General features: G+C 33.8%; 1 non-coding gene across 1 annotated transcript; it reads left to right on the forward strand.

The window, feature by feature from the left end:
* Positions 1-31,240: 31,240 nt before the first annotated feature.
* Positions 31,241-31,347, forward strand: LOC129067969 (U6 spliceosomal RNA). The gene has a single exon (XR_008528797.1). It is a non-coding gene; the product is annotated as a U6 spliceosomal RNA (small nuclear RNA).
* The last annotated feature ends 40,742 nt before the right edge of the window (positions 31,348-72,089 follow it).

The following is a 72,089-nucleotide window of genomic DNA, read 5'->3' on the forward strand; positions in this document are numbered from 1 at the left end:
GATTAACATTATCTTCCTGGAATCAGCATCTTCTCTGCTCATTTAGTCAGCATGTTTTTTAAAAAGTAACCAGGAGACTTTTTTGGATGGTTTTATTTTAGAATATCTCTAGAAAAAGTGTCTCCTGCAATACTATGGTCAGAAAAGAATTATTTTGAGACCTCTATTTTGTGGTGCTAACGAGTTCTAAAAGGGTATAATTGGAAAAACAACCATCACTCTCTCATTGTTCAAGTTACCCTGGGGTAGTTGATCTGCATGACTTTACCAGAAATAGAATGTATATGCACTTGGGTCCTTATAAGAAAGGCCTTGTCAAGTCTTTGAGGTCATAGTAGAATGAGTGTAAATACAATGACTGTGCATCTGGGAAGAAATAGCAGGTTAAGGACAGGAGTCTTGGTGTTAGAAATAGCTGGAGTCAATGGAATCCATTCTATTTGTCTGAATCAAATAAACATATGATCTTTTTCAGCTGAGGAGAGGTTTAAATATAAATGACATATCTTTTGCAATAAAATAGCCATCATTTGTTTCTACAGACAAAAGGAAAAAATATATAGTATGATTATTTGAGTCTAGTCAGTCAAAAATCCTTACCTGGATTCATTCTAGCATGTAGAAAATCATGTATTTAAACTAAAATACCACCTGTTGTAGTTGTTAGACATCTTATTAAATTTTCTTCAAAATAAATGAAAAGACTGGAGGAAATAAAATGTCTCCCTCACTAGAGGACAATAGTAGTGAAAGGCTACCATTTTCCCATTCCAGATAAATCTATATCACTTAATCATATTAAGTCAGAATCTCAATTATTTTAAAAATTTATGATTTTGTGCATTAAATAATATAACCTTACCATGCAGAAAATGAAAATTTAGCAGAAATGTTAAGAAAATGGCATTTTTAATCATTCAACAAACACCTTCAAATGTTTTTAATCATTCTACCAACAAATAGTATAAGAGGCTCTCTCCTAGGTTAATAAAATAAACACAGTTCCTATTTTCATTAGATCTTATTTTATAATAGTCATATATTAATAAAACAATCACAGAAAGCAAAACAATCACAAAAAAGCAAAATTATAAGTATAATAACAGCTTGGGGAAAAATGCACAGTAGCTCTCAGGAGTCAATGTGACCAAATTAAGGGGTCCATTTGCCTGTGCATATCAAAGTCCAATAATGAAATGAACAGGAGTTTGCAGGAAAGAAAGTAAGGCTTTATTAGTTGAGGAAGTGTTCCACACCTGGAGACAGGGGAGCTAATGCCCAAAGACCTGATTCCCTGTTGGTTTCCAGGGAATGGATTCTGTAGTGGAAAAGTATTAATCATGGTGACTAAGGGAGTTAGGGTCATGGTCCAGGTCATGGTCTCTACTGATTGGTCAGCAGTAGGGTAGGGAGTAGCCGATCAGTGCATCTGGTCCTGATGTCAGGCATGGCGTTGCTTCATCTGGTTCTACTGCTTTTCTGGACCTGAAGATGAAACAACTGAAGCCCAGATGTTATCTGCAGTTTGACCAAAACTCTGTCTCTGGGGTTAACAGAGACTTTGACATCTTTGACATCTCAGAGACCTGAGACTTTGTTCCTAAGATTATTTGATGCTGGCTAGAACCTCACTGTCCTGAGCACTTAATGATTAAGGGAGCAGTCCTACGAGGAAGAAGGAGGCAGGTGAGTCAAGGTGCTGGGTTATAGCCACCATGACTGAGAAGGAAAGAAAGGAGAAAAGGTCATATTAAAGAAATGAAGTCTATACAGGGTTACATCAAGGAAACCTTATCAGAGGAAAAGAAACAACCTGAAATCTGAAAGATGTTCAGGCATTTGAAGAATGCAAGGTGTAGCAGATAGGATCAGCAGAGACAGGTAAAAACATCTCGAGAACACTGCCTGACCAAGTCATGCGGCAAAAAGGTAGTTATCACATATTCTAGGATCTGCAAGGTACCCATTGTGGCTGGAGTGCGAAGAGCAGACAGAGTGTGGTATGGGCAGTCCAAAGGGCTTATGGTGATGAAAGTTATCATTTTCCAAATCCAAATGGCAAAGGAAAGTGATGGAAAGGTGTAGGTATAATCGAGTGAAAGCTCCTTCTCCTTGTCTCAGGATAGCCAACAAGTTGAGTAATGAGTTAGAGCAAGGAAAGCTACTTTATCTGGAAAGACAGCAAGCCAAGAAGATGGAGGACTGGTGTCCTATAGAATCTTCTTGAGAAAGTACAGAATTCAACCTTCTTTTACTTCAGGGGAAAGGTAGAATGGGAATGGTTTGAGGTCAGGAGGTGATTGATGACCACGGACATCTGGATGTGAGCAAAGATCCAAGGGAGATAGTGAAACTTCAAAAATTCTAGTTGCTGTGATCTCAGTCACGAGGTTCCTATAAATCTCTTGATAAACAATCATTATTTTTGTACATACTTTCCTTATCTCCTTTGGGATCCTTGGGGAGGTACTATCAAGCAGGGAGGTTATTTCAGGAATTTCTAAGTTACAGGTTAGATTTATTCAATGATTAGAATACTTATGTGCAGGACTAAGCAGAAGTTGCTAACTGACATAACAGGCTCAAGCAAGATAGAGTAAGAAAAACTGATTATTTTATTCTATTACAGGATGATTAGAGTTCAACTTTGTAAAACTAATATTGGCTACCTTGAAAAAGAAATGATGGAAGAAGGCAAGAATGGATGCAAGAGAACAATAAGGATATTGCATTAGTTTTCATAAGTAATAATTTCATGAAAGAAGTTGTTTGGGAAAGTTGTGAATATGGAAATAAAAATATTTGGGGGAAATTTAGCAAGTATTAGGCCTTAGTGATGGACTGCATATGAGGGGTAAGTGCAGGAGAGGTGCCAAGTGAACTCTGGTTTTCTGCCTGGGACCTTTGGGTGATTTCAGAGATAGGAAACTATGGAAGAAGAACTAAGTTGGCATCAGCATAGCTTCAGCAACATGCAAGAGAACAACTGGCAAAGACATGAATTTTGGATTTAACTGGAGAGAATATTTTCTTAGGTACCAGTTTAATAGTTTGTTCACTGATAGTCAAATAGTTATATGTTCATGAAATAATGAATTATGTTTCACATCTTTATAACTGCCTGGTTTCATGCACTCTGATAACATACCCAGATAAAGAGTACTCACTGCACTATTCTACACATTTAGTTACTGTGCATATGCCTCTTTCTCCAATTAAATTGAAAATATCTGTTTTGGTTACGTAAGTAAAGGCCACACCAGTGTAGTATCTTATGATAGTATATGGCACATCCACAGAATTCCCCTTTTTCTCTGTTTCATCTTTAAGGCCTCTCTGTTTATTTGATCCAGCCTAGAACTTTTATCTGTTATTTCTCAACCCTTTGCTGCATTTTATTTTCTTCAAAGGATCTTTAAATACCTCAATTTTTATTTGTTTATTATACTGCATTTACTTATTGCTATCCCTACAGGATTATTAATTTGTTTCCCTTACAGACTGTAATCTCCATGAGAGCAGGAGATTTTTCTTTTTAACAAGCATATCCTCAATATTTATTAAATATTTGTTGAATGAACAAATGAAGCAGTACTTTCTCAATAGTTTCTTCATGAATAAATAATAATGCATATTTACATTGATGTGTGCTTATGTGTATTAAACCTAAAAAAACAAATCCACCAAGTGAAAATATTTCAAGTATATCTAGGAAAATATTCCTACTTTTACTATTTACCACCTAATGACAGTTCTTCAAGAATGGAATTTGAAGAAGGAGAAAGTTGAGTAACTGAACTGTCAAAGATGTCTTGGGTAACAAAATTATGCTCATAATTATGACTTCTAATTTGGTTGAAAATTCATTCAAGATTAAATATAAAAAGAAGATTTATAACAGTAAACATTACCATGGAAAACAAATTGGGATATTCTTCATCTATAAAAATGTTTGTCAATCCTTCCAGCTGGAAGTATGTTTCATTTTCTTCTATATTGCAATTACCCATATCTATGTGCCCTTTTTGGCAAAAATTTCTATTGTACTTTTTAAAATTATATCTATTGGTGATTAGGTTTTAGAGTCCCTAATTACTATGTGCTCTTTAAGTACAGGAATTTGAGGTATTTGAGTATACCTGTTGTCCTCCAATGCAGTAATTTACTATTAATGAGGCACTGAACAAATACTTGCTCAATTATAAATGAGTGGATGTTGAATTGATTTTCCCAGAAGATAAAGCATTGGCTTATTTGTTCATCACCAATACTTTTTTTTTTTTTGTAGAAATGAACTTTGCAAAGCATGACTCATCATGCTAAGTATTGTTTTAAAATTTGTCCTTTCTCCAATGATTTTATTTTTGTATACTTATTTTCAAGCTTGTTTGTTTTCATAGATAATAACTACCAAACGACTAAAAATGTGAAAACCATTTATGGTTTTCAAAAATGTTTTGGTGTTCATGCTAATATTGACTGTTATACTTTTCAAAGGAGTTAATATCACTCAGCAAATCAACAAATTTTGCCCTTAAGGATACATCTGTCCTCAGGCAACTCTGCTACTTTAGCTAATCTTTTTGCATGTAAAAATGAAAAAAATCACTGAGAATTATTTTTACAGTTTGAACATAAGCAATTTTGATGTGTTAACATTCATACAGACTGTTGACAGTTTTGTCTACCCAGTTTCTAGCTTCTCATAGCAACAGCATCTCCTTCTGTTTGGAAGTTATTTTTCTCTTCCTATTCCAGCCCTAGTTTTCTGATCTAATGTTTGGATAGTTATGAGCCAATTTAAGCTTATCAATCCTTTTTCTTGGAATATTTCTAAATGAAGTGAAGAATAGGCCTTTTTCTACCCACGGACCAAATCTCAGCCAGGCTAGAGATGCCAGGCTGAGTGACGAAGCTGAAACATAAAGGAAAATAGAAATGAGAGACCAAGTAAGAATCCAGATGGCCCCTAAATTCCTGGTTTTTACTACTCCAAGACCAGCTACTCTGTTCTCATAATGGTTTGGTAAAGTGAATCCTAAATTACTTTATTAATTACTTAAATTATTTTGGATTGTATTTCTATTGTAGTGTTAAATCAAGTCTTAGAGGATGTTTTCCTGGGACATTTTGGCTTTCGCATTTGCAAATATAATAAAAGCTACTAATAGACCATTTGATTAATTAGCCCATTGAGAATGCATTTCTCAAACAAAGCATCTATAGCCACTATACATGACTGCAAAGTGAACATTTGGGTATTTTCCTTTTTATGTCTACCTAGCATAAAAAGTCACAAAATCCAAAAGAAGGTAAATTTTCATGTGGGACATTAAAGGCAGTAGCAATATAGCAACAACAAAAAAATGTAGTATTTTTCTCAAAATATTAAAAGACAAATTTTAATCATAGTACCTAAAAAATAGTGGTGTAAATTCAGATAAGTGTTGGTTTGTACACATGAATTGTATATATGCATTTCTTACTTGTTTTAAATGCCATGTCGTTTAGCTGACTTCCTCCTGTGGTATTTTGAGTGAAAAAGATAGCAAGGGTCATGACCATTTGTGGTCAATAAAGAGCTCTGTTCAACCTTCCCTTAGAGCAAGAAGATTCAGACTGGTTATTAATTCAGGTGGCCTGGCTAAAGTCCATCTTCAGTGATTACATTTTTGTCTACAAAAAAATGGTAACATAGTTTCAGCAAGAGAACTTACTCATTGTTGGCATCAATTTAAAAAAAGAACAGAAATGCAGAGTCAACATTCTATTATTTTCTTAGACGAACAAAGATTTAATTTTGATCTAATTAAGCAGATAATATTTGCTATATGACATCAGCTAGTGAACTTTAAGCAACAAGAAATCTCTCAGACTTTTAAACTTCCTGTTCAGCAATTTATGTCTAAGTATCTTAGAATGTCCAACCACATCTGTCTCTTTTATCCACTTATCTTTCTGTTCCTAAACTGTGCTCAGTTTTAACTTTTTCTCTGAAGCTTTTAATGCCGCACCTCCCACCTACTGAGCTAAATTAGACACCCATTCCCACTGCCTCGGATCACCCCCTTAATAACATTATCATGTCCTCCCTTCTCTTTGTTGGACTGTGAAGTTCATTGAGATAGGAGCCTCTATATTATTATTCTTTGTATTCCCCAACTTAACACTATGCCCTATATATGGTATATATAAGTATGCAATAAATGTTTATTGAACCAATGAATATAAAACCAACATCTTCCACACATTTAAATGGGAGCTAAAATAACCTCAAAAAAAAAATCTAGCATCATATGATATATGTAAAGGGACTAGGACTTTCATGCAGAGAAAAAAATTAAAATGGACTATTTGGAGATTTATGATGCTTTGTGTCCTAAAAAGACACTATAGTCTTCTCTGTCAAGTGGTGAGCGGGGATATAGGTTGCAGCTGGATCACCATTTCAAGCTGGTGTACATACTTTCTCCACATCCATGGACATGGCCTTAACTAAAGTGAAGATCATCTTCTGTGGGGAAAAAAAATGGACAGGATATCAAGGTCTGTTCAAATGGATTGGGCTTATGGTAGCAGGAAATCAGGTGGCTAATGAGGAGAAAACAGAATGTGGTAAAGTGAGTACACAACCTTAGTGTCTCAGCCATCTCCATGAAGGAGGCTTCTTTAGGGGGTACAAAGTTTTAGCTATTCCTCACATGGTATGCTTACAAAGTAATTCACCTACAAGAATCCTATTGATAGATACCAAACTTTTCCACTATTTTCCCATTTTTGCAATGAGAAATTTATGTATACTTCATTTCAAATGTGTATGTGGGCATGTTTGCTATGAACTGCTAGAGGAGAATTGCTGGGTCAAAGTGTCAGTGAATTTGTAATTCTCATAGTTACTCCCATATTATCTTCCATATTATTTGTCCTTATTTATATGCTCACCAGCTATATACAAATGTCTTTTTCACATACCTTTTTCAATCCATGTTATTATCTCTTTTTGATATTTGCCAATATGATAGGTGGAAAAGAATTTATTATAGTTTTACTTTGAATTTCTTTTATTAAGAGTGTTGTATTCACATTTCATATAGTGAAGAGCTAATTGCATTTTATTTTTTATATAATTATTTATTTATATCCATTGCCTATTTTTCCCATTGTATATTTGCTCTTTCCCTTATTGACTTGTAAGTACTCTCTGTGGAGAAATAAACTCTTCACTATGAACTTTAAATATTTGTTCACAATTTATTCTCTTCTTTAAATTCTACAAACTTTTATCTTCTAGTTTTATATAAACAAATATACAATCTTCTCTTTTCTAACATTAAGTTTCTGGGTACCACTTGGAAAAGCCTTACCAATCCTAAAATAATAAAAATTTGCTTGGGTTCAAAGCCTAACTCCTCCTCTCATGAGCTGTGTGACCTGGAAAAATTATTTAATTGCTCTAGTCCTATTCCCTTCTCTATATAATAAAGTAGCAATACTACTTAATTCATTGTGTTGTTCTGAGAACTAAATAAGATAATGGATATAATGTATTTAGCATAATGTTCATCTTATATTAAAAAGAAAATAAAAAATAGTTTTGTTTTTGTTGAATAAAATGAGTTCTCAACCAATTGCCTTTTTTTGTATGCAACCTAATTTTTTTCCTATTTCTTACATTGGTAAATGAAAACATTATTGAGACAGTCTTTCCGCTTGGAAAATTAACCTCATTACTACTCTCTTTAAAATCCTTACTGAACATGAACAAAATCAAATCTAAAATGAGGCTTTAGGAGTTGACATAAGAAGTAAATATTACTCAACAATTTACTATGTTATTGTAAACAAGCATGCCTAGAACCAAACTACTGATGTATGCTAAAACTGTCCAAATTTTGCTGAACATTATCTGTTTATACATGCAGCTACTATGTTGATTTCAGAGCAGTTAGATTTATTTATGATTGCCATAGAAATGACATGAAGATGCATTTTCCATCAAACACACATAGCAACGCTGTGTATGTCTGAATGTTCAATTTATCCATGGTTACCTTGGGGATTACTCACAATATGAATGTCTCTACTATTTCTTCAAGATCACAATTGTAAACTAGCATCTTGGTGATTTTGTTTCCTTGCCAATGAGAGAAGGTGCCTCCCATGGTTACATCTTTCTATTCCTGGAATAGACTACGAATAAAATGTCTACCTAAAATAAATGCAATAATTTGGAACTCCTGTATTTTTGTTTGTGAGAAAAGAGTTTGTTCTAAATTGTTATGCTATTTATTGAAGATTTCAACATTTTTACATTTGTTGTATTTAAAAACTTCACTGTTCATTTTTGTGTGCTTTTAAATGTGTTAAATTATTCACCAATGTCACAAACTCACACAAGGTTATCACAGTTAGTACGTCCGTGTAAATCACCATCACCATGATCATCTTCTAACACATTCCATCTCACAAAAATGCAATTTCAGTAAAGACAGTAGATTAAATTAATCATTGGTTAAATTATAATAGATGCTCACTGCAACACATGTTTGGTGAACAATTTCTCCATTGATGCTCTAAAAAGAGAACAAATCTTAAATTGTAATGTAGGAAATGCTTAATTGTAGAAAATTAAAATATTGTAATTCTAAACTTTGGAACTTTAAAGGACTTTAAAATGAATTTTTCTTTCTCTCATTTGAAAGATGATTTGACTTGGATCACACAACTACATGAAAACAAAAGTTGGTTTAAATTCAAAGACACTAAGCTGATACTCACTCAACAAACATTTACTTAACACATTATAGGCCTGACAAACCAAGGGTCCCCATATGCTGAAATACACAGACATAGCATTTGTCCTCAAGAAATTCACAACATTGTAGAGAAAAGCTCAGAGTCTGTAGAGTCTCTGGTTTCTTTCCCCTTCTTCATGTTGATCCAGTTATTTTATTTTCTAATTATCTAAATCAAGTTTTGAACTTGGTATAGGTAAATTAGCTAAAGCATTAAAAAACTCATTGGAAGGAAGAGTCTGAATTAACTGATGGATATAGTTGAGAAAGAAAGAGCCCATAAAAGAGGATAGTAGGTACATTTGCTTACACAAAATTTAACATAAGAAAGTATATATATTTTTTCTTTGTGGTCACAGGGAAGAAAAGGAGACAAGGCATCTGGCAGAGTTTAAGGTGGGGAAGAAGAAACTTGTGGGCCTAATCTGAAATGAGGCTAATATTCCTAGCAAATAAAAAAAAGGGAGGGGGGATGTACATTATTTCTGTCAGAGTTGGATTAGAAAAAGAAGCTTTAATAAGCATGCATTCAATAATTATTTACTGAATACCTAATATATGCATTTATTTATTTATTTATTTTTAATTAATTAATTTACTTTTTAAATACATTTGTCTCTGCCTTCCCCCCACCTCTTTCCCTTGCCCCCTCCCACCTTTCCTCCCTCAGCTCTTCCCCTTTGGTTTTGTCCATGAGTCCTTGCTATATGTTCCTTGACTTTCCCCTTCCCTTCCCTTTCCCTGCCCCCGCCTTCCTTCTTGTCTCTGTTGATTTCTTAATATATGCATTTAAACTCAAGAATATGGTGTTAAAGAAAGAATCAGACAGGTTAGATTCTATTTTACAAGTGTATATTGAGTGACCTTCTCTGTGTCAAGCACTTTATTACATGCTAGAAATATGAAGTTAAACAGGCTTTGGCCAGCTGCTGTTCCTGGAATGTTATACAGGCAAGGAAATAGGCAGCAGGTTACTTTTAATGCAACCAAGATTGTGAGCATTAATTCAAAGTCTGTGGCCACTTTATACTGTTTTATTGTTCTCCAAAGCATCTGCACTATGTTTACATTCTCTTTATCTAAAATATTATATATTTAATTATTTGCATATTTATTTTATATTCCTGACCCAAGGAATATATAATCTATGAGCATAAGCCCCTATCTCTTTGTTCACTTCTATATCTCCATTGCCTAGGACAGTAAATGACACACAGTAGATACTAAATAAATATTTGATGAATGAATGAGAAAATAAACATAGTAGATGTTAATCAATCTATGATAATTATATAAGTAAATAAATATCTCTCTTCTTACTCAGTTAACTCATACTGTTTCCTCTGTAAGCTTCCTCAAATCCTGCTATTTAAAGTTAACCTCTTTACTACTGTTCTTTGTCACTATATTTTTCTTCAAAATGATTTTTATTAATATTATTTCTTTAAAATATATATTATTATTTGTTTCATCATATAGGTATAATATAGGTAGTCAACCTAGAGTTTTGAATTTAATCCCACATTTAACTTGCTGGTATTGCCCCAAATGAGTTTAGAAGTTAAAGTTAAATGTTAATGTAGTTCTAACACTTACAGATAAGTGGTAAAGATAACAGGATAAAAATATTCTCATGTTATATCTGACTATTTATTAAAATAATATTAAAATAAGTGTACTGAGGAAGTCTAAGATTCTAAGTAACATATTATAAGAAAAAAAAGTAAAAAAGAGAGGCTTTGTGTTATTGTATAATGCAATATTATTGGATTCAGGAACAGAATTGATGAGTCTTCTTTAAAAGCTCTGTTGATTCATTTCAGAGAAAGTGCAAAACTCTCAAAAACCTTAGGTGACAGAGCCCTTCCATGATAGGAGCATGGGACTTGTAAAAACATAATGACCATGTGAATGTCAATCCATCTTAAAATATCTTATTCTCCTGACTGTTCTGTCTCATGGAATTTTGGGGAGAATAGCATGAACTAATGCATGCATGTGAAAATACTTGTAACTGCTAAGATGCTTGTTTTGAAAAAAAAGCCCATGAAACTATGAGATGAATAGTAAAGATGTATTTTATATCTTCAAAAATATGTTCACGATTTTTTTCAGATGAAGCTTTACTTCAAGAATATTTATAATCTGATAAAAAAGTAATGTGTGTTATGCATGGTGCTAACACAAATAATATATATTATTTCATTTCATCTCTCAACATCTGTGATGTAAGTAACATTATAGTTATTATAATCATGGATCACATTTTGTAGAAAATGAAACTGAAGTTTAGAAAACTTCAGTGACTTAGCCAAAGACAATCAGCTGAAATTTGATTCTGGATCTGCCTCACAAGCCCATAGTGCCCCGGGCAAAACCCAAAAGAGAGTTTAGAAGTCAAATTTTAAAACAGATTTCACTGGTATTTGATGGCTCCAATAAACACTTCAATTGCTACATGCTTTACAAAGATACTAAAGTATCTTTAAGTATCTAAAGAAACAACGAAAAACTAGAAGTCATCACAAATATCAACATTAAAAATCTCTCTAAAAATACAAATTAAACTCAGTAACCAAGAATAATTTGTTTATTCATTGTGAGTCATCTTAGGTATTCTATTTTATTAAATAAATTTATACAAATTATGTCCTGTACTGTCCTGTACTCAGATAATTATGGCAAAACCCAACAATGACAGTTCTGAGTCATCGACAGTCCCCTGGTTTGCTCCCACTCCTTTGTACAGGCTGTGCCATCTCTGAGGATTTGGAGAGGTTAGGAGTTGTCCTGTCGGGGGGTGGGAGTGGGGGAGTGGGGAGGGGTTCCTCCAGTCACAGTCGCCTGTGATGATGATTTCATTAAAAGTAGCTCAGTTATTTATCAACTGAAGACTCTGTCAGGTCAAGTAATATTAATGCTACTTTACACTTATGTATACAAAGGTAGTTCTCATAAAGCTTAGTATTCCCTTTCTTTGTAAATTACCTTTAATTGAGGGGGATAACTACATGGTTATTATTGATGCCTAATTACAGCCCTGTGATCCATAAAATCAGATTTTCCAGAGAGCACACAGCATGTTTATTTTATTATATATTTTCTGCAATAAATTTTTTTCTCATTTAAAGAACCGGTGATAACTATTATATGAAATAAGTGAAATTTTAAAGAGCAGATTTATTTATGGTAGTATTATAGTAGGTTTATCCTAATCTTGCAAATATCCTGAAGTTTGTGCTGAGTTAACAGAGTGTAAATCTTATGAGAGAGAAACTTTCCCTAGACAACCACGGCTGTAGGATCCCAGACCACTTTGTGAACTAGAACCTGAAGGACAGCTCTGCTCTTCTTTATCTACCACATGACTCTGCTTAAGCTGGTATCATATGATAAGAAATAACATACTCTCTACTTGGTGTAAACATACAGTGGTGTATCTAACATCTCTTTAATACACACATCAGCTTTTCCCACTCCCCACTCTAGTGCCCACCGTGAGGTTACGGAGGGAGCCTGTTTTAAAATGAAGCCCTTCAGTGGACAGTGGGATCCAGATACAGAGAAGGAGATTGATAAACTCCTTTTATTTTTGCATTTTATTTTTCAAATGTGAGCTGTATTTCTATCATTGTTGAAGGGAAGAAGTCTATTGAGCAAACGCTCCTAACATTTTTCACCAGTTCCAAACCTAGCCCTTTATCCTAGTATGCCATATTAATATGCTAACTTTCTATGTGAAGTATGATATTAAAGAAAAAGTTCACATTGAGCTAGGCCTTAGGTCATTCCTAACTTACTTAGAGGGCTGAACACATTTTACAAATTAAACACAGGCTCTTGGAGATTTTGGTTCAGCAGGTCTAAGGTTGGAAACTCTATTTTAAAAGAGCTCCCCAGATGAGTCCTATTATTTTTCAGGTTTAAGAAACATTAAATTAAGTAATGCTTCCAAATTAGAAAATTAAATTATCCTAAGCCTGTTCAATTATGTTACGGGGTTATACCACACAGGAACATCATGTTTTAGAGACAGTTCATTAGCACCTGACAGATTATTAAATGTTTGCAGTAACTGCTCCTTAGTCAACACCTACAACAGAGCATCCCTGGTCGTCATGCTGAAATGTGACTATTGGAGAAAGTGTTGCACCCAGTGATGAGACTCGCAGGCATTACAAGGAGCATGCAGCAGTAAATATTTTTCCCATTTGGCCTCACTTAATACCCTTCCTTCAACGAGGCATATCAGCAAGTGAGAGAATGAAAGTAAGAAAAAAAGAAGGAAGCGAAGGAGGGAGGAAGGAAGGAAAGAAGAAAGCACTGGCAATTATTTTTTACTTAGAAACCTTAAGAAAAAAACATTCCAAGTGTGGTAGTTTTTGGTCAAAGCATAAAGTCAGAGTTTATCATATTTTACTGACAAATGAGTCCTTTTTAAAGTTCTAGGCTTTACTAAAAGAGAAAAATAAATCTGAAAAATATTAATTTCTTCTCATTTGTGAAAACCTTGTTCAATTTCTGAGATCAAGAAAAATGTGTCAGCATCGAAAAGGTGAATGCAGGCTGACACTTGGAATGTATAATGGCGAGCAGCTTGAAGGAATGATGGCCGTCCTGGCAAGAGAGTCAGCGTGATGCAAGAGAAGTACCAAAGCTCTTAAGGATGTCTTCTTTTTTTGGAATAACTTCCTTTTGGCAAAATGGTGCTGGGTACCCCTAATTAAACCTTGGCAGACAAAGTTATCCAAGGCAACAAACATGGTATTGGAATGAGGTTTCAAGTCCTATTAGGTGCTGTCTTTTATGAAAAATTCAAGTTATCAGATTTAAGTGATTATAATTCAGTTAGACTAAGTACAGGTCAAAATGTAACACTGATGAGAGATAATTCATTCCCCATGGCAAATACTTCAGAAGAGGTCAAAGTGTTTGGTCAAAGCACTCCATAAAAAGAAGTCAGTAATTCTTGGTGTTTTCAGTGTCTATGCTAATTGTTAATTGGAATCACACAATTTAGCAAAATGTCATTAATTAATCACTTGATGTTTAATGCAACAGTAACAGAACACAACTTACTTTACTGTGCACATTCTACGTATTAACTTTTTAAAAACATATTGTTAGTGGGCTGAATACTCTAACATGTCATGACTGCCATGGTCAAGATATTCTCCATTCAATGATGTTTAATTTTATTGGGTTAGTAGAAATAACAATGATACTCAATTAAATAACCTCGAAGGAGATGTTTTCCACTATAACAACAAGTACAACCATATAAATATACTTTAAAAAAATCTGTTGTCAGAAATTGGAAGCATACAAATAATGAATTCCAAACTTCAGCATATATTAAACCTTGGTATGGAGAAAGGAGGGGAGGAGTCAAAACATTAGCCTTAAGGTACAATGTATAATGCTAAAGTGGAATATTTCAATATGTAAGCAATACTTTTAATTTTTAAAATATACAGAATATAAAAATTCAAATATATGGACAATCTGTAGGTCCTATGCAACGAACTTAGAATCTAGATAATATTTAACCATTCAATAGACTTTTATCACTTAACTAGATGATTGATTTATATCACCTATGATGGGTTAAATTGATATGTGCTTCTTTAATGCACTGGGAAAGATACAATATTGTTTGGTAGCATTCCTGCTGAAAACATTTAACCTAATTCTAATGATGAGGAAAAACCAGTTGAATCCAAACAATGAAACAAGTGACCTAGAGTCTCCAAAACTACCAGTGTCATGAAAGACTTTTAAAAAAAGTAGAACTACACTAGAAGCAAGACGACTAAAAAGAAATGGTAACAAACAATTTTGATCCTTGATTGTATCCTGAATTAGAAGGAAAAGTAATAGTTATAAGATAGATTCTGGGACATATGTGGTTTTTGAATATAGACTGTATACAAGAAAATAGTATTGTATCGATTTACATGTAAATTTCTTGCATGTGATAATTTTATTATGGTAATATAGGAGAATTTGGAGGGACAAGGAGGTTGAAATGCATAATGAAGTACTTTGGGGTGAATTTACATGTTTGAAACGTTTTTTGGTGTCAGAGAAAATTAATATATTCATATTTATGAATATATATGCATATGTATACATGTTATATGTATTTACATTAGGTGTATAATGTATGCTTTCATATATATATTTGTATGTATATGTATATATATTAAGAGAAAGGGACACGGAGGAAAAGAGGGAGGAAGGGAGAAGAAAGGAAGGAAGGAAAGAAGGGAAGGGAAGGAAAAAAGAAAATATGGCAAAATATTAAGAATTGATGATGCAAGGGAAAGGTGTACATGTGTTTATTACACACTTCCTACAACTTTACTGTACATTTGAAATTTTTCAAGAAAATTTGGGGGAAAATGTTATTATCTGGTTTATTTAATTCATACATTCAATAACAAACCTTTGTGACATAACTGACTTGATAGTGAGAACATGACCAGAGTTGCAAGAAGAGCAGAAAGAAGGAAAGAGAAGAGTAACATAGTTGGGCTGGGAGCCCAAGTTCAAGTTCCAGGTGAGCAGTGACCAGCTGCAAGGTTATGATCGATCATTACATCTTAGTCATCAGATTGCTCTTCTCTAAAATGATGGAATTGGACCAAAATGAGTTCAGAAGTCACAAATAATTAAGATTCAGTAATTCTCAGAGTCAGACTGATAGGAAAGAGACAATCCTATAAAAAACTTGAAAGTAATCAGCAAATCATGTAAGATGCTGAAAAATGATGTAAGCCGGGCAATGGACAGAACTGTTTCATTCTTAATCAGCCAGAGGGCTATGGCATTTCTATTCTCCATTACGACTCCTCAAAGAGAAGCAAACTCTGAAGTTGGAGAATCACCAAGCTCATTAAATTATTGCTACTAGCACTTGGTAGAACACCTGGTGTTGATGGAAATTCTACAGAATCTAAAGCCAAAGAAACTAACAAATAACTCAATGATTGATGTTTTCAGCCATCCACATATGGAGGAGGAAGACATTTTATTGGACTGGAAAAGCACATCAGTTGTACATTTGCACAAACAAAAGATTAACTGTGCTACTGTGAAAGGCATTGAGACAGTTTGTTTTTTTTTAATCCATTGTGGGGAAATATTTTCAACAGAATAAACTATGTTTAACAGATCACAGTACAAATTACTGGCTGAGGATTCTTAATTGAACAAGTATAGCAATTTTTTTGTTATGTTCATTTCTTTCCGTTTATCAAATCCTTTTGGGGGAAATCAGAAAAGACTGATTGCTATAAGACATTCTGAAATGCTGTATTTACCTGAAAGAAATGTGGATATTAGATCTAAAAAGGGAGAGATACTATTTACTTAAAAGCATCAAAAAGGTAATGCAAATGTTATTTCCATTTGAAAGGAGCCTCAATGCACATAGGCAAGTCCAAGTTTCTATCCTGGGGCTTGAGGCTCTGCCAGTCTCGTCTTATGTTTTATAGTGTATATAAAGCATATACATTATACTCTTGCTCAATATCATACATTTGATAATCTGTCTATTCTACCATTAACATTTCCAATACTCTCCCCTCTCATATTTGTAACTTTGGAGAATGCTTTCTTATTTTTACCTTTACCACATGTAAGTGAAGTTATAATCTCAATGCAACTTTCCCCTAGGAGGTAGTATAGTGCAATGTTTAAGAAGAAATTTTAAAGTCAGAAAAATCTGAGTGTGTGAGTTTTCTGGTTAAAGGAGTTAGTTACTTAATCCCACTGAGAAGAACCCAGGTTCTTCATTTAAATTTTTTTGAAATAACAATAGTGCTTATAGCATAAAATTATTAGTAAGATTAAATGAGGTAATGTGCATGCAGTGTTTAGCACAGTGCCTGATCGAAAGCAAAAAAAAAAAAATTCCTTTTCCCTCTTCTTCCTCCACAATTCCAGTCCTCCCACTGCTTTTTTACTGTTTGTAATTCTGTAACATTTTATTTGTCCTCTATGGCACTTACCACCATTAGCTTACATTATAATAACTATTCATTCTTTACCCATCATTAAAATGTAAATATCTTGGGAATAGAAACTGCATATTGCCCATCTTTGTTTATCTATAGAATGAAAAAAAAGTAGGTTATACAACACAGGTGCTTAAATATTCATTTAAAAGGCTTAAATCATTAAATTTTTTTAACATAAACACTTTATCTTCTTTTTTGATACTGATGATGAATCTACTAAATATTTATATTAATGTTGAATATTCTAAAATGACATAAAAGCAAGTTATTTTTGAGATTATTTTAAAATGTCTATATGCCTTTGGTATTGTATGTCTTAGTTTGAGTTACCAAAAATTACAACTTTGTTGGCTCTGTGCTCCATAGTTTCAGTCATCTTATGTCTGAAGACCTATCTTTAAATCTTTTGAGACATCCATCCTTTCATCCATTCACTACACACTATCAAAATATAGAAAAAAAATTACTGACTGGACATCCCTTCCTACCCATCATTTTCTGATTCCTGTGAGTTATTTTAAGAGATTCTGTTCAATTGGATAAATTTTATGCAGCTTCCTGTGTGATCCGCACTGTGAAAATAAATCCCCAGCATCCCAGAACTGACTCAGTTAAAAATGGTAATCAACAGAGAAGCCCACACAAAGTCATCTCAGAGTTCAGCTTAGTCATCAAACAATGTTTGCTCAGAGATGATATAGTTTAAATTTATTTCCAAACAAGATCACTCAGAAATCTTGCAGTTTTTAGAAATAGAAACTTTTAAAATAGTCAATATAATAAAAGATACCTCTCTGTGTTTATGAATGCCTTTTTTTCTGACAAAAAGTCTGTGAAATGTACAATCCAGCCTCACCACATGTTTCAGTCTCATAGTATCACCTTCTCCTTCAATCTATGGGTCCTCTACAACTAGCCAGAATCATTTACTCATTTTATTTTCCTTAAATACTTTATTGTTTTTCTACCTCTCTACTTTTTCTTCAGGCTGAACTCCCTTATCTGAAAACTTGTTTCCTTTATTCCAGGTTTCTCTTTTCACCAATATGTGTTTTTTGAGACCTACCTAGCTGTGGTCCAAGTGTCCCTCATTCTTACCACGTTCTATGGCAATTCTCTCTGTCTACTTTTTGTACCTTATTCATATATGTATGTTCTGTTCTTCAGTATAAGCATGCTCAAATTAGTAATGTCTTTTTTCACACTCCCTAGATGAGAACTATCAATGTGAAATACGTATATTTCCATTGCAAGTGCAAAGAGAAAGAGGGCAAATTGTGTGACTACTGGGCTAGAAGATGCTCTGTGGATTCTGGTCTAGCTTAGAATAGAATAAAATGCGTGAGTAATAGTCTTACAGAAATAGAACAATGTAGAAAAACAGTATGCATTTCTTAAGCTTTCCCCCTGTGTCTATGTTTCTGATAATGATTTTTTTTCCCCCTGAGGGTGGCGGTATGAGGTAACAAAGCACAATACATAAAGGACATCAAAGACATGACTCCATAGTTTTATGTGTAGGAGCACAAAGAATATCTGGGCCTTGGTGGAATCCCCAGGGTGGGGCTTTGTAGACCTTTGCCTCACTTTGGCTGTGAGCCACACAGTGCTGCCCATCAATGGCAAGAACACGAATGGCAAATACATAGCTGATAGGAAAACAGATGCTGAAGTACCTGGGCAGCCCCATCAACTACCCAGTGTCCAATGGGTTAGGCCAGCCTCACCTCACGTCCAGTGAGAAGCTAATGCTGACCTCAATGTTCCACTTGCTGTTTGAAAAATGCCTCCCAGCTGTCTCCTGAACAGGGAAGCTCAGGCATTGAGATGCTGGAAACAGACACATTCAAACTGAATTGCTTCTAGACATGGACAGGGATCAAGTTTGTGGTGCTGGCAGAACCTAGTCAAGGCAACAATAGGTTCTATCCTCTGGAAATGCCCATTGGGCATGGTGTGAGTTATTTCCACTCCAGGGGAGATCCAGCAGCTTTGTTAGTGCACCTGAAAATGAGAGGATGCTAAGCTGAGCCTGATGACAGGTATTGGTCCTCATACCTTAATAATATGCTCTCTACTCTCCTGTAGCTATCATTCCTAGTTCCCAACTCTATGCAGGTTTATTATGGAGTATGGAGGCCCATTAGTGCCATAATAAACATTCCTTTGATCTAAAATTTAAAAATTCTGCACTTTTGAAAGAGGAAAAATAGATTTTAGGTCAAAGATAAAGTTAAGTGACAAACAGGTTGGATATTTATTCAAAAGTTTAAAAATTTATTAATAAAAATATTTTTGCATGTCGTGGTTAATTAACAATCTGACTAAAAAGGAAACCCATTCAAAGCTTATTTGTACAACTGTTGAATTCTGTGTAATACTTTATAAGTTATCTATATTGAATTTTGTTAGGATTCTATTTTAGCTCCCACAATTTCTTTAATAATTATTTTCCTACATGCAAAATCCCCACGATCCCTAATAAAGAGATATAAAACCTTTTAGTATATTGCATTATAATTTCTATTTTTTTCATGATTAAATATGCCTTGCAACTAGTCAAATAAAATAATTAAGTTCTGTAGATACTAATGAATGGCCCGATGGATGAAACCATAGAATTTATTTATTTTATTTGAATTTAATTAATTAATTAATTCATATATTTGAACATTTTATATTAGTGTTAGGATAAAATACTACCAGTACCAGAAAAAAACTCAAAAGGATTATACTTTTGAAAGAAGAGAGCCATACTGGGTGGACTTCACATTTATAGAGCTTTTCTCCTGAGCACGGTCCACAGCCCATGCAGTGCAGTTTGACTAAAACACAAAAAGATACCCATGGTTTTTTGGTCCACGCTGTTCAAGAATGGATTTTAGAGCTTCCCGTAAAACCTAAAATAGAGGAGGAATGTCCAAGAAAGGAGAGAGAGCCAGAGTGTGAAACCTCACATCTGCATATTAATTCCCATGATAGCTGTGGCTGAACTGAAGAGTGTTTGTGGGATGGAGAGAACTTCAAGGAACCAGTGAAAAGCAATAGTTGAAGCACTGAAAAGGCAGAATGAAGAAGGGAGTTTGGAGTTTGATTTCTGACTTGTGACAGGGCCTTGATAAATTACTGTGATTTTCCGTGTAAGTCCCAGAATGACTACATTATATAAATAAAATATGTCAGGACCAAGGGATTGATCTAAAGCTAAGAGGAGAAACCAAAAGATCTATCCTCCACAAGTTCAAAGTAATCAGACAGTAATTTCTCTATTTGCTACAACAAAAATCAACATCCTAAAACATATCATTCAGTATATCAAGTATATAATAAAAACAGTTAATTTGATAAACATAAAGGGATAAGGAATAACAACAGTATCAAGAATGAGAGAGGGTCATCACTGATGACCTTAAAGATATTATAATGAAATATTAAGAACAACTATATAAAAGTGTTTAACAATTCAGAAGAAACAAAGTTCTTAAAAAAAGACTTACTAAAATTGACACTAAAAACATAGAAAATCTGTAGATGAATTCCTCAAAAAAATGTACCAACATTGCTGCAAGAAGATTATAGAAAATCTGAATTGTCCTATATCTATAAAGAAATTGAAATCATTTTCAAAACTGTACCACAAAGAAAGCTCACATCAAGATGACTTCCCTGGTAAAGTCTATCACATATTTAGGAAATGAATAATAGTTTTACACAACTGTGTCATAAAATAGAAAACATATTACAAATACCTCATATACAAAATTGCCCTAATTTAGAAACATTATACACAGATATTATAAAAAAAAGTTGTAGTTGGAAAACCCTCATGAACACAGATACATTCACGAGCTTGAAGAAACTCATCAAGTTATATAGTTAAAATGCTTATAATATGAACGATTTGAAAAAGTTTATCAACCTTATAGAGTTGCTATCACAAGGGAAACATGGTTGGTTAATATAATAACAAGTTTTTATGTGCCAGACATTTAGTTGGCTTGGTGGAAATACCCTCTCAATTTCCATCCTTCACTTTTGTTAGGTTTATGATTTAATATAGAAAAAGGCACCAGAAAGTGCCAAATTTAATAGAAAAAATATGAAAATAATTTAAATCTACAAAGTGGGTGCTATAATATAACAGTTGACTTTGACACAAAAGATGGGTTGATCAACTTTCATGGAGAGTCAACAAAGGCTTTTTTAGAACAAAGCATTCTTAGGCTTAAGGTTCATGGAACAGGTCTCTCCTTTGCTTACAAGAAAAACATAGAATAGAATATGTATGTACATACATATATACTTATATATGTTATTAAATATATAGAAATTTTTATATATAAGTTGTTAAATATATATTTATTGTATATATAAATATATAAAATTATATATTTTTTCATCTCTATCTGCTGAAAAAGATGTGATATCTCAAAAACAACAAACCAACCTAGTTCTCAGATCTTTGTTTCCAATTATCACTGTCCAATAAAAGGGATCAAGGTTCTTAAGAAAAATGTCTGACACTAGAATCAGGGCAGGATATAGACAAGATGAACCCGGAGTATCTTGTAGCTCTAGAAAATTAGAAAGTGGTTTAAGAAAAGAAAAACCCATAATGATGAGAAAATGTCAAAGGGACACAAGGACCAACTGAGAGAGCTGTCAATGAGTAAAACTGAAACAATTAGAGCATTAAATATAAAATAAATACTCATGATTTCATGCTGAAATAAGTAAGTAAATAAATAAATAAGAGAAAAGACACAAATCACCCATGAAATAAATTCCCAATAATTTATGTACATACTCCACCTATGAGGAGTTAAAGTTAACTTCCCATTCCTTAAATGTGGGCTGCACATAGCGGCATTGTTCCAAAGAAAGATGGAAAGCAGTATGGAAAGGGACAAAACAAAGATTATTTTTACAGTGAAGAAACACTACCTTAGTCAACATTACAGTGTCATGTTAATTGTACGTACCTTTGATAAGATGAAAATCATCAACCTTGAAATGATGAAAGTTGCACTTTACCTCTCTAGATGTCCTCGCACAACCATGTAACACCAGTCCAAATATGGAAAAACATCACAAAAATATCAGTGGAGGGATTTTTTACAAAATGCCTCAGCAGTACTCCTCAAAACTCTTAAAGCTATCAAACACAAGAAACGTCTGAAACACTAACAACCAAAAGTAGCATAAGAAATGACAACTAAATGTAATGTGGTATCTCAATAAGAACCTAGAATAGGAAAAAAGACGTTAAGTAAGAAAATAAGAAAATCTGAATAAAAGATGAACTTTAGTTAATATTAGTATATCCATAGTGGTTCATTAATTGTAACAAAGGTACTATATTTATGTTAGATACTAATACTAGGGAAAACCAGGTTTGAGGTATGTGGGGACTCTGTGCTATCTACTAAATTTTTCTGTAAATCTAAAATGCTTCTAAAAATAATTTCTTAAAAAGCTGAATATATGAAGGCATAGATATATGAAATTTCAGGTAGTTTCATATGAGTGGAGGGTGCATTATGTCAAACGAGAGGAAGAGATAATGGAGACAGAAGAGTAAACATGGTGTTATTTGATACCCTGTTGGTAATATATGTCATGCTAAGGAATCTGGACTTGATTCTCTATAGGAATTAATTAGACAATGACTTCACAGAAACAGAAATAAGTAAGTTTATAATATATCTTCACAACTGACCTCACGAGAAATGTGTGCCTTGATGCTGTCTTTTTATTATAGACATTATAATTATAACACAACTTGACAGGAATGAAGGCTAAATGAATTGGATCCTAGCTGTGCAGATAAAGGAATCATGATCCAGCCAACATTCAACACATAATTTTTGTTGTCATCATTGTTGTTATGTTTTGTTGTGTTGTGTTTGATTTTTGTTGCCAACTATGTTCCAGACAAATTGCTAAGCTTTTAAGATACAACAGTGAACTTAAAGTTCACACTCTAGCTGTTATTACTTTTCAGTAGAAGATAAAAGAATTGAACTCACAACCTTTGTCTAACAATAATTGTAACTATTTAGCATTTTGTTATATATATATAACAATATATATATGTCTCCACGTATATATATATATGAAGACTTAGCAAATAATAGATATTTATATAGATATATATTATATCTATAAATGGATATATATATAAAATATATATATTTTACTTTTTGAAAACTATCTCCTGAGAATTATTTCTATTTTATTTAGACAGTTAAACTCAGGCTCATAAAAATTCAAATTCAAAACATAGTGGTTAGGAATACTCTAAAAAAAATAAGAAGCAAAAAACTGATAAAAAAATAAAATTACCTGCAAGCACATCTTAATGTGTTTTTAACCTTAACTGGGTAGATAAATATCTCTGTACTTCAGCCAACTCTGAGCACATTCTACAGAGGCTGAACCAAAGACTGGCTGTGAATTTAGCTTATACTTTAACTTTATACATTAAATGTGTGGAGACATTTTTATTTTCAAAAGTCCCACTTGAGAGAGCCCTTTATTTTAATAAAATAAGTTCTCTTTGAATTGAGGATGAGAACTCAATCTGGGCTTTGGTAATCAAAACAACGGCTGAACCTACCTTATAAGCAAAGTAGGTCATTTTAACTAGAAGGCACTTTGTTTCACTGACAATCATGTTGACTCTATACATGCATGTTTGGGGGCAGAGGTTCTGTATCATGCAAGTGAGAAAAACCAGCTAGGTGGGCTGGCCCAGTGTGGGAGAACTGGTAAGGCAAAGCACATTCACTGCCACTAGTTACCACACCAGCAAGAGAGCCCTTCTGAGAGCTGCCAGGACTTTGGTGGTTGTATACATACTTTGCTGAAGGGTATACAATATTAAGATCATCCCTTAATTCCCATGTGCAAACTTCAGTAACTTGTACATTATACAAAATTAATAATGTGAGAATGGATTCTCAGAGGAGCTTGAATCGTGCTGAGTTCTGATGCAAATAACTTGAGCATTAACACAAAATAGTACCTATTGACACAGTAATTGGGCTACTGGAATTCCTCACTAAAATCTGAAGAACTCTTATGCTGAGATTTATTCTGAGCAGAAGTTGAAATATAAAGTAATAGTTCACAGAACCAGTGTTTCTGATATAAAATATACTGTAATATAAGTCAGCTGTCTTTCATAGTTTTCCAGAATATTTTCTCCATGCACACCCAAAATAGACATTTACAGTAATGTTTTCAAATTTTACATTTAATTTTCAAATCTGGATCTTGTGAGGCACTTATATCTTAATTTCCTGTGGTATTTTTCTTGACACTTGAAAATGAAAGAATTATAGACTTATTTTATATATTTTTTCTGAATATAAAATCAATCTTTGGGAATAAATTAAACAATGTAAGATTTGGGTCACACTAAATTTTTATCATACTTAAGTAGTTTTCTTCTACCTATGTTCTAGAATGTTACAGTCCTAGGTTAATTTATTAAATGCTTTTGCATCTTGTGCTGTGAGTTATGGGATTTATTCTTTAATTTTTTTATTTAAGATCTGCTGATAGATTTCTAATAATGAGCTATACTTAAACTACTGGAATGAACACTACTTAAAATATTATTATTTCACTATATCACCATTGGGTAGAATTTTACGTTAAAGGTTGTCCTTTTTCATAATGGGACTGGTATGTAGTTTTATTTTTGTACATTCGCCAGATATAAAGATTTAGTATTAAAATTATGCTGACTTCATAAGTTAAATGTAGAATATATAAATTAGTATGAATGGGCTTATTCTGTATAAACAAACAAAATATTTTGGTGGTTTAAAACAATAAATCTACAAATCTATAGATATTTACCTGAAATTTTACTACATTTTAGTATTACAGATGCTCTTGACGTTTGTGTGTGTGTGCATGTATGTGTGGTCTGAGCATCTTCACTTGGTCTATGAGTTGTCTGTTGCATGTTTTCCTGAATAATTCACCTCATTTTGTAGAGAAATATCTATTTTTTTCTAAAACACAAATATAGGCCACTTCCTTGCATAGGAAGCCTGGCTTACCCATCTGGATAAAAATAAATTACTACATAAAATTTTCTGTCAAAAAATAGAGATTTTGCTTCTTACATACTTAATATCTTAAGCCCATGGATCTTTTCTCAGTTCACAAAGATAATGTGGCTACTTGATTGAGACTGAGCTCTTGGTAATAGCTAACATACAATATCTGATGTCACACTGGCTGGGTGGGCTCAATTCAGATGTCACCTATTTGCTATGTGTCTTTGAACAAGCCCTAATGAGACTAGGACTTCATTCTATAGTCTTCATTTAAGACTATAGTAAAAATAAGAACAGTAAAAATATTTCACTTTATGTTTTGTGTTTCATGAGCCAGGAACATACCTGTTTCATAAAACCTTTAAGTCTATAGCAGAAGAAGACAATACATTTGTTGAAAAATGAATGCTTCTCTGTATTCTAAGCTCTAAGCCTATCAGAGAAATTCTCCAATATGCTAAAGAAGTTACACTTTGGATTTACATAGAAGATAATCAGAAAAAATCCATGAAGCTATAGTCTGCTTATGAGTTTATTGATTTAAAAAATACATATCTGGAGCCTGTATATGAGGTTTTAATCTACTGTTGCTAGGAACTTACAACATAAAAAAATGTAATTTAATATCCATTTCATAATGACCCATGCCATTAGTGCTTGTATTCAATGGCAGGAAAAATACATGTTTTTTTCAGATAAAAGGCATAATATAATTGAGTTTCATTTATATTTTGCTTGTAGAAAATTTGGAACCAAATGAGTACTCTCAAGGATTAACGTACTCAGTTTACAAAGTGACATTCACAACTTTACCTAGTAATCAAAATTATTTTGATTGTATTTTTAACTTTTTCCTTTTATGTTTTTTATTAATTGCATATTCTATCACAATTGTTATATTATGAAGGATATTAGTAAAATATATCAATTACAGAAATAAGCTGAAAGGTGTAGTGGTATCAAAATGAACATACAAGAATAACAGCTGATAAAATTGCTGGTAGGTATTTAATATCTCCTTTTAATCCTTGCATTTTTAGGATCTTCTGAAAAATATAGTTATGTTGAAGTTTTGTAAGCAGCAGTGTGATGGTAAATGCCCAACAACCAGCTTTTGAAAGGCTAAAGAGCCCAGCTTTGTAGCAACTGCTGATTTCAAGCTATCAGCCTGAGGTCACTGAATGCAGCATTGGGAAGAGATGGCCAAATAGCTCACTGGTTTATGGCATTTCTAGATGTAAATGATCTCAAGAGGCAACAGATGTAAATAATTTCAAGAGCACTGATAATACTAAAATATAGTTCAATAATAAGGAAATGATAAAATTTGTTAGTTTATGCAACTTTAATATTATGCAACTAATATTTAATCATGAGGGTTTTTAACAAAATTCCTGAAAACTTAACAATCCGTGCTCCTGGGCTGGCATGAGCCAGCCCAAGCACAGTGGCCCATATATAACATGGGTGTTTTAAATACCTACTGAATAACTATGTTTACCCTTTTGAAAATGTTGGCCGAAATTTCCAAAACTGCCTTTCAACCTGCTTTCAGAATGACTATCTCAGTTGACAACCTGTGAAACTTAAGGACTTACCCTTCTGAAGGTAAAAACCCCCCAATTTTTCTCTGCTCTTAAAGTGATTTAGAGAAGGTAAATTAGCTATGGATAATTACCAGCTCGGCATCTTGTATCAGTTCTAGCAAACAGCAGTAATGGAGTCCCTGCTTTCCACACAGGCCTGTAAAAACACAGCTACCAATAATAGAAAATCCATCCCTAAGGGATGATAAACATAATGTTAAACCTATATAGCCTCTTTCAGGATGCCCGACAGTTGGAAGAAAAGAAGAGGGCAGGATGGCTTTAAGTAGGAGGGTTAACACTTCATTGTTGGTGTCCAGACTTGGAGAGAGAACTGGAGGGAAGGGTTTGCTGTTGGTCAAGTCCTGCCACTTCTATAATTTTCCTTCAGGTTGGCCCCATACAATTCATACTTAAAAAAAGGAAGAAAGTTGTTAGAGATGGGTACCTGGCAGAGAAGCTGGTGGAATCATATTAAGAAAAGAAAGCTTCCCATTTCTTTGAAGCTCGACTAGATTAATAGCTTTTTAAGGATGTGGTGAAAAGTGTTATCACGTAAAACTTTCTGAACCAGGCTAACAGTGTTAGAAAATATGCTGTAGGGAACTGCTCAAATTTAGCAGGGGAAATACTAAATGACCTAATAGGCCATTTCCTTCTCCAAATTCAATGGTGCTATAATTTATGTATTTTGGCTCAATTAGAGTAGAAGGTCACATAAGGTTTTTAAATCCTGTATTTTTTTCTAGTTTCATATAATGTCTGCTTTTAAACACTAAATATTTTTAATGCTAAAGCTTTCAACACTACAAAAATAAAATTACTATTTACTATAAGTTTTAAAGCATCTTTATAGTTTGCTATTACCTTTATTGACACTTAAAATGAGGAGAATCCAGCTATAAGATTTATAGGTTGTAATGAAAGAACTTTTTATTGCTAAAAAATTGTATAAGAAAAGTGTTTAGTTTTTGCTTAATTGTTTTTTTAAATTTACTTTTTATAAGAAGAGTTCCATGTGAGTGTCAGGTCAACAAAAGAAAATTAAAATGTAGAAATGAGACAATTATAAGATCATTCCAAAATGTACTTTTCACTTAATTTTGTGGCTTAACTATATAGCTATATAAAAAGTATGATGTTATACTTTCACCTTAATTTACCTGGATAGTAGTTTAAATTATGTACTTTAATAGATAGCATTAGGATGATAACAGAGAGGAAAGAAAGAAGGAAGGAATAAAGGAAGGAAGGAAGGAAGGAAGTCAGTCATAAATAGTCATTGCCTTTTTATTCCCTCATATTAGACAGATGATGTCAGGTGATATGGATTTTAAAATTAATGACTAGAATAGGATAACTTCCAGGTCCTCAGTTTCTCCATCTGTAAAATATGAAAACTGTACTGAATGATCTCTATGGTCTTTTCCAAGTGTAAATTATCAATATTTTACTAAATTAAATAAACCAAATGATGTATCAAAAATGCCATCATTTGAATAACTGATGAATAACATCCTTTGAAACAACAGTAAAACAGTAATAATAACAAACACCAAACCTATCTGAGCTTTACGTCCCCTCCTTCCCTTTCAACCAAGAACATGGAAAAGTTACATACACCCTTTTTTTTTTCATGAACCTACCACTAAATTATTTTTCAATTCACTACACTTTTCTTTCTGCTCTACCATTCACTAAAACTTGTCCTGCAAAAATCACACACTGCTTTCTAATTCTCAAATCCAATGGGTCCTTTAATGTTTGATCTTGATTTCTCTCTGGTGGTTCTGTCTTATTGAAACCCTTTCTTCTCCTGGCTTCTTTTTCACCTTCGTATTCCTGAAACCTAGCCCTGTATTTAGCAAAGAATAAGTTCTATGTGTATACTCATTGAATAAATGAAGAGCTTAAAGAAACTTTAAAATATCCCCTTCCCCCAGTTTAGTTTTGGTCACATAATCAAAGATAGGGTCTTAAACATTACTTCAATATCCCATGATTATAGATACAAGGTAAAGGGTAAGGGGTATATAAGTGACCTTTCATGGTTTTGCTTTTTTATAACTCGGGATTTGGGTATTTTTTTCCTACCAACTCAGCTCCACCTTGGCTTCCTCTCTCTCCAGACTGTCCCAGACCTGGCATTGCATGTGGCTGCTCAGCTTTCATCATCTGTCCTGGCCAGGCAAACGTTCCCTCTGATGCCCCTGCCTTGGCTGGCGGTGACTCCCTACTTTCATTTTCACAGGGTGCAGCCATTCACCAGCTCCCACTGGAAGCACTATTCCAGACATTCCTTTAGGAGAGGTGCCATTTCCATAACTGGCCACTGGATTCATCACTATTTTTTACGCTTCACTATCCTTTACTTTGTCAGCGTATACTTCACAACCACAGTAAAGAGGTTTTGTGTTTTTTGCTTTGTTTTTCTCCTTATGCAAAGTGATTGTATTTTATTTACTATTATGTAAAAATAAATTTTTGCTAAATGTAACCTCTCCCCCTCCTGTTTTCCTTGTTATTTCTTTCTCTTCATATTTTTTCTTCTTGTGATTCTGCATAGTGACATGTATTGATTTGACAAGTCTTTTTTTTTTAAGGTTTTATTTATTTTTAGAGAGGGGAGGAAGGGATAAAGAGAGGGAGAGAAACATCAATGTGTGGTTGCCTCTCATGCAGCCCCTACTGGGGACCTGGCCCGCAACCCAGGCATGTGCCTGGACTGGGAATCAAACCCACAGCCCTTTGGTTCTCAGTCTGGCACTCAATCCACTGAGCCACACCATCCAGAGCTGATCTGACAAGTATTAATAATGGATTTGAAATTAGAAAAAGATAAACACATTTAATTTTCAAGTGCAATGATTGGATACCTCTTCTAATTGAAATCCTCATTTTTTCTAAAATAAAAAGGAAGTTATAGCTCTAAGATTGTTGTGAAATCTGGTATTGCCCCATACTGTCTGATAGAAATCTGAACTTACTAATGTCCTTTGATAAACTTCTCATCTTTTCCACATTTTCATTCCTACCCAGAATAAAACTAGGGGGGGAATAAGGCTTAAGTTGTCCCTTGGCTTCATTTCATTTGGAATGTTTGTAACTCCAACCCCTAAATCGAAAACATAACCATTTTTCTTTGAATAAATTGTCTACTGAAGAATCCAGAAAACCAAAGGGGTTAATTTTCCTAAAGCAGAGAGTATTGTGGAAAGGATTAGAAAATGGCGAGACAGGCTTTGACCTGGGATCTCTTGTGTTCTTGATTCAGTGAATCCTCTGGATCTAGCTGACTTCCTCCTTTGATGTTTCTTCTGCAAGAACTGGGAAAGAGTGTGAAGACTCCCTAATAAGATATTTGTTTCTGTTAAATATTTACTTTTCCTGATGATATTCTGAATGACATTTTCAATGACAAGACATTTTAAAGCCAGATATTTTAGGTATATAAAAACAGATGTTCAATTGTGAAGGTGTAATATATTTTAAACCTCAGAGAGGAAAGCAATTGCACATTCAAACCATAGTGTTGTATAATTATGTTTTTGAACTTCACTGTTATCTATTCCTATGGTGAATACTGCCATGGAAAGTCTGAATGTTTTCTGAATGTAAAAAATTCCTTCTAGTGTTCTTTTTGCAATGTTGGTTGAAGTAGTGCGTTATTTATGGATATTGGATTATGTTCTGACTAAAATCTGTTCTTTTCATTTAGTCTGCCCTACTAAAGTAAATTTCATCCTTAAAATCCAGTCCATTTCAATAATGTAATTGTTTGGGGATGTCTTTCTTCAAAATGGTAATGTCTCAAACAACCTCTATGAAGGATTTAAACAGTCCTATGAAAATAAGGTCAAATAATTTGCTGAAAATTCCATTTTGCTGCTAATTTTTTAAAAGGTGTTACCTTATGAAGTTTTTTTTTCTTGGCATCAGCAAAAGACCATGACTCATATAATGAGTAGACGTCTGTGTGTCATAGGGATATGAAAGGGTCATGCTCAGTTGAATTAGCTGGTTAGGAAGAAAGGGAGCTGTCCTCCTGCGGAGAAAGTAAAATAAGGCTCATATATTTCTCAAGAGCTAACTTTCCTTACATAAAATTTGGCTCTAGTTGTGGTCTTCCAGTAAGAGAGAACATTTTTATACTCACAATTTTTACACAGAAGGCTGGGTAACCCACCCCGTTTTTATGTTTCTTTATGTGAGAATTGTCACAGCCATTGGTAAGTGGTAGATGATGATGGCACAGCTGGTAGTCAAAGAGAGACGGAAAATTAATAATGATTACCAGTCTAAAGAAGGTTTTCTATTCCAGACCTCAGGTAAGTTGAGGTTTCCAGACTTTGCAGTGAGTGCAGGATCTGAACAAAGACTGGAGATTTTTGCAGAAAACTATAACTAATAGTGAAAGATGGCCAGTGCATCTGAGATTGGGAGACCTAGACTTCAGGCAACTGTGGTCCAACCTCTGGGGGATAGTGGGTGGGTATGTTTGGTGGTATGACCCAGAACATGGCTAGATTTAGAAAATAAAGAGCTAACAGTCTTATATGGTTTGTTGCATAAAATTCTGGGAACTTACCTAAACATGGAAAATAATGTTTATTTCACCATACCAAAAGCTGTTAAGTTTTGTGGAGAGGAAGTGTGAGAATAAAACTAGTATTGTACATATTTGTATGAAGCCAGAAGAGTCTTCAAGTTCATATTTGATAATTTTATAAGATGATAACTAATATTAATATTATCCTCTAGTGTTTGCTTTGGCAGCACATATACTAAAATTGGAATGATACAGAAAAGATTAGCATGGCCCCTACACAAGGATGACATGCAAATTCGTGAAGCGTTCCATATTTTTTAGGAAAACCTGTAGACTCCACCAAAAAACTCCTCAACCTAATAAGTGAACTTGACAAAACAGCAGGATGCAAAGTCAATATTCAGAAAGCAAAGGCATTTTTGTACACGGGCAATAAAATAGAAGACGAAAAATCAGAAAAAAAAATACCACTCAGTATAGCAACAAGAAAAATAAAGTACCTAGGAATAAATTTAACCAAGCAGGTAAAAGACCTGTATGCAGAAAACTATACAACATTGAAGAAAGAAATTAAGGACAAATAAATGGAAGTATATACCGAGCTCATGGATTACAAGAATTAATATCATCAAAATTTCCATACTGCCCAAAGCAATTTATAGATGCAACTCAATCCCTATTAAGATACCAATGATGTATTTCAGAGAAATAGAACAGACATTTCAAAAATTTATATGGAACCATAAATGACCCTGAATAGCCACAGCAATTTTGAGAAAGAAAAATGAAGTAGGAGGGATGACAATACTGGACATCAAACTATACTACAAAGCCACTATACTCAAAACAATCTGGTACTGGCACAAGAACAGACCCATAGACCAGTGGAACAGCCTAGAAAGCCCAGAAATAAGCCCAGATCTATATGGGCAACTAATATTTTACAAAGAGGGCAGAGGTATATAGTAGAGTAATAATAGCTTCTTCAACAAATGATGTTGGGAGAGCTGGATAGCTACATGCAAAAAATTGAAATTGGATCATCAGCTGACACCATACACAAAAATAAACTCAAGATGGATAAAAGACTTAAATATAAGTCACAACACCATCAACGTCCTAGAGGAGAACATTGGCAGGAAACTCTCAGATATCCCACGCAGCAATTTTTTCACCAATATGTCTCCTAAAGCAAGGGACATAAAGGAAAAAATAAACAAATGGGACCTCATCAATCTAAGAAGCTTCTGCACGGCAAAAGAAAACATCAGTAAATGAAAAGGGAGCCAACCGTATGGGAAAATATATTTGCTAAAGATATACCAGATAGAGGTTTGATCTCCAAGATATATAAAGAACTCACTCGACTCCACTCCAAGACAAACAATCCAATAAAAAATGGGCAAAGGACCTGGGCAGACGCTTTTCCAAGGAAGAGATACAGAGGGCCCAGAGATATATGGAAGGATGCTTGGCATCACTAGCCATCAGAGAAATGCAGATCAAAATCATAATTGGATACCACCTCGCACCGGTCAGAATAGCCATCATAAACAGATCAACAAATAACAGTTGCTGGCGAGGCTGTGGAGAAAAGGGAACACTAATTCAATGTTGGTGGGAATGCAGACTGGTGCAGCCATTGTGGAAAGCAGTGTGAATTTCCTCAAAAAGCTGAAAATGAAACTGCCTTTTGATCCAGTGATTCCCCTGCTGGGACTATACCCTAAGAATCCCAAAACACCAATATAAAAGAACCTATGCACCCCAATGTTCATAGCAGCACAATTTACAATGGCCAAGTGTTGGAAGCAACCTAAATGTCCATCAGTAGATGATTGGATCAAAAAATTATGGTACATATACACAATGGAATACTATGCAGCAGAAAGAAAAAAAGAACTACTAAACTTTGCAGCATGGATGGAACTTGAGAGCATTATGCTAATCGAAATAAGTCAGGGGGCAAAAGACAAATACCATATGATCTCATCTATAAGTGGAACCTAACCAACAATACACAGATGCAAGGAAAATAAGACCAGCAACACTGAAAGGAAAAGAAACCAACAGAGACAAGAGGGAAGGAGGGAGGGGGGGCGGGGAAAAAGAAGAGAAGGGGCAAGTCAAGGAACATACAGCAAGGACTCATGGACAAAACCAAAGGGGAAGGATTGAGGGAGGGAGGGAGGGAGGGGGCAAGAGAAAGTGGTGGGGGGAAGGCAGAGACAAATGTATTTGAAAAACTAAATAAATTAAAAAAATTTATCCTCTAAAGCTATCAGACTATTTTTCTACCACTTTCACATGGTATTATTATTTTCCGCATTTACTAGTAAGGACAACAAGGCCAAACCTGGTAAAAAGACTTGTCCAAGGTCTCACAGCCAGGCAGTGGAAATGTTTTTTACTAAAATCAAGATATTTTGGTTCTAAGGTTTTTGTTTTTTTGACCATGTATAATGCCTCCAGGACACTGGATGACTTTAGAAATGCTAAGGGAGCATCAAGTGTCTGTTCTTAATTTCATTAAAATAAAAAACATACAAAGTACATCTTTTCCTTACTTGGAAATAGCTGAAGTAATTTTGTTTTTCCTCCCTCATTTTCCCCCAAAGATAGTTTACACTTGGTCAGACCACACAAGTAAAATTTCAAGAAAAACAGGCATTTTAAAAGAAAGATCTAAGTAACTAAAAACAGGGATAAGAATGGAAACTATTTTTAAAAATGAGTATATCACTTACCCTTTGGTAAACTAGAATATACACACTCATATCCATCATAATTTATAGTTTTCAGGTTTAACAAAATTGCTTGGAAAGCAATGCTGAGGTTCAAAGGCAGCTGGCACATACAAGTATAAGATAATAAGTAAGTTTTACTTAAATGTTTTCATTTTATTATTGCCTTGTAAAATGTTGGGCCCATAACCAAACATAAAATAATGAAAAGTGCCATTCATCTTTTGTCTTGTGGTTTTCTTAGAGAACTGTGTGGCTCTTTAAAAGACAGTTTTAAATGACTGCTGAGCAAAAAGGAAAAAGGACTCCTGGACATGGACAACAGTGTGGTGATTGCAGGGGGAAGGGGAGGATAAGGGGACTAAATGGTAAGGGAAAAAATACAATAAAGATTAAATTAAAAAAAATAAATGACAGCTGAAGGTAGTGCATTTTCTAAACCAAGTATATGCTATAGGAAGATATGGGCTGCAAAGTGACAAAAACATATTATTATAAAGCATAGTAAATATTAAATACCACATATATATTTTCAAACACTTTCACATACTTTTTATCCTCTCCTTTAAATGAGTAAACCATTTTTGTTGAGTCACTTCTGGATCACCAATATTTCTTGAGAACTATTTATGTGCCAGGCACTATTTGTAGGCATTGTGGACTTTATTATGAATGATGTCGATAGGGTCTTCACATATGTAAAGTTCACATAGCAGATGATAAAATGTTTGGTAAGCCAAAGCTCACTACATACTATTAACTGCAGTTGAAGCTTTCAATCGAATTCCTTGTGTACCCACACCCTTGATTCTCTCTGTAAAATGATAGTGGTAGATGTCCGTGGTACCCAGATATTGTTGGTAGTAGCATGTTCCACAATGTATTCACTCACACTTCTCCTTCTGGGAGCTGAGCTAATCTACTTGTCAAGACTTTGCTGTCCTTCTTTCCTGAACTATTTATTCTAGTCACATGTCTCTATAAGTGTTTGTTAACATATATACTAATTACAATTAAATATTTAATGAAAATTTATGCAAACTAATAATACAAAAGTGCAAGAAGAGAGTGCTGTTTCTATTAAAAACTAACAAATTAAGAATGATTTTTTCCAATTTGGTCAAGCTAGGAATGAGAAAAACAATGGCAAAAGATGGGTGGAAAGTAAGTATGCAGAATTATTTATCTAATTGTTTTTCAGTTTCTCTATTATATCTTTTTATGTTATAAAACACAAATCTTCCAAGTTGAGAGTGATGCATTATGCATTTTTTATTATGGTAAAATAAACATTACATAAAATTTACATTTTAATGATTTGTAATGTACAATTCCGTGGCATTGAGTATACTTACAATGTTGTGCAATCCTCACCAATATTTAGTTCCAGAACTTTTTCATTACACCAAATGGAAATTTTATAACCTTCACGTAGTCACTCCCATTTCTCCCTCTCCGCCAGTAACCACTAATCTGGTTTTTATCACTATGAACTTGCCTATTTTGCCTATTTCATATAAATAGAATCATGTGATGTGCCATCTTCTATGTGTGACTACTTTCACTTAGCATAATGACTCTTCCATGCATAGCATGTATCAGTACTTCATTTCTTTTTATAGCTGAGTACTATTGTACTTGTGGATATATCACATTTTGTTTATGCATTCATTTGTTGATGGACACTTGGGTTGTTTCCACATTTTGGCTATTTTGAATATTGTTGTTATGAACATTTGTGTACAAATTATCTGAGTATGTGTTTTCATTCCTTTTGGATAAATTCCTAGGAGAGGGATTACTGGGTCATAGAGTAATTCTGTCTTTAAAATATTAAGAAATCATTACTTGTGTTTTAGTGTCATACTTAGAAACTATTATTAAGTCAAGGACATATATGTTTTTTTTTGATACTGGCCCTATGGAATGTCTTGCAAAGTATTGCCTCCTCTCCTAACTTTTGGAAGAGCATGAGAATGTTTTGTGTTAATTCTTGTTTAAATGGTTAGTAGATCACTAGCAAAGCCCTCTGGTCTTGGGCTTTTCTTTTTTGGGAGGTTTTGTTGTTGTCATTGTTTTCAATATGGCTTCAATTTCTTTACTTGCTATAGTATTTTCAGATTTTCTACTTCTTCTTAAATCAGTTAAGGTAGTTTTTGTGTTTCTAGACATTTGTCATTTTTATCTAGGTTACTAAGTTGTTAGCAGGCAATTGTTCACAGTATTGCTTTGTAATCCTTTTAATTTCTTTAAGGTTGATAGTAATGTTCCCATTTTGTTTTTGGATAGTTATTTGTCTTCACTGTTTTTGTCTAGTCATTCTAGCTAAGGGCTTGTCAATTTCATAGATCTTTCAGACAGTCAAATTTTGTTTCTTTGATTTTTTCTATTATTTTTCTGTCCTCTATTTCATTTACACCTGTCTATTATTTCCTTCTTTCTTATAGTTTTGGATTTAATATGCCCTCCTTTTCTATTCCTTGAGTTGCAAAGTTATTTTATTGATTCAAGGCATTTAATTTTTTTATACAGACATTTGCAGCTATAAATTTTCCTTTAAGTACTGCTCACCCTGGACCCCCTAAATTTTGGTATGTTGTGTTTTGATTTCATTCCTATCAAAGTTTTTCTTTCTTTTTTTTTCACTTTCTTGGTGATTCCTTCTTTGACCCATTTGTTGCATAAGAGTATGCTGTTTTATTTCCACATATTAGTGAATTTCCCAGTTTTCCTTCTGTTACTAATTTCTAGTTTAATTCCATGTAGTTAAATAAGCCACATTATTTGATTCTAATCTTTTAAAATGTATTGAATTTTGGTTTTTGACCTAACATCTATCCTTGAGAATGTTCCATAGCACCCATATGCTGTTGGGTGTAAGGTTCTATATTTGTGTTAAGTCCTCTCTTTCCTCATTTATCTTCTGCCTAGTTGTTCTAGGTATTATTGAGAGTCAGGTACTGAAGTTCCAAGTTATTATTATAGAACTGTGTATTTATCCTTTTAATTCTGTCAATTTTTTCATATAGTTTGGTGTTTTTTTGTTAGGTGCATATATATTCATAATTGTATTTTCTTAAAGGCTTTACTTTTTTATCAATACATACTACCGCTTTTCATATTTTATGAGTATTTTCATCTTAAAGTCTATTTTTTTTTGGTTATTGATGTATACCCTTCAGCTCTCTTTTGGTTATCATTTGGCATGAAATATATTTTGTGATTCTTTTACTTTAAAACTCTTTATGTCTTCGGATCTCAAGTGAGTTATGTGTAGACAACACATGGGTGGATATATTTTTTTTCATTCTGCCAATCTATGCCTTTTAACTGGAGGGTTTAATTCAGTCGTATTTAATTACTGATTTCTCTCATTTTGTTTCCTATATGTTACATATTTTTTGTTCCTCAAGTACTCTGTTATGCCCTTCTTTTGTATGTAATTGATTTTGTTTTATATTTTATAGTTCTGATTTTCCTATATTCTGTATTTTAAATTATTTTTTAATGGTTATTTTGGGGATTAAGATTAACACCTCAATCTTGTAATAACTTGGTTTGAAACAAACTAACAGCTTAAATTGTATAAAAATAACTCTGCTCCTATATGTCTGCATCCCTTTCAATTTATATTATTATTGGCACAGATTTTATCTTTATATATTGTGCACACATTAATATAAATTTATAATAATTGTTTTATACATTTACTTTTTAAAAAAATATAGGGAAAGAAACAGCCACAAATCAAAATATATAATACTTATTTTTAAATTTAGCTATACTTACCTTTACCAGTGTACTTTATTTATTTGTATGGCTTTGAGTTACCGCCTAGTGTCTTTTTATTTCAGGCTACAGACTCCCTTGTTGAATTTCTACTAGGGTTGGTCTACTAGCAATTAAAGCAATTTTTGCTTATCTGACAATGTCTCAGTTTCTCTATTCTTGAAGAATAATTCTGCTAGACACAGGATTCTTGGATGATAGGTTTCTTTTTTCTTTCAGAACTTTAAATATGTCATGGCATTATCTTCTGTTTTCCATGGTTTCTTCTAAGAAAGTGTCATTAATCTTATTGAGGATCACTTGCATATTACAAGTTTCTCTCTCTTGCAACCTTCAAAATTATTTTTTATCTGTGGCTTTTGACAGTTTGGTGAACTGTATTTCTATGCAGATATCTGAATTTATTCTGTTGGAGTGCATTGATCTCCATGGATATGTTTTTCATCAATGGTAGGAAGTTTTTGATATTTACTTCTTTAAACGTTTTCTCTGACCCTTTAACTCTCACTTCTTCTGGGACTTCCATCATGTGTGTATGTTCACATGCTCAATGGTGTCACAGAAGTTTCTGAGACTATTCACTTTTCATTTCTTTCCTCTTTCTATTCTTCAAACTGGATAATTTTATTAGACCTGTCATCAATTTTACTGATTCTGTCATTTTGCTGCTCAAATCTCTGGTTGAACCCCTCTAATGAGTTCCCCCCCGCCCCAACTATTATACTTTTGTACTTCATCATTTCTCTTCAATCCCTTTTAATTATTTATTTTTATTGATTTTCTTTGTGTGCTGAAATACTGCTCTCTTGCTTTCTTTAGTAATTTTCATATGGTTTTCTTTAGCTTCTTAAGCTTACTTAAGAGAGTTGATTTTAAGTCTTTGTCTAGTAAATTCAATGACTATGTTTCCTCAGGACAGTTTTTCTTTCTTTCTTTTCTGTGTGTAGGCCATTTTTTTTTCATTTCTTTGCATTCTTTATAATTTTTGTTGAAAGTGGGCATTTTGAATATTGTGCTGTGCAAAAGGAAAACAAAAGAAAGAAAAAATTTTTTAAATCACTCTCTAAGTATTTTCAGACTGGCTCTGTGTTAGGGCAGTCTTTCTATACTTCTCCAGACAATCTTGCCTTAGCCTTCACTTTCTGCTTGTGCTAAGCCTTACGATCCAGATTTGAAAACTTAGGGACTTCTCAGGTGTTTTCTAAGTATGAGTCCCATCCTGAGCATGTATGTAACTTTGTAGTTTCCTCTATATAAGGGATAACTTTTCAAAGCCCCAATTTCCCCCCTAAAACCTCACTCCAGGTAGTGGGTTATTGTTTTTTAGGTTGTGCTAGGGAGGGATGGCCCTCAAACTATCCCTCCCCTGACATTTTCATTCACTTCATCCCTGTGAGTGTTTTTTACACAAGAAAGATAATCTGAATGCCAGAGTATCCCTTAGCCAAAGAATAAGCCTTGCTTTAAGATCAAAAACTGAAAAATATTTATAGGCTTAAATTTTACATTAAAAAAACATGTAAATTGATATATCTTTTTTTGATTTCCTGAAGGATCTAACTTTCAATTTCCCAAATATCAGTCTTTATTGCATAAGGTAAAATAATTTTTAACTCTATTATCAGTAATCCTTGCAAAAGTTATATGAGATTGGCAAAAAAGAAATAGAATTATAAAGACTTTAAAAATAAGAAAAATGTAGGCTCTACATCCTTAAGTAATATACCCAAGGATATATTTCAGGAAGCAGCAGAATGTAGAAGGAGTAAGAACTTGACCCTACTATATCTCAGGCTTTTTTGCATACATTACCTCATTTAATTCTCACAATAGCTTTGAAAGTTAAGATGTATTAGGTACAGGGGTGGAGATCAACAGTGAGGATGGAAGATTGCAGAGAAATTTGAATACAGGCTTGCCTGACCTTAAAGTTTGAGTTTCAGCCATATATCTTGCTGCTGCTCAAGGGGAAGACTGCAGAAATTGTGAGGGAGAGCAAGAATGGGGAATGCAGGTCAAGACTGGGTGTTTGTGAGCTATGTAAATGTTAACATGTCACTTTGTCCCTGTATCCTCTTCAATTAATTAACATAAGGGGTTCAAGCTATATGAATTCTTAAAAACCTTTAAATGGGTTAACATTTATTTCTATGGTCTCTTTCCTAATAAAAATTCAGCATCCATAAAAACCACTGTTTGTCATTATTTACTAAGGCTATACCTATGTCTACCTATGACCAAGAAATTACACTCCAAGTGACGTAAGTGGTGTATTCTACAAAAGACATGCCCAGGAATATGTATAGCAGCTTATTTATTTTCACAATATCTGCCTGCAAAAAGAAGAATAAATCTCTCAAACATAATAATGAGCAAAGAAAGACAGACATGAATATATGTTTATACGATATATTGCATGATTTTTTTTATATGAAGTCAAGAAAATGAATCCATATTGAAGGGAATCAGAATCATGTTTACCTTTACTGGCAATGCAGGTGGATATTCACTAGGAATGAATACCCAAAATGGTTGGGGGGTGCTGGAAATATTGTATATCTTGATCTGGGTGGTGGTTAATTAGGTGCCCACATATACAAAAACTCACCAAGCAACATGCTTTAAGATTTGAGAATTTTACTGTAGGTGTGCTATACTTTAACCTAAAAGTTTTAGAGAAAAGATAAATGATTTCTTCTTTAAGATATGATGGGAAAAATCTAATTTATTTTTTAATCTCTTTCTGTAATCAAAAAGTTTTATGAAAAATAAAGTATTTTTACATATTCTCTTTGGGTATTTATTAATAACAAATACATGGAATATCAAAAGAAAATAATTAGTGATTTCTTGAATCAGTGATTGATTTATTTTTACCTCTTTTACTATAATAGATTAACTCAATTCATAATCACAATATGGTATGTTAGTTTACATGAAAATAATGATATTGTATACCATTTATGCAAGAAAGAAGCTTGAGGAAAATAACATGCAATTGGACAAAAAGCTAAATGTTTCTAATATTTTTAGAGGACCAATCAATACTTTGTGAAGCTATTAATTAATAGAATTTTCTTATTTGGAGCTTTCAGTTCACTTTATTAATAAATACATGTTATTCCTATGGCAACTAAGTATTTTTCCTGTCTGTGAAGGGGTACCATTTCTATTACTGAAATGACATGACATGAAAAGAAATTCAATTATTTGGTGAGTCTACAGTCCTGTATAATGTATTCTGCATTAAGTCATCTCTTACTAATATTGGAAGCTTCAGTGTCAATGAGTCAGGGTGGTATTTGGCATAGGTGCTATAATGAGAACCCAAGATATCCATGTCAGAAAACAGAGGAATGTAAAGTTCATTTATGTTGGGGATAATATTATCAACTATTGGCTACAGAAATATTGGAAAATGAAGTATCTTCTTTTGGCCTCACTTCTATTCTCTTGTGGCAGTGTGTTTTTTAAAAATGTGTAACAGATATTATGCTAAAGTCAATTTCTGTCATCTAATAAGACTGGGGAACCTTGTGCTGAACAAATATAAAAGACTTCCTAGTGTCTTTAATTAGCCAAAGTATACTGTAAATCCCTAAGAGATTTATGTTTTCTAAGCTTATTGACCATGAAAACTTTTTATGAAATAGAATTTCTAGGAAAAACAGTACTTTTAAGGCTCATTCTTTATATTGAAAATGGTTCTTTACTATTTGCCTTTGGTTTATTTCTTAGCAAACTTTGTTTCTATCACACATAGCATTGTATGCTAATTAATGAAAATAGATGTAAACTAAATTTAAAGTTTAAATATAAGTGTGGTTTTTAAGCAGTTTTTAGTGGTTTCATTATTCATTCAAAGAAATAAGTCCCAGAATGTATAAGAATAAATTGGAATTACCTTTTTTGATGTGAGGATTGAATCTACCTTTCTGCCTACCACTGCCCCCATATCCCACCATTCACCATACTGAGACTATTATGTGAAAATCTAGATTTTCAAGTACAAGGCAGAGAAAGCAGTGACCTAACCCCACCTCTTCAGTTTCATTTTAAGGCGCTGACATGTGGAGATTGATCTGCAACTCTCAGGTAACAGAGGAGTTTGATACTGGCCTGAAGGGGAATCAAAAACCTCTGCCTCTAACTTCATTGCAAATTTCGCCATATCTTGCTAATACATCATTTTATGTAAAGCACCATCTTATGTAAAACAAGATGCAAAGTATAAGTTGGAAAAGAGTAAACTATTTGTTTCAATATATAATTTTACATTCTCTTAAAACAATTAAGTAGAAATAGTTTTTCTTAAAGACAACTTTATGGAGATCAGTTTACAACTGGTTTCTTCCTGTGATTTCTACATGTCATTTTCTATTTCTTGAAGTTGATGTTTTGGAGGGAGGAACTACATTGAAACACAAGGTGAAAATAATCTTCTAGTCTATTCAGTAGTTTCCATATTAATAATTAGAATATTCTAAAACAATATTAAAATATCTCAAATAATGGCTGAAAGCTCTCATAGCTGTTTTCTCTACCAAGAAGGAACTGCTAAGAAGGAATTTTTTAATCACTATGGCATTTAATAAGATGTGGTTGGATGGGTTTTTCTCCCATCTTGCAAAGGGGTTCTTTTCTACACCCCTTCTGAAGTCCTGGCCTGTGCTACTACTCTAGAGTAACAGAACTGAATCTGTAGCACAATAGAGAAAAGTAAGGAAGGCTCAATCAGATTATTTATATACTGAAATGTCATGAGAGCTAATCGATATTGACAAAGAAGACATGTGCTTGCTTTGTAAATATTTCACTCTCATATCTGCAGGATCTGAAATATCACCAATTCCATAGCGCCTCTACTCTCTTCATTGACCTACAGTTCCAAATGGAAAATACTGACTGAGAATCGGGACCCAAGGAAAGGAGAGGGGTTAAAAACCAAAGCCACTGTGGAAAGAGAGCAAGGGAACAAGACAAAAAAAGGTATATGGAATTATTGGCCACTAGGTGGGAAAAATAAGTACTTGCTTTATACCATTACTCAGAGTTGTCTCAATAGACTAGTAATAGATTGACTGGTTGATTACCTATTTGGCACTATCATGTTTAGTTATGCTCTTTCTCCTAGCCTTCACAATAACCACACTCAAATGAAAGTGGTGCTTCCACTTCTAAGTGCATTGAATTGAATGTTAGAGAAAAAAAAATACTTCTCAATTGAAATATTAGAAAGTGAATACATCCAGAAGAGTTTAAACCATCTATTTATAAAAATATTAATTTTCTAACAGTATCTTGCCATATTTTACAGAAAGTTTTCCCTTTGGCAGAAGTAGATATTGCTGCCCCTAAGAACTATGTCATTATTTTGACACTATATTTGCATTTTCCCTCTGACAATGTGACTTTTTATAACCTTGTTCTTTCATGGCATTTTTCTTGTTATTTGAATTGTTACTTTATTCCTCACTAGAAATAAACTCTCCATTACTATGGATATCAATTAGTTACCATCTCTCAATATGTTAAATAATGAATGGTCTTGAGTTTTCCAAGCACTCAATTTCATTGAAACCACTGTGCATAATATTAATTTTTCACTAATAGTGTTATACATTTTTATAGTATCTAAGGCAAATTACCTTTAAAGGTATAAATACAATGGCATAATTTACTATGCTATTTGGAAAAATGAAACACACTTTCATGTATTTAACAAAATCCCAATGCATCTGGACTAGATTAATTTGTTTTGCTAAGGAAACATGACATAATTAAAATCTCTGTGTGTTTAACATAAGTGACTACCAATTCAAGTGTAGAAAAATAGTAAATATTCTAAAGAAACAAATATGAAGCCTTGAACTAAAGAGATAAAACCCTACAAGTTAAAATGTAATGTTTAAAATCCATAACTGTAATAAATTTTCAAACACACCTGATGAAATTTTGTGTCATATTAAATGTCTCAGTATAATAAAATAACAGTTATAAACCCAACACTGTTCTGAGCAAACAAAATAATTAATTGAATTATATTATTTTTCTATAGTTGTAATGAAAAACAATTGTAAGGAAAACAAGATCCATTAAAAGGCTATGGGGCGGGGGGAAGGTCTTCCATAGTTATAATTCCATTACAAATATATAATTAATATATTTCAGAATTTATTAATGCAAGATAGTGTTTTCGGATAGTTACCTGTAAATTCACTTTGGATTGAGATCTTTTCATAGCATTAAAACATGGTCAGATAAAATGTGACATTATCATTTATTATAGCATACCAAATACTGAACCTGATTTTATTTGAAGAAACAATTCTTACATAGCTTTCTCAAATCTATAAATGATTATCTTCCACACATGAAGACACATCCTTAGAAATGCAAAAGAAAACTTTATATTTGGTGTCTCAGTCCAGTATCATTACTCTCGATCTAGAGTATAGATGAAATTTTGCCTACATTCTATGGCATTAATTACTATCTCATCTACATATTGATTAAACTGAAGAGAAGGCTTTTCATTAGTTCATTTACTCAGAAACATTTATTGAGTATACAGGGTCTGTCCAGAAGATATCCAGACATGTACTATGAAAAATAGAGGTATTTATTGAAGAAGATACACAAGAAACATTGTACATGAGACAATGACACCTCAGTCCCCTTCAAACTAAGTACCTTTGAACCTCACACAGTTCTCCCAATTGCTATCAGCTAACCTGTTGTGTTTTTGTGAATCTCTTCAACAGTCTGAAATCTCTTCCTTTTCAAAGGTGTTTTTGGGAAACACCTGGGAACAGGTGTTTGGGGAACAGTTTTGGGAAAAGCCAGAAGTCACAGGGTGCCAAATCTGGGCTGTAGCAGGGCTGAGTCACCTGGGTGGTTTGATGTTTGGCCAAATAACTCTACATGAGACGTGTTGCATGAGCAGGTGCATTGTCAGATTAAGTTGCGAATCATCAGCTGCTCATAGCTGCGGTCTTCTGAATCATGAGAATACTTTCTGCAGAGGAATGTTCAAGTTTAATGCAAAATTTGATGCAGATTAATTGCTCTACTCACTCAGTCACTATGAATATGATGGCCACACATTAAACATGCTCACCCCACAGCGTCTACAGCCCCCATTGACTAGTACAGTGAAGTTGTCATTGTTCATACATGTGCATTCTGGTCCACTCTCCTTGTCTGCCAGGTTACATGGATGTTGTGCAAATTGTTCTCATCACACTAACAATGGTTGGACTTATTCTGGACAGACCTCAATACTAGGTACAACCTACTGAAGAAAATCCAAAAGTAATTAGAGCTTCATTCTTTTTTTTTTTTTTAATTAATTTATTTACTTTTTAAATACATTTGTCTCTGCCTTCCCCCCACCTCTTTCCCTTGCCCCCTCTCACCTTCCCTCCCTCAGCTCTTCCCCTTTGGTTTTGTCCATGAGTCCTTGCTATATGTTCCTTGACTTTCCCCTTCCCTTCCCTTTCCCTGCCCCCCCCCCTTCCCTCTTGTCTCTGTTGATTTCTTTTCCTTTCAGTGTTGCTGGTCATATTTTCCTTGCTTCTTTGCATTGTTGGTTAGGTTCCGCTTATAGGTGAGATCATATGGTATTTGTCTTTCACCCTCTGGCTTATTTCGCTTAGCATAATGCTCTCCAGTTCCATCCATTCTGTCGCAAAGTTTAGTACTTCTTTTTTTCTTTCTGCTGCGTAGTATTCCATTGTGTATATGTACCATTACTTTTTGATCCAGTCATCTACTGATGGGCATTTAGGTTGCTTCCAACACTTGGCCATTGTAAATTGTGCTGCTATGAACATTGGGGTGCATAGGTTCTTTTGTATTGGCGTTTTGGTGTTCTCAGGGTATAGTCCCAGCAGGGGAATCGCTGGATCAAAAGGCAGTTCCATTTTCAGCTTTCTGAGGAAATTCCACACTGCTTTCCATAGTGGCTGCACCAGTCTGCATTCCCACCAACAGTGGACTAGAGTTCCCTTTTCTCCACAGCCTCGCCAGCACCTGTTGTTTGTGGATCTGTTTATGATGGCCATTCTGACCGGTGTGAGGTGGTACCTCATGGTGGTTTTGATCTGCATTTCTCTGATGGCTAGTGATGCAGAGCATCCTTTCAAATGCCTCTGGGCCCTCTGTATCTCCTCCTTAGAAAAGCATCTGCCCAGGTCCTTTGCCCATTTTTTGATTGGATCGTTTGTCTTCTTGGAGTAAAGTCGAGTGAGTTCTTTGTATATCTTGGAGATCAAACCTCTATCTGATGTATCATTAGCAAATATATTTTCCCAAATGGTTGGCTCCCTTTTCACTTTGCTGATGTTTTCTTTAGCCGTGCAGAAGCTTCTTATTTTGATGAGGTCCCACTTGTTTATTCTTTCCTTTATGTCCCTTGCTTTAGGAGACATATCAGTGAAAAAATTGCTGCGTGGGATATCTGAGAGTTTCCTGCCAATGTTCTCCTCTAGGACTTTGATGGTGTTGCGACTTATATTTAAGTCTTTTATCCATCTTGAGTTTATTTTTGTGTATGGTGTCAGCTGATGATCCAATTTCAATTTTTTGCATGTAGCCGTCCAGCTCTCCCAACACCATTTGTTGAAGAGGCTGTTATTGCCCCATTTTATGCTTCTGCCCCCTTTGTCAAATATTAGATGTCCATAGAGACCTGGGCTTATTTCTGGGCTTTCTATTCTGTTTCACTGGTCTATGGGTCTGTTCTTGTGCCAGTACCAGATTGTTTTGAGTATAGTGGCTTTGTAGTAGAGTTTGATGTCCGGTATTGTGATCCCTCCTACTTTGTGTTTCTTTCTCAAAATTGCTGTGGCTATTCGAGGTCGTTTATGGTTCCATATAAATTTTTGAAATGTCTGTTCTATTTCTGTGAAATACGTCATTGGTATCTTAATAGGGATTGCGTTGAACCTATAAATTGCTTTTGGTAGTATGGACATTTTAAGGATATTAATTCTTCCAATCCATGTGCACGGTATATGCTTCCATTTATGTGTGTCTTCCTTAATTTCTTTTTTCAATGTTGCATAGTTTTCTGCATACAGGTCTTTTGTGTCTTTGGTTAAATTTATCCCTAGGTACTTTATCTTTTTTCGTGCTATATCGTTCTTAACTCAATAATAAAAGAGCTGAGTCATAAGCATAGTAATTGTAGTACAAAGGGTAGAGGATGATAATGGTGTAGAAGAGATGCAAATGAAGTGCTTTCTGAACGGTGAAGACTGTTTCTGGCTTGAGTTTCAAAGAACACTGCAATGGAGGAGATGAATTTTGAGGACATTAATGGAGACAGGGACATTTTAAATAAAGAAAAGGTTGTGGGCAGAGTCACATGACCAAAAGACTTGAGAATATATAGGAAAGAACAAATATTTACATTTAAATAGTGCTTCAGGATTGTTAATAGAAGGCAATAGGTTAGAGCCAGATTGTGGAGGTCCTGAAGAGGTAGCCTAGTGAGAATTTTATTTTTTTAAGTAGTAAGGAATTTCTAGAGGTAGGAAAAGATAGAGGTGGGATGGGTGGTCAGAGCTGTGCTTTAGGACGATGACTTTGACTGCTGTCACACATACATAAAATGTCAATCCTCCGAGTTCAGCACTCCAATGGCCTCCCATCCCCTACCACTCTCTTCTTCACTCATGAACTTCAGCCACGCTGGCATCCATACTAATCCATCAACACATCTGTCACATTTCCAGCTTCACCAGTTCCCTCAGCCTCAAATGCTCTTCCTTCATACAGCCACATGGCTTACTCTACCTATTTGCATTTATTTTGCTCCATCACTTTCTCAGTGAAATAATCATGTTGCTGAAGAAAATGAGTTCTTGCAGTGTCACGAGGAAAGAATTTCAGGGACACACATGTAGGTCTTTCCTGCCTGCTTGGCAATTAATGTCCCTTTGGCAGAGCATGTGGCTGTCCCCTGGAGTGTCTGTGAAGCTGTAGCTTTCAGACTTAATCAGACTTAGCCAGTTTAACTCTCTTCTCTTTTGTTAATACCTAACTAGCCACTTACACTAACAATCTGACTACCTTATGAAAATTATAACACTTCCCCACAGGGATCCTTGTCCTTGGGATCCTTGATGTTAACTTGAGAAATGTCCAAACCTGTAGAGAATTTTTCTGAGTTTATTTGAACCAAATTAATGACATGCCAAAGAGTAAGGTCTCCAATGTTCTGGGGAATAGCAGCTTTGCAGTTTCTTTTATGCATTTAAAATTAAGGAGGAAACTTAAGGAAGATTACATGAAGGTGTGGGGAATCAAATTACAGCTTAGTTAATGAGATTCTGTGCTCTCTTGAGGGAAGTTAGACTTATTTCAAAGGTGTGTTAACCTACATTTGCAGAAAAAATGCACAGAGTTTACATAAGGCAAAGATAAGCCTTTTACTAAAAGAGTTATATGCCTGGGGCATGACTACCCACCATGACCTTCCCAGTTAGGATTTTATGATCAGATCATCCTGTGAGGTTACTTTCCACAGAACCCCTCTTCTCATCCACATTACTGTAAAAGGCCCCATATATTTTAAGCACACACAAAATAAATTCATTGAAATGCTGATGGGTGTCTTTGCCAATCAGGATCCAGCACTAACCCATAACCCTAAATGTCTTGTCTTGTGACTAGCACTATTCAGGCAAGTGACTGTCTGAATAAGCTGGAAGTTTGTGGGTTGTGTCAGTGAAAACTTCAATATTGACACTGTTTCAGAGTTGGAAGAAGACTTGAGATGAGCACTCAAATAACAGAAAAGTCAAATTCAATAACTTTTAAAATCCATCCCTTTAAATATTATGAATGCTGTTCTTTTTTTTTCATAAAGAAGTATATCTTTTGAGTAGTGGCAAGCATGCATTTTAGTGCTTTGTTTTCTAATTTGTTGTTCCATAAGTACTCACTAATTAGCATGATTTTTCAAGTGGCAGCTGAGAAACAGTCTGCAATATTAAATAACTCACATTACTCTAAAATTGTGTATATGTATTGTACATGTATGTATATTTATGCACATATATTCTAAATAATATGTGAAGTGTGGTATTAATTATAGATAGAGATATTGCTTTAATAATTTATGAAAGTCAACATAAATAGAAAAATATATGATTAAATCAAAATATCTTGTAACATTCTCTGCTTAACAATTTATTATATACGATCCCATTGTCATATTTGAACACAATATCTAAAATTCTTGTTTCATTTCAAATTCAAACATCATTTTAAGAATTTCATAAACAAAGATAGTTGCTCCCATATCAAAATACAAAGTCTCTCCAGACTGAATCTAATTAAAAAAAAAAATCTATCTAAAAACTTCAATGACTTAGTGATTGGTTGCTTAATTAGGCATGATTATCAATAGAACATAAATTATATAAAATTCTTAATTTGCATCAACACAATTAGTAATTTTATTGAAATAAAGGCAATAAAAATAGATTTTATGGAACAAATATATAATCAATTATGAATTATGTATTTTTTAAATTACTCATCCAAACCTCAGTACCGCATCAACAAAACATCCAGAGATGCAATAAAAATTAAATTCAGTAGTTTTAATATTTTGCTTAGTTTTAATCATCTGAAAATCATTATTTAATGAATTTGAAAATTTTTATTTGAAGATATTTTATAATATCAAGGCCAGAAGATAAAACATAATTCATTTAGTAGGTTATCAGCTGAACATGAATTTTAAAATATTTAGATATAAGGTATGTGAGCTTTCATTTGTCCCCTTACACTGGCCTTGCAGAAGAGAGAGACTAGACCGTGTAATTCCTAAAATTACATTTCTTTGCTAAGAATCTTGAGGATATGAATGTATGTGAATTCTTGAGAGGGACTCAAACAGGGGCAAATCCACAGAGGTAGTAAATCGTCTGTCTCTGTGTTTCCTTTGTTTTTTTCTTGTTTTATTTTTTAATTTTTTAAAATCTTTTTTATTGTATTTTTTTACATTACCTCTTAGTCCCCTTACACCCCCTTCTCCTCAGCAATCACCACACTGTTGTCCATGTCCATGAATCCTTTTTCTTTTCTGCTCAGTCCCTCTATCCCCTAAGCTCCCCCTGCAACTAGCTGTCATCCTGCTCTCTATCTATGTGAAAGAGAGAGAAAATCACAAGACTCCACTAGGACCTGAGCTTTTAAAATAAGCAAATGTCACCACCATAGATAAACTAATCAAAAAATAAACATTTACTGGAGAGACAGGAACTAATATTTACTGAATGCCCCAAGCACAATTTAGATATGGATCACTATGTAATAGAAACAATTCTAGGTGCATAAAAATGTTATCTGATTTAACATCAAGGAAACACTGTAAGGAAAGAGTGATTATTTCCATTTTAAAAAAGAGAAAACTCCGGCTTAAAGATGGTAACTAATTTTTCAGAGGCACTGCCTGTTATCTCACATGGGCCTTGTTATTCTTTAGTTCCAGTTATTTCTGTTCCACAGGCCCTGGGGGTATCATCCACCTTCTCTCCGTGTCTCTGTAAATGTCTCAATCCCGGAAGATCTCTCTCCTCTAAGTCTGACTGTGTTGAAATGGCGCGATGTGATATCTCTGAAGCCCTTCTTTTTTGTTTCCCCAAGGGATTACTTTTTTAATGTTTCAAGATTTAAATGTGAATGATTATGGAGCGATAAAAAGATGACAGGAAAATGAACAAATGTGGCTGTCTACAAAATCTATGAAGATTCTTAATGTCTTATCACAGTGTCTGGCTTATAGTTTTTGATTTCCTGTTAAGGCAGGATATGTTATGCTTCTGTTCTCAGTCTTGTTTTTTTTTTCCTTTTTTTTTCTTCGTTGTTGTTTTTTTCCTGAAGATAAGCTTCAACATTCTTGCTCTCACACTGTTCCTTTAACCTTCAATCATTGCCTTTAGAAATGGGAAATCATTTTGGTGGAGCTGCTGTCTGATATAAAAATTCCATCAGAGAAGACACAAGAATCAGTTTTGACAAGATAGTCAATGGTTAGTGTTTCTTACTATTTCAGGTGGGTTTCTTGCATCTTGGTGAACCTCTAAGCCACATGATTCCAAGATCTTTTCTAGGAATGAGCTTTCTAGGCATCTCCTCATAATCACAAAACAGATTTGTGGCAGGGCTGAGGTGAAAGTTGAGTTTGTCAGGTCCCAAAGCCATCCTCTTTCAAAACCCAAAGTCTTTTTGTGTGGACCTTCTTAAGTCCCTCAGGCAGCTTTGGGGTCTGTGGCCCAGGTGATGTGCTCTGCTCCTGATAGAGTTGTGTGTGTCCACTTCAGTTCTTGGATCTGTGGCAGGACACACTGAAGCACAGAAGAGGTCTCAGAAGCATTCTCACCATCTGAGTTTATTGAATGATAGTCACCTATAAATGCACTGAGGTCCACATGTAGGGACCATTTCTGAAGCATACAAAACATGAAGACCTGATGGAAAGATAGCAATAGGGGAATGTCACTTCAAGTACACTAGATTTCCAGCATATACATGAGTACTGTTTCATACTGCAAATGTATCCTAGAGAAAGGAGAAGAGAAAAAGCAAGGAATTGAAATCTATTTGAAGAAAAAATGACTGAAAAATTCTTTAACCTAGTGAAGGAAATAGACACACAAGTTTATGAAGCTCAGAGAATCCTAAACATAATGAAAACACAAAGAGGTCCACACCACCAAGACACATCATAATTAAAATGCCAAAGGTTAAAGACAAAGAGAGAATCTTAAAAGCAACAATAAAAAAAAATAGTTACTGACGAAGGAGATCCCATAAGACTGTCAACTGATTATTCAACAGGAACTTCACAGGCCAGAAAGGATTGGCAAGATATTCAAAGAGATGAAAAGCAAGGACCTACAATCTAGATTACTTCTCCAGGAAAGCTATCGTTTGGAATTGAAGAACAGATAAAGAGCGCCTCTGCGAAGAAAAAGCTAAAGGAGTTCATCACCAACAAAGCAGTGTTACAAGAAACATTAGAGGGTCTTCTTTATGGTATTATGACACAGTAAAGCTCCAGAAAACAACCATGCTACTTCTCCTTGATTCATTGCTTCCCTCCCACCCACATACACACTTTCTAGGTTTTAGCAGAGATGGCCCAACCTAGCAGAGAAACTTTGTGGTCACTCTGGTCATCACATCAATTGAGGATGTTCTTGCTGAAAAATTGATAAACATGGCAGAGCTGACTAGCAGATGGACTTTGTTGTTGAGCCTATGAAATACATTCTAGGTACTCCAGTAATGAATAGGGGTGGGGCAGGTATATGATTTTTAGAGAGATCTGGAGGTCCAAATACACTTCACCAATGAAACCTTCTGTGAGAAAGTATTTCATGTCCCCAAACATTTTAAGTATTGATAGTACTGAAACACTGTATTGTACCAAAATATTCATCTGAAACAACTGAAGTTTAAGTTAATTTATTTTCTGTTTGAGAAAGATGGTGTCTTCTATCTTTATAAGAGGGACACTACTGAACTGGTAAGTCAGTTGTTAAGTAGGGGAAGCCATAATACTAAAAACAAGTTGATATCCATCATCAATGAAGCAACCATCAGCAATCTCCCAGAGGGCATTCAAAGAACAGATGGTTTTTAAAATTGTATTATAAAATTGCATAAATTGTCAGCTTTCCAAGTGTTTGGCCTGGCCCTCTTGGTCAGGGCTCTAAGGATCAGGCCACTCTGAGAACAAGAAAAACAGATTCTAAGAGGCTGGCCTTTAGAGGCCTGATCTGTCCATCTGAACTATCAGCCCTTATAGAAACCTCAGTTCTGAGTTTACAACCCTTGATGATATCCACTCTGAACCCTTGCTGACATTGAAATCATCCTGGTTTAATTCTTCTCTATTCTAACCTATTCCTGTACATCCTCTTAGACATCTACTCCTTTCCACTCTTAAGTGGCTAGCAGTTTCTTGATCCCATAACAGATACCATGCTTGGCAATTCCTTAGCTCCTCTCTCCTGATTCTTGGCTGCCAAACACCAGCACATTCTAAGATTAAACTCTTTGAGTGGTGGCCATCTCTGGAATGTGCCAGGAGAGAGACTATAAAGAGCTTGTCTATTATGTATTAGAATCTCCAAATGTATCCTGTCCCACTTACTTTTAGGATCACAAGCATACATATATACATACATATATATATATATACATATATATATATATAAAATATATATACAAATATAGTACTATATGTAATATAATATTATATAAATATATGACATTATATATAAAAACAAGTCTAAACAGGCAAATTTTCAGCAAAAAAAGGATATTTAGGGTGTATATAGCAAACATGAAAGGCAATTCTTCTGGTAACATCCATCAGGTGCCAATCTTTGATGGTCCTCAGTCCACCTGAATATATAGAATGTATAGAGGTTAATGATTACAATGGTTCTATTTTACTAGGGTGGGCTAAATTAACTGTGTAGTTAAAGCATGTGTCACTGAAGGGCCTCAGGCTTTAGTAAATACATAAACTCTAAGAGGCTATTATGTGTAAGATAGCTATTAGTACTTTATGAGGTAGTAAACAGAGTGCATGAGTTTCATTTCATGACCAGCTTCTAATTTCAGTGTGGTGATTTTATACATATATAAAAATTTATATTGTATACAAATAAATATATATACGTTTATAATATGCATGTGTCATATTTATTTGTAATTATTTAAAATTATTTCTATTTAACAGTGCATCTTGCCTTAATTTAAACATAAATCAAGAACTTCAGTAGATATTATTAATTCATTTTTCACCAACATTAAAGTCACTGAGGTTTCATTTATTTGGTCATTATCTTAAGACAATAAACCTATAAACCTAAGCAGCCATTTTTTCCCCATTAATTAAGTTCTTTATAAATAGGAAACTGCTCTGGGCTTAGGTAAGTGAAATAACTAACTTAGAGGAAACATCCAAAGGATTAGAAGACTGACAAAAGGCCAACATAATTATATTTAAGGTTTGTTGTAAGTAAATGCCTGTATTTAATGAATGAACATTCATTTGGAATTAAAATTTAAATATAGACATAGGACTGGTGACATGTGTTATTCATTTAAGCCTTGAAAATGACTTTTCTCTTGAAAAAACAGAGCCAAGTTACTATTCCCATTTCCATGTTTGTCTTTGCTTATTTTGCCACAGAATGGTAAAATTTAATAGTACCCTTTATTGGAGAACTCTGTGATCTAGCAACTTAAACTACATTCAATGCAACGGTGCTTTTAGCACCCAGTGATGATGAGTGCGGAAAACCTCGTATTTGATAATCTCAGGAAAATACATTTAGAGGTCTCCAATGTATAGACACTTTAAAAGTTTATTATTTCTGATGGAGCAATGGGAATAGAACGTGTATCTCATACATTAAACTTAAAAGCATGTTATAGTTAAAGATAATTAAAATATATATATATTTATTTAGAAGATATGTAATAAGTGCCAACCATATTTATTGTGGTATATTAAGAAATAAAAGTAATCATAATCTAGTCTAAGGGATAGGAAATAACTACGAAAAGATTCTGAGCTTGTCTCTAAAAATTATGCTGGTCTATGATTAAAGTTTTTTTTGTTTCTGTCCTAATAAATAGGAGAATAAGCCTTCACATGTGTTAATGACACTATGGTTTCTTAGTAATTAGAAATTGTCCTTCATTACTAATAGTACATATGTATAACTACAAACAGAAAAAATAAATAAGACTTGGAAATGAAAAGGGAAGGAAGGAAAAAAAACTAAAATCTTGGCTATAGTGAACAATCCACAGAATATTTTCTCTTGCTCATTCTTGTTTCCTCCATACAAATAGTTTTAAATTACATTTCCATATACATTCACACATATGTTATATATGAGGGTATGAGTTTACCACAACTGATCTTGTTTATTAGTATCTAGAAGTTGTCTATCTCTAGATATCACAGAAAAATGAATGTTCACTAAGCCCTGTGACGTTTGCTTTTGCATTTTAAAAAATATTTATGAGACTGCCCTTTACATCACTCAATATGCCCTATCTGAAGTCATACATTTGAAATTTTAGTACTTGAAATATGTTTCTTGGAAACTATTAAGCTTAATTTTGGTGATAATGTCTCTTACTGTTTCTCCTTCTGTCTTATATTCAAGGAAGGTGAGTCAATCTGAAGCTCAATCACAGAAATAAAGAATAAGCCTAGGTTTAGCATATTTTCTTCTTTTCCCTATTCTGATGATTTCTTCCCCATTTAATTTTATTAACCTAAAATATGCCTTCCATTGAAATCACACCCCAAATATTTTTTTAAAAAAATAAAGTAGTACAAATAAACAAAACAAGGATAGATTTTAATGGAAAATAAACTAGAGTTTAGCAAAAATGTACAATGGTCACATTACAATTTAATTTAATGATGAAAAAAAGGAGGAGGAAATGAAAGAAAAAAGGAAATACAAAATGGCTAAGCTACTTTCCAAGAGACCACTGAAAACTGTAATTCCTAGTGGTTGATGAAATGACCTTTGAGGCTTTTGTTTTTTGTGGGGGCATCTGGTAATTTTCATACCAGTCAAATTCTCTGAAATGCCGCTTACCATGAGGACTTTATTTTAGCATCATATGACACATGGGCTCTGAAATACTTGATTTTATATCAAGCTTTTTCACAGGTTGTTCAAAATCAAAATCATAATGGAAGAAGGTGAAATCTCCAAGTTATCAGGTTAATAATTCAGAAAGTAAAGCATTTCACAAAGCAAACTCTAACAGCAGAAATTAGCATTAAAAGAACCAAGTGTCAACAAAATTCATGTCTTTTTCAAAGGCAGAGCAATAGGGCTAGTGTTTGCCCAACTAAATCACTTCCCTGATCTAAGCCTCAATGACTTCCCACCTGGCTGTATGGCATTGAAACATGATTCTCTAGCTCTCCCAAAGATTCCCTGAGCTTCTCAAATCCTTCTAAGAAGTTCCCTTTCTGCTCAAATTCATTAAAGAAAGTTTCTGAAACTAAAGATCCTGGCTTTTACCAAGTGCATCAATATCATATTCAGAATTATTTAGGACCCAGATAAAATCTTACTATCTCTGTGAATCTTTGTTTTATATGTGGAAAGAATGTCTTTATTTTATAAAAATTCCGTAACATTTAATGTGCATATTTCCTCACAAAACTCATTACTTTCTGCCTAATTAGTATTTGCTTATAAATTTTATCTTTAGAAGGCAGAAACTATCACATTAAACATGTAACCCTGGCTCACAAAACCTGATACAGTATGTTTCAAATGGCAAGTGCTTGCTATTGACTGAAGTGATTGGAAGAATAACCCTATACAAGATACAAGTGTGAAACAGTTTTAACTAGAGCTTATTAAGAGAATGAAATAAGGTTATCCACTTAAGTTACATGCTTCACACATAGTAAACACTAAATAACATGGACTATTTTTTATTGTAGAAGACATATCTTGAGTTCTCAAATTGAGAAGAAATGGGGAGTGACAGACCTCCAGAGAAACTACAGAGATGCAGAAAGTCAGCATACTTTTGGTGACTCTAGAGGGATGAGGGAGAAAGGAAAGTTGATTGTAGTACTTGCTATAACGCCAAGAGGCATTAGAGTGCAGCAGTTAAGAGCATGACTTTTGGCACCAGGCTGTAATGATTTGAATTCCAGTCCTATCACTTTATAGTTAGGCAACATTGAGCAAGTTATTTAACTACTCTATGCCTCCAGTTCCCCCTCTGGAAGACAGGCACAATAATGGCACCTGCCTCACGGAAATTTTACAATGATTAAATATTCTAATCTATGTAACATACATATACCCATAATAAGTAGTTCCAAGGACAGTAATATTTGGTAACTGTTAGCCAGCTCTAGTTTTCCTAGCGCTTTCCCTAATCTGACTTCATATAACCACCTTTGTTACTTATGGCCCCGACAACATACCTCCCAATACATTCCTTCATCCTGTGATTTTGCTCTTTGGAAAGCTGCTATAGCCTCAGGAATTTATAGTCTCACTGTACAGTGTTGATTATATAGATATGGTTCAGCTAACCTCGTCAGTTAATGGCCATTGGGAATCCCCATGGAAAGGGAATTTATGTTCCAAAGTGCTGATATAAAACTTCTCTACTTAAATGTAACCAGTTCGTTAGTATGCACAGTGATGTGTATGTGTGTGAGGGGGGCGGGGGGTAACAGATAGGTGCCTGTGTAATATAGACTGCAGGTAGTGTGTGATTGAGAGATAAGTGTGTTTCCAAAAATGAAATGGAATTTAGGCAAAAGGGAAACAAGATCTTGTTAAATAATTTTCAAAAATGCTCTACAATGTTTTCACAAACACCATTCCTTTCATTAAACAGCTTTGAAAGTAATTTGAATTTCATAAAAAATTATTGTGTAAATTGTTTGTAAGAAGTAAGTTAGGTTAGTTTTACTCTCGGTACAGACCATGTAAAAGCATTATATGGTTTGTCTTTTTTTTCAAAATATGAAAGTGAACAAAGCTGTCAATTCTATTACACTATGCACAGAAACATCTATAAAATTTAAGTCATTACTGACTTTTCAACAAATTTCTGGACATAAAACCCATTTTCCTCTTAGGCAAAATAATTTTATAACACTTTGGATTCCACTTATATAATGGAAAGACATCCAATAAAGAGTAATTATAAAAGAGCAAATAGCAATTTTATCAGTTGGGACTTCTATGTTCCTTATTTTCCATCAACCTTTGATTAAAGGTATACAATTGCCAAACAAGTTTGTCCCTATTCTAATTTTAAATATTAATGTTTTGACAATGTTGCATTGTGGTAATATTTATAGGATTATATGATATGTGATAAATATATAACTTAACTACAAACACACCAAAAAAATATGTTGTTGGCACATAAGTATTGATTATAATGCAACCATAATAGCGGATTTGCATTGATTTCTGTTAAAAAATTTAAGCTGGACTTCAAAACGTTTTAGTTTAACTTATTAATCTTTAAGGTTTTTTAACCTTAGAAATGAGATGCCTTTAGACCAGCATTGTACAATAGAAACATAATGAAAGCCTCATAAATATTCTAGTAATCACACTATGAAAAAGTAAAAAGAACAAGTATAATGAGATTTAATAATATATTTTATTTAAAATAGTATCATTTCTATATGTACAAACTATTGAGTATTGAAATTTTTTATGTTCTTTTTCATATACAGTCATTAAAAGTTGGTGTATTTTTACACTTAGAATACATGTTAATCCTTACATTAAATATCTTCAGGAATACTTGATTTTGATTTACATCTCTCAAGATCTACCTTGAACTAGAACCTCTTCTTGATTTAAACTTCATGAAATTTACAATTGAAAAGTAAATTCACAAACCCAGGTTGTTCCAAACTGACTTAAAAAATTTCCAATAACTGTGTATTAGTTTATATTTAAATTTAAAGTACATAAAATTTAAATTTCAGCTCCTCAATCACAATAGCCACATTTCAAGAGCTCAGTTGCCACCATGTAGCTAGTGCCTACTGAATAGGATAGTGTAAGGTAATTTGAAGGTAAATTTGATAGCTCTTAGTGATACTGTTAGTATTGAGGAAAGAAAGGGGAAGTTATAAAGGATGATTTTCAATTTTTTGGATTGGAAAAGATGATTGGTTGTTCCATTTACTGAGATATTTAAATAATGGAGTGAGAAATATTCAAATGAATTGTATTTTCTCCTGTTTTCATTAAATTGAAATTCTGTCTTTCTGGAAGAATCTCTAGAGCACATGCTTTCAATAGCAATATCCGTGAGTGTGAATGCACATTTGTGTGCATTGTGTGTGTGTGGTGCCTATATGCAGAAAGAAGGAATTCTCAGTAAGAAGGTCACATACTAGCCCCAACTCCCACCACACACAAGTTTCCAATCTTGAGGATTTCTACTAAAATATAAAAAGAGGTACATAAAATTATCCAAACAAACAAAAAGACACCTATCCCCATTTTCTTGGTAAATATGGAAAAGGAGTTATTTAGTATGAATAGATTCTTGAATAAACCCCAGAGAAAGATTTGAATTTCTGCTTCAAGAATCCTTTCTATAAGTTTTGATAGGAAAGATTTTTCTTCTAAAGACAAACATCTCTAAGAATTTCTTTTCTACTTAAGAGTCTTGGAAGATACCAAAATCCTTTACATACAAGAAAATATTTGAACTAGTGAAAACAAGCTACAATATATGCATGTGTCATTTTTCTTACCAAACATTTGTGTTTAAGAAGCAATAATAAATAAAATTAAATTAAGTTAATAAATTAAATTAAATTAAATAAATAAATATAATAAAATTAAGATTAAGTGTACTTTCTTTAATGTAGAATCATATTTTATTAGTATAGTTTTAAATATATAAAAACTGATGGCATTTAAAATTTTTATTCTTTTTAGAAAGCCTCAAAAGAAGAATATGTGAAACATTTTTACATCATGTTTATGTACTTTAAAACTATTTAAAACAAAAAATAAAACAATTGGGTTTTAAAATTATGAACAGTAGACTTAATTTTATTCTCAATAATTTATTTTTTATTTTTTATTTTAATTTCTTAAAGTTTTAAATTACTTTATATTCACTTATTTTATATTAGTTTCAGGTGTATATTCTAGATAAATTTTTAAAATAAATTAGTAATACCATGATTTACTGTCATTGAAAAATTAAATCAATGTCAGGAAAGAATATGGTTCACAAAAGCTGATAGGTCAAAAGAATACTTGAAACACAGGGTTAATTTTGGTCACTTTGTTCATTATATGTCGTGTGTTTTCTTAACATTTTAGATACATTAACTCATTTAATCGTTATAACAAGCCTATGGACAGGTTCTATCATCATCATCGTCATCATCATCATCCTCCTCTACTTTGAAGATGAAGAAAGTGAATCATGAGGTGAGTGGCAAAGGTAAGCTCGCACAGCTGGTATGAGCCAGAGGCCAGGTTCACTCCCTGTCACTCGGGGGCCTCTATCTGGTGCCTGTGTCTGGTGCTCTTAATCTCCACGCTCTATATCACCTTTCACTTTGCAGCTTGATTTTGAAACCATCTGATGAAATTCCTCATATGACAGTAATTTAGATTTGAATAGCCATACTCAAAGTGTATTAATTAGTGACTACAAAAGAGTCTTTCATAATATGCCATAAGGCATCTATACACTTGTAGAATGCCACAGTTTTCCTACTCCTGTCATGTTTAACTTTTTATCCAGGAATTTTATTGAAAAAGAATGCTTATTTATCAAACTTGCAGAACGCCAAGTATGACAGTGATAGCTAACATGCAAGAAAAAAAAAATTAAGATTCAAAATGGTCTCGAAAGAACCAACATTTTGTTTTTTTAACAAGATCAACACTCAATTCCGACTTGAAAATTAAAATTGACCACAACAGCAAAAGTAAAGAACACACAAAACAGAATGAAAAAGACAGCCTTGACAGCAGTACACTTGAAAAATGGTTTGAAGTTCTTTAATTGACCAATGATTCCAGCAACTAAACCAAAGATGATGTTACCTAAGTATAGCCATCACACCGAACTCTTTGCTAACACGCCAAATACATATTTCTGTACTGCATTAAGAGAAAAACTAGTGTTCAAATCAACTGAGATCCTCGCCATCATTGCATTCAGCAAGAGTTAGACAATACCTAGAATATTAAATCCAAATCTGGATGCCATGATATAGGACAAAGTAGAGTGAATTGAAAATAATTTAACTGGGAGCGATCAGAAACCGGTCTGAGAATCATGCCATGAAACAGTGGTTGAAAAACTAGAAAAGGAGAGATTCAATTGAGAACAGAATAGAATTTTTAAATATTAGGAGGTGGGGGAGGTGCATGATGTGCAAGAAAGAATAGATATTTTTTTAATGTTTTAAAGGGAAAATAAAAGATCAGTGGATAAAGATGCAAGGAGACAGACAACATAAGTTTAATAATGTAAATGCTTGTCTAATGAAGAACTGAGCTCTCCATCCCTGAAAGTAAGCAAGTTTAGTATGAATAAATGTCAGCCTATTTTTTTTTAATTCTCAGCCACTGATATATTTTTATTGAATTTAGAGAGAGGAAGGGGCTGAGAAAGAGAGAGAGAGAGAGACATCAGTTGGTTGCCTTCTGTACCCACCACAACCAGGGACTGAACCCAAAACCTAGGTATGTGCTCTAACCAGGGATTGAATCCACAACTTCTCGGTATACGGGTTAACACTCCAAACAACTGAACCACCAGCTAGGGTAATGTCAGCCTATTTTTGTGAAGTTCTCTGACTTGAGAAAGTTTGGATTAAATGACCATTGAACCTTTTCCAATTTTAGATTTTATTAATTAACCTCTTTTTGCCAACATCTCTATTTTATTGTGTACCAGAATTTTTGTTAAATGTTACTTCAGCATAATTAAGCAAATTAAAGTTTTGTTAACTTAGTATCTGTTAATAATAACAATGTCAAGTGCAAATATATTATTAGAGAATAATGAAAGGAAATTATCAGTGTTTAAATAACTTTTATCCACAATTAAAATCTTGTAAAAAATCTCCAAATTTATTATAACACAAGGAAACTTTATGAGATACAAATTTAGTGAATTGGTACAGAGAAAATATAATTAATGGGATTTTAGTGTTCCTTTGTATCTCTCAGGGCTTGTCACTAACGAAAATCTATTCTATTAAAACAATTGACTCCTGTATGCTCATCTAAATTTTGTGTTTAAAAATAGACATTGCAAGAATCTTTCTCTCTCAATATAGTAGAATTATAGCTTCAAACAGAAGAGTCAGGCTACAGAATGATAATTTTTTCAAAGCTTACTTTTATTTATTTATTCTTTTATTTACTTTAAGTGAATTTATTGGGCTGATATCGGTTTGCAAAACCATACAAGTTTAAATGCACAATTCAATAAAACACCATCTGCACCCACTGCCCCAAAGTCTCTTTCTGACCCCATTCGCCCCTGGTGGATAATTGTACCGGTGGGAAATTTTAACCCATCTCACCGGTCTTTTGACATTGTTTCTGTAAGTGCTGACTCTTACTAATATGTAGCTTGTAGGTAAACAGTATGTTTGTATAAGAATCCTAACAACTAACTTCAAAAGATACAGACTCAGACCTTCAGGCATCCCAGTTCCAGATTTTCTGACTTTTAGCCATGGATCCAGGATGATGCAAAGCTGAGATGACATGAAGCCAGGATGACTAAACTAGGATGATGCACATCAGACAGTCACTTGCCTTATCGGACTGGACTGTATTTGTCTGCACATAGAGACCTTTTCAACCCCCTCCCTTGATCTTTGTTCTGTTTCCCTTCTCCCTCCTTATAAAAACCTCTGCTTCCACTGAGAGGTAGAGATGGGCTTTGAGACGTGAGCCCCCATCTTCCCAGATGGCCAGCATCTACAAATAAACCACTTCCCTTTACATCAGCACCTGCCTCTCCAGTATTGAGCACCGGCTTTCATAGAAGCAGGCAGCCAGACCTGCGTTTCAGTTACAGCCTCACCCCGCTTCCCTTTGGCTATAACCACACTGTTGTCTTGTCTATGTGTTGTGTATGTATGTTTTTTGGCTAATCCCTTTACCTGCTTTCATCCAGTCTCCCCACTCCCCACCCCTCTGACAGCTGTCAGTCTGTTCCATGTATCCATGCCTCCGTTTCAAAGTTTACTTTTGAATAGTCATTGGCACACCTTATCTTTTTTAAATTCCTGCTGAATTTTAGTTATGAATGGTTTTTCTGGATTGAAACTGCCATTTGATCTTTGCTAAAAGAATTAAGACTCTGGAAACAAATGCTAGCTAAGTTAATTATTTTAAATGTAGATGTCCAGCTGGATCTACATCTCAGGCCTAAAGGCAACACTTAACTTTAACAATTGCTCAGAGCTGAAAAAGAAAAAAAATGCAGGGCTTTTCTCAGAATACAAAGGATGACTGCTACATAAGGCATTTCTGATTTAGCAGTTTGATTCTTCTATATCTTAAATGAGATGGTAAAAAATAATGCTTTTTTTCCCCCCTCTGGGGCCACAAGACAGTATTGCGTAACTCAAAAATGTCAAATCTGATGTTGCTAATGTTCTAACGACCTAAAAAATACAACCGCTATATGGATACATTTCCACATATATTCAAACCTGACATAAAAGAATATGTTTTCTATGGCTCTGAGAAGCATTTAGAGGGTTCAGATTTTTATCTTATTTGTTAAATCTATAAATTGCTGAATGGTTTGACTATGTACAAGACACACAGAATTATTTCCACAGATGAAACTGTAGTTTAGGGATTTTAATATTTATTGAGTCACTAAAATTTTTTTTGTTTGTTTTTAATTCTATATCTCTAAACTGTGATGTCAAGTTTAACTCAGGATGACATGCTATGAATGACAAATTACAGAAAATCATTACAGGACACAATTGGAAAAGTCTTTCACTCTCTTTGTCTTCTTCCTTTTCCTCTTGTTCTTCTCTAGTTCTCCTTCAGCTCCTTTTATTCTCCCTCATCTTCCCTTTTGAATTAAAAAATGCATATTGTAAAAGGTTTCAATACCACAAGAGTTTTCTTTAATAGATTAATTCTGACTCTACTCATAAAATATTTTCATGAAGATGGTAATGCTTAATACAGACCCAGGCCAAAGTTTGTCTTTTACTTATTGATGATCCTAGATCATCACAGGTGATGTATTTTGGTGTAACTTAAAGCTTTTTAATATGAACTATGCATAACATATAAATTTGAAAATAATTTTAAAGTATTAATTTTAAGTGATGTCCAATTTTCTGAATTTTAAAGCTTAGTCTGGTGTTGAAAATTGCAATCATATATATATGGATATATTTTTACTACTTAAAAATTCTGCTACAGATTCTTATTCTACAGTTCATTCTATATTAGCTGTTTGTATACATATATTGAACAAATACTGAGTAATACTGAAATAATAATTTCAGTCCAATACTTGGAGCTCTAAGATTACCTGCCGACATTTTGATAATTTTAAAATCCCCAATGGACCAACTAAAGATGTGAAATGGGAAAAAAAGAATGAGCCTTAATTATCACAAGGCATTATTCACTGTACTGTAACAAAATAAAATTAACAACTGAGGAACAGAGCAAAAATGAAGTGAGTCTTAACCAGCTGAAATACTTCACACAGGACCTATCCAGCTCAGATCTTTTGAAGTTTTCCTTTGGGTTGTTACCTGGCAGAAAAGGTGGAAAAGCAAAATGCTGTCACTGCAAAGTTAATGTGTGAGGACAGCCCATACTGCCAAAAAGGTTACCAACCAATATCACTTTCAGTCCCACTTTAGTGGCCTAGGCAGTTATTCTATTTTAAAGAATATTTCAATGACTGATGGAGAAGAATGAGGAAAAGAAACCAGAGCACACACAGGAAGAGTTTTAATTAATGATTTGATGTTAAAATTTTCTCAGCCAGGATTTTGGTTTTTAGTTTTTCTTATAACTCCTTGAGTTTTCTTTCTATTTTTCAGTAAAGTGTAAAAAACTGCAAAACCTTCTGAGACTTTCCCTACTGCTGGAGGGAATAATGAGATGCTGGCCAGTATGTCTGCTTTCATCAGTCCAGAACAACAGCATACCTTTCTGAGGCGAACCATCATCAAGTCTAATCCTTTAATCAGCACAGTGATTGACAGGTGGAAATCTGTAGAGCTAAACAATCTTAACAGTCTTCATGGAGGGTAAGAGGAATTAAAAAAAAAAAGTATAAAACCTGACGCATATGGGCTTCCAAAGAAGATTTTCATATTTCCAAATAAAAATGTTATACTGGTCTTCATTTCAACCAGTTAATACTTAGCTAAGCAAGCAATAAAATGTGTCTTTAGCATTCATGTATCCTTTTTAATGATAGCATTATACATAGTAAGTGGGTGTTGCATAAGAATATATACAATAATTAGAAGAAATAATTGTAAGGTTAAAAATTAAGCAAAAATTATATACCTTATCTGTCTTCTACATTAATTATATTTCACCTTGGTTTTGTCACAACGAGCACTGGTATTTTTTCAAAAGGCATTGTGAAATTCTTCTAAAATATTAAAAACAAAATTATGTTTTATTTTCTTGACTTTAAAACTAAACAAAATATGGCATCTAGAAGGTTTAGGAGATGGGAAGAGGGTGGTAGGGCAGCCAAGCAGTTGTGTGTGACATCTGGGCGCAAGCGGGCTCTCCCTGCTCAAGAACAGGCATGTGACAAGTGGGCCCTATGGTTCTTCAGGCTGCTTCTGTTTGAAAAATGGAAGAAAACCCAAATCCTTACCCCTCAAAGTAATTGCTTTAATGATACAATCATCCCTTTTAAAGTGTAAAAGAAACATTTAACACAAACTCAAAATAAAATAGTGATGTTTGCTTGTAATTACAGGTCATTTTTGGCTTTCCTAAAAGACATAAAATACACAAAACTACACTGTGGGCACATAAGGGAAATTATGTGAAGCTCTTAGTGGGTGGTATCACAACTAAGTTTGAGTTGAATAACAGTCTTCTACGGTTGGTCTTCTTTAAAATAAATAAATAAATAAATAAATAAATAAATAAATAGTGAATATACTTGGAGGAACAGCCCTACATGATTGCAGAGAAAGTGGTTGCTTATGTGGTAAGATATGAAAGACATCTACCCACCTGTCCAAAAATATTTTTGCCATCAGCCTGTGGTATTACCAAAAAATTTCTCACCATTCCTTTGGGACATTATTTCCAAAAGTCCATTGAAATGCAAACATATTACCTCACAGCTCTTCCATATTAATCCCTTATCACTCATTACCATATTAGCAAGAATTTATTCTTTTTGTAAGACAATTTAGGTGAGAGAGAAAATTGGCGATTAGCCAAAAAAAAAAAAAAAAAAAAAGGACTAGAATGAACAGCATGTACTTTAATTTTGCAGAAAAGCCTGAGAGGCAGTGAGTACCTAGCTCAGAGAATGTTGGGAGGGATGAGGGCAAATGAACAGGGCAGAGAAAGAATGATGCAAGTTACGCTGCTGACGATTTTCTCCTATAGCCAGCTCTACATTCCTAACTTACAAAATTTCTTCCTCTTTATATCCAAAGCATTTTGTATTTTACCATCCATATGATAGGCATCCTATACTTCCTTGTTTTGCACCACCACCTGTTAGCCCCTTGCCTATTTTTAATTCTACTTAAGATCTTGGTATTCTCATAGCTCCTAGCTGAGGCCTTGTATGTAAGTGCTATAATAATACTTATTAAATAAACAAATAAAACCAATACAATGGTGGTGATTACATTGGAATTTTAGCAAGTGTGAAATCAGATTTTCTCATTTTCACACAATTCAAGCAAGGGTTTAAAAAATTTGGTGCTCAAATTGCTTGCCTGACTAGAACATTCTACGCCCTTATAGGATACTAATACTTTGTCCACTTATAAGGTTTTTGTTTGTTGTACATCGGTTTCCCTGATTTAACTTTGTATTATGAGATGAATAATGCCAAAATGTATTTATTATTTTAATATTTTTATATCATTTTTAAATCTTGTCTCCTTTTCTCTGCAACCACCAGGTGCTCCCAACTCCTGGACCTCACAATCTCTGACCATACCTAACATGAGAAGAAATGAAAGGGAAAAGAAAAGAAAGAGAAGAAAGGATGAGAAAGAAAAGGAGGGAAATGAGAAGAAATATGTTAAGAATCACTTTATTTTTCTTCCAAGGGAAGCTGTGACTAAATAATATGTGCACGCTAAGAGCATTTCAGTTGTTTGCCCTTTTCCTGAGGAAGGGGTTGCACTTGTGAGTCTTTGTCGTACTTAGTTAAACAGGGTGGGGGTGGAAAGCAGCAGTGGTGGAGGGATAGTTTCAGGGTCATGCCGGCAGTTTTATGTCTCTTTCATCTCATTACTACTCTTTCAGAATGGAATTCTTTATATGATTGTATCATGCCAACTAATTCCCTTATTTTGTAGGTAAAACAGGCTTGGATGTCATTATGCCCTTTTCCTGCAGTGCTCTACAAAAGATTACTGAGAAATTGGAGCTACGTTTCAAGAAGGTCTTAATTCATACTATTCAGATAACGTTATACCACCTTAAATTCTTTTAGTCACAGAAGTTGAACAAGCCCATTTATTCTTTCAGAGATATTGTTGAGGAACTGTTTATTGTATCAAAGTCCATGATTCCATGGGTCATTAGCCATGCATGCAGCTACTGTACAAAAAGTGCTCAGGCAGCAACTTTTCTGAACAGGTCTCTGGAACAACCCCATTATCCTTTGGTCTTTTATGGCAATGCCATTTCAGTTTTTTTTAATGCATGTCTTGGAAGCCTATGTTTCAACTAGGGAGGACGTCAAGCTTCTGTACACATGGCTACTTTTACCAAACTTATTTTTGCTCAGCTTACAAGGGCATGCAATGGTCAATGTACTAGGTAAGGTCTTCGTGTTATTCATTTTTCTATGCTCCAGTACATAAAGCCTCTACATGATAGGTATTCAGTAAAGGCCGACTGAGTGTGATTGTAATTGTGAGTACACCAAAGGATATAGACTCTCCCACCCAGAAGTCTCATGGTAGATTTAACAAGCATGGACTTTCCAGTTATGGTTGTAAAAGACTCACAGAAAAGAAAATGATAGTTCATATATTGGTACCAGTAGTTTCTCAATTTAATATGTAAGACAGGATCCAGAGAGTCAAGAACAATTTTAGGATCATGACGTGAACTCACTGTCTTTAATTTTGGTGAAATGTGTTATAGTTTGGGGGGATCATGTGAGCTCTACACATCCATTAGTGCATTGAGAGTCATAACATGGGGGTGGTTTCTAAGAGGTACAATTTTATCATTTATAAAAGCTCTGTTTCTTGTTCTTTACATCCCAAGAAACCTGAGGGAAATGAAATTATAATTCTAAAACAAACAGATTTTTAAAAATCACTTAAGTTTCTCAGGAAAGAAGTTTTACTCTGGTACACTTTTTCAAAGGTGCCTCTGAAACTTTAAAAGCTTTATGCAAGTGCAGAAAGAATGCTCTCACCTTGGCAACAAAGATTCTAGTGATGATTCAGCAGGTTTTAGCTCCAGGAAATATAACCCATCATAGACTTCTGTAATGCTTGTGATTTTAAAGCACCAGGAAGACAAAAAAATAAATTCACTGTGGTATAATTATAAAGCATTGAGGAAACTTTCTATCCTTCCCAGGAGTTTGAGCAGTCTTCTGGAGTTGGATACAAGAGAATCCTGCTATAGGAATTAGGCTTCTCAGAAACTCTTGTGACATTTCTCTTTTTAAGTAAATAATAGAGTGAAGTTGTTTTCTGTTTTACAACCTGTAAATCTACTGTCACTTCCTCAGTTATTTTTCAAACAAATGAAGTAAAATCTATTAAAAACATGACAATCCGATTTTGTGTTTCTTCCCACGGGACAATGGTGGTCATAGAGCAAAGTGCACTGAAGCTTCATATGGCCTCCCTGGACAAAAAAAGAAAAAAAGAAAAAAAGAAAAAACAAAGAAAAAAAAAGAAAAAAGAGTGTGACCTCTACAGAAGAACCCCAAATCAACAATCATCCATTCTCTAAAGGAAGATCCCAGGAATCCCTTGTGTAACAAATTTGGAGAGGGCATGTCAAAGACTGTTCATGTATCAATAAGAGTAAGTCAAAATTTTTGAAGGGTTAACACAATAGTACTTAAAAAAAATAGATCATTAATTTTGTGTAAGACTTTGGGATTTGTGTCATTGTTTCTGAAAATATTTACAAGAAAGCAGTGTCTTTCTTCCATGGAAGTAATTTATACTGTTTACAGAAACTGTTTTGTAGAAATGTAATTAAAAATATCAAAATAATTTAATAACAGATACATAACACACACACAAATTTAGAAAGATGTACAGAAGGAAAAAATAAGGAAGAACCATTACATAAGAAAAGTATTATCTAAATAGACTCTTTGTAAAGAAAACTATTTTGTACTTGCCAGTGTAAAATATAATAAAAAACCTGAGAGAAACAAAGACATTCAAACTGTTGAGATAGTTCAGTAAAGTAATAATTTTTTTAAATACAAAGATTAAAAAAACTAAAATTGAAAATAAACTCTTGTATACCAGCAAATGCAAGTAAATACATATTAGATTATCATTTATACAAAAGAAACAAAATTATAAAACACTTAGGACTACACTTAACCCAAACTAAAATATATAAAGGGAAGTATTTGCAGATAAGCTTAAAAATATTTTTATATTATATTCATTGACAGGAGGACTAGATAATATAACAATGTCAATTCTTCCCAAAGTAATTTACTGGCTTCATGAAATTTCAATTCAACTTCAGGAAGGACAGGGGAAATTCTGAACAACTAAGAATTTTTGAAAAAGTAATTGCTATGTCCTGTTTCTACTAGCTATCAAAGTGAAATATAATCCATGATAATCAAAATAATACAGTTTTAGCAGGAGAGCTGGTGGCCAAATGAAATTAACAATAAATAGAGCAGAAAATAACCTATTGTAGATAATACTTTAATGTACAACAAAGGTGAGATCACAAATTTGTGGGGAAAAATTATTCATTAAGTTGTGTTGTGAAAGTGATTTATTATTTGAAAGAACAAATCAGCCTTATTTCATAATTTCTATAAAAATTTATTATATAGCAAAATGTATAACACAAAGTCATTAAAAATAGCTCTGGCCTGTGTGGCTCAGTTGGTTGGAACATCATCCAGTAAACTGAAAGGCTGTGGGTTTGGATTTCCTGTCAGGGTATATCCCAGGGTTGTGGGTTTGATCATCGGTCAGGTGTGTACCAGAGGCAACTGATCAATGTTTTTCTCTCTCATCGATGTTTCTCTCCCTCTCTCTAAAATCAATAAGCATGTCCTCAGATGAAGATTAAAAAAAAAAAAGTGTGTGTGTGTGTGTTTATCAGATCTTGAATTAGAATAATACATTTTAAACAAAATAAATTTGAATAATAACAAAGAAGATAAAATTATCAAAAACCTGGATATTAAGAAACATAATTAAATAAAAGTAAAAGGGGGAAAAACTTAGAAAAATGTCCAGTAAATATAACAAAAACACTGCCAATAGGAAAAATATATCCTGATGAAAACCAATTAAATAAATGCAAAAGAAAAAATGCAAATGTCCAAAGCATATTAAAAATATTTTTACTGAGTAATATATACTCGATAGGTATGTAAATTATATAACTCTAGTAAAAAATATGGCAAGATACACACAAAAAAACTTAACATTTCTTGGCTAATGTGGCTCAGTGGATTGAGTGCTGGTCTGTGTACCAGAGGGTCGCTGGTTTGATTCCCAGTCAAGACACATGCCTAGGTTGTGGACCAGGTCTCCAGCAGAGGGTGGGCAAGAAGCAACCACACATTACTATTTCTCTCCCTCTTTTTCTCCCTCCCTTCCTCTCTCTCTAAAAATAAATACATAAAGTCTTAAAAAATTTTTTTCTTCTTACCCTGTAATTCATTTCTAAGGATATGTTTTAAAGAAATACAAATATGGGTAAAAATTTACATTCAATGAGAACCCACTTTTATGTTAAAAGGAATGAGGAAAAAATCTTATATCCCCCCAAACCAGAATGTTTACAAACCCTATAAATTTTATACAAAACTAAAATAATTTTTTTACAGAATATTGAATAATATTAGAAAATGCATGTGAGAAAGTGTTAAGAAATGCAGAATATAAAAGGCTTACATAATTGGGTTTTAAATATCATTTAAAAATTTTGTACATACAGTATATGAGGTCTGTTCAGAAGGTAACTAGCCACGTAATATGAAAAATAGAGACATTTATTGAAGAAGATACGAGATCCAGGAAACACTGTACATAGGACAATGATGCCTTAGTCCCCTTCAAAGTAGGCACTTTGGGACCTCATACGGTTCTCCCAATTGTCATTAGCTGTGCTGTTGTGTTTTTGTGAATTTCACTGATAGTCTAAAATCTCTTCCTTTTCAAAGGTGTTTTAGTTTGGGGAAAAGCTAAAAGTCGCAGGGCACCAAGGCTGGGCTATAGTGGAGCTGAATCACCTGGGTGATATGATATTTCGCCAAACAACTCTGCACAAGACATAATGTACGAGTGGGCATATTGTTGTGATGAAGCTGCCAATCACCAGTTGCCCAAAGCTGCGGCCTTCTGAATCATCTGAACAGTTTCTGTGGAGGAATGTTCAAGCTTAACACAACATTTGGTGCAGACTTGTTGTTCTGCTTGCTCAGTCATTTTGAATGTGACTTCCACAAAGTACATACACTCACTCAATGGCATCTACCGCCCCCACTGAAGCTGGTAGTACAGTGGTACAGTGAAGTTGTCCATGTTCATTCCTGAGCATTTCAGTCCACTCCCCTTGGCTGCCAGGTTTCATCAATGTCGCACAAACCATTCACACTATATTAACAATGGCTAGGCTTTTCTGGATGGACCTCATATATTGCTTCTCTATGAATTAATACTTAATTTATATTTACATGTACATACATATATATGTATCAAACTTACGACTTACAGAAGTTCACACTTGTACAAATGTCTGTTGTTATGAATTGAATTGTGTACCCCCCAGTTCATATGTTGAAGCCCTTACCTCCCGACCTCCAACGTGACTGCATTTGGAGATAGGGCTTTTAAGAAGATAATTAAGTTTATACATAGATCAATGGAACAGAATAGAGAGCCTAGAGATAAACCCATGACTCTATGGTCAATTAATATTCAACAAAGGAGGCAGAAGCATAAAATGGAATAAAAATAACCTCTTCAATAAATGGTGCTGGGCAATCTGGACAGCTATATGCAAAAAAAATATGAAACTAAACTACCCACTTAGACCATACACAAAAATAAACTTAAGATGGATAAAAGACTTAAATATAAGTCAGTGACACCATAAAAGTCCTAGAGGAGAACATAGCAGGAAAATCTCAGATATTCCATGCAGTAATATTTTCACTGATATGTCTCCTAGTGCAAAGGACATAAAAGAAAGAATAAACAAATGGAACTTCATCAAAATAAGAAGCTTCTGCACAGCTAAAGACATCAGCAAAATGAAAAGGGAACTAACCATATGGGAAGATATATTTCTAAATGACACATCAGACAAGGGTTTGATCTCCAAACTATATAAAGAACTCATGTGACTCCACTCCAGGAAGACAAACAATCCAAAAAAAAAAAATGGGCAAAGGACCTGAACAGACACTTCTCCAAGGAGGACTTACAGAGGGCCTATAGGCATATGAGAGGATGCTCAGCATCATTAGCCATCAGAGAGATGCAAATTAAAACCACAA

This window comes from Pteronotus mesoamericanus, unplaced genomic scaffold (assembly GCF_021234165.1).
Source record: "Pteronotus mesoamericanus isolate MK-2021 breed Mesoamerican mustached bat unplaced genomic scaffold, CSHL_Meso_final contig_20, whole genome shotgun sequence".
In the NCBI taxonomy this organism is placed as follows: domain Eukaryota; kingdom Metazoa; phylum Chordata; class Mammalia; order Chiroptera; family Mormoopidae; genus Pteronotus; species Pteronotus mesoamericanus.